At 41.3% G+C, this 58837-nt stretch overlaps 1 protein-coding gene across 1 annotated transcript; it reads left to right on the forward strand.

Annotated features, from left to right (window-relative positions):
• The first annotated feature begins 10675 nt into the window (after positions 1-10675).
• Positions 10676-39476, forward strand: ISM1 (isthmin 1). Its single transcript, XM_007946383.1, has 6 exons — positions 10676-10759; positions 10822-11061; positions 22025-22289; positions 27760-27903; positions 31599-31688; positions 38959-39476. The coding sequence occupies exons 1-6, from the start codon at positions 10676-10678 to the stop codon at positions 39474-39476; spliced, it is 1341 nt and encodes a 446-aa protein (XP_007944574.1).
• Positions 39477-58837: the final 19361 nt, after the last annotated feature.

Raw genomic sequence — 58837 nt, forward strand, 5'->3', positions numbered from 1 at the left:
ACCCCTTCATGGTTTTCCGAGGTGGTATCTCTATGGAAGTAGATTGCCCAATCTTCCTTCGGAGGAGTGGCTGGTGGGTTTGAACTGCCAGCCTTCTGGTTAGTAGTCAAATGCCTTAGGCACTACACCACCAGAGCTCCTTCTATAAAACCAGTTGAGGTGAAGTCCGTTACAACTCATGGTGACTCTGTGTGTAGGAGTAAAATTGTGCTTCATAAAATTTTCAATGGCTGATTTTTCAGAACCATGTCACCAGGCTTTTTCTGAGTATCTTTTGGTGGACTGAAACCTCCAGCCTTTCAGTTAGCAGCTGAGCAACCATCTACACTGTCCTGTGTCTTCTATGTTGTTAGTTGACATGGAGTTGATAACCCTTAGCAATTGAACTCTGGCCTCAAATACATTCAATAGACTCAATTGTCCCTTTTAGGCAAGTCCAGCATTCCCCCTGAGAAGGGTTCTAGTAAGTACAATTTCTCCATCTCCTTACATTTGCAAAATTGTTTTCGAGGATGAGTGAAGGTTTATTTGGCCAAACTTGATTTCCACCCTCATACTCTGCTTCTTACATATTTTCTTAGACTGGATAGAATAATTCTTGTTTCATTTCTGTTCAAACTTTAACCTAACAGAACAAAAGGAAATAGATCCTAGAGAGTTACCACTCTGTTTCCCACCCCCAGCAATGGAGAAAGCATACACCAATAATCCACACATTTTCAAGATCAAAGCAGTTTCCAGAAATGTTCAAGGTGAACCAGTGGGGTGTTGATTTCCATTTTTTCAGCCTGCCTCAGCAACCTTCAATTAAGAAAGAAGCGTGGGGTGGGCAGCCCACACTAGGAGTCCTGTCCCCCATGGAGCCAGCTCTCTGCTTAAGTGCAATAAGCTGACCATTACTCATTTTTTCTAAAGCTTGCCTGAAATCATACACGAGGTCATACCCAAGCCCTCAAGTAAATATCCTTATGATATAATCTGCCACCAGAATGAGAGAGTCCTCAGCTATTAGCCTTTCAACTGGAAGCTCTGTTCTCAACCAAGTCTGCAGTGCTCCTGCATTCTTGAAGTATGATGTGCCTGTGTTAGTAGCTCCCAGTATTATCTTCCCATTGCTGTCCATTCTGACTCATGGTGACCCCATGTGTTGCACAGTAGAACTGCTCTATGGATTTTTCTTTTCTTTCTTTTTTTTTTTTTAATTGTTCTTTGGATGCAAATTTATAGAGCAAATTTGTTTTACATTCAACAGTTCATGTACATTTGATTTCATGCCCAGATTACCATCCCTGACCGTAACAACCTCTCCTCTCCTCCTGTCCCTATGACTACTCCCTCCCTGTGCCCTTCTTAACTATACACTCCTGTCTGGCCACCTTTCCCTCTATGTGAATGCTGCACTTCTGGTGCCTCATGGCATCTTCTTGTGCCTCTAGTGGTATATCTCCCTAGAGTAGGTGAGTGCATCACACTGAGGTAGGTGTTCTGCATGTAGGTTGAGAGCTGTTTGGCTGAGAGCCAATCCATGAGAGTGAGTCCAGTTCTAGGCCCTAAGGGTAACCTGGGACCATAGTCTTGGGGATTCCATCAGACTCTATGTGACCAATAATTCTTGTCATTTTTGTGTCTTTGAATTTTTTTATACATTTTTCCTCCCACTCTATCCAAGATCTCTGGTTTTGATCCCTTTCTGAGTGGTTGGCATTGGCAGCTGGGCACCATCTAGCTCTTCTGGTCTCAGGGTCATGAAGGCTGAGGTCCTCAAGGTCTATCTTATCCTTGGACTAATTATTTCCAGATGCCTTTGATTTTCTTCACTCTTCTTTGCTCTAGATGAGAGGAGACCAATAGTTGCATCATAGATGGCTGCTTGAAAGCTTTTAAGACTCCATGGGGTTTTCTTGGCTATAATCTTTATGGAAGCAGATCACCAGGCCTTTCTACCACAACATGTCTGGGTGGGTTCCAATTGCCAATCTTTTGGTTAGTGTTGTTGTTAGTTGTCATCAGGTTGATACAGACTCATGGCACCCCATATGTGTAGAGTTTTCAAAGCTGGGACTTTTGGGAAGCAAATCACCATGCTTCTCTTCCAAGATGCTTCTGGGTGGGTTCAAACCACCAACTTTTCAACTAGTAGTTGAATGAGTAACTGTTTGTGCTACCCTGAGCATGGACTGTTGATGCCATCCAGGCTTTTGCTATAAAGTAAGGCCATGGATATCCATCCACAGTGTTCCTGCTGCCTGAAGGGGAATGATTACAATTGCATATAGAGGCAATGAGAGCGGAAGGTGGTGCCGAGGTCCAGCCTCAGCTGTGGGTCTCTGGAGGGAGAGCTGGCATCGGTGAGATGATGGAGACACACTCACACAAGATGAAGATGTGCCCCACATAATGAGGTGGCCTTCTTTATTTTATACTGTATTGCAGATTACAAATGACAAAGCAAAATGATAAACCCACAATTCTAGGTACATGGCTGTGGGCTATTAACTTTCCAAAACTTATAAAACTGTTATTAAACTTATAAACTAAACTTACGTCTTATCTTATTTAACTTATCTATCTTTAACAATATAAAAATAAAATGTGCTAGACAATGAGGTTAACTAAAACATGAAAAAATGATCAGGGTGAAGAATACAACATGGGGCCAGAACATGTGACCCAACCTTGTGGTTGGCACTATTCTCCAAATTACCACCAGTCTAGGGGTGCAGATGGGTCTGCATAGTCCAGCAACATATACTTGTGGCCTTTTCGTTTCTTAAAATAACTGTTCCATTGCTTGATTAGAGTATGTCTTTGTGCAGTAGTTTTACATCTAGGCCCTGATCATTTTAGTCTCTAAGAAAAGGGAGAGAGTTAAAAGGAACTCTTTTTCCATCTACCCACACCATTCTTTTACTTTCTATGTATGCCCCAGTATAAGGAAGAGAAAGGTTATGCCATTGGGAAGGTTTAGGCTCCCCTCCCCAAGGAGGATACTAAAGTCTACCATTAATTCTATGAGCTACATTAAAAGGAGGCTTAACTGTAGGAGGCAGCCACTTAGGCCAAGGTTTTTTCCTATCAGGAGTAATCCCTTTTCTATGCTGTGTTGCAGGGGTTGGTATTGTAAGAGGTTGAGTAGCCATGAGATCTTTCCACCAATATGAATTCTCAATGTCTTTAGGATTCCCAGGGGCCTTTCAAGCTCTGGCTCATCATGGGGATTTCTAGGAAAACTGGGGTTTTTGGAATTGGAAATCAGAGAGTCATCTGAAAGGTGGCCTGATTCACGGGAAACATGAAAATCAGTTTTGGACCCTCTGGGATGAACCAGAAGGAGCATGATCACCATAAAGATTATTGTAACAATTAAGATAATGGACCAGAATACAATCAGAAGTAAAGGTGGAATTGGCTTCCACCCAAGACTCTTGACAGCTGGAGCTTTGTCAAGCAGCAGTTGTAGAGGTCTGGGCATCGCCAAGGTGGCATGGTTTTGATCCTGGTTCTTCCTTTCCAACACTTTACAAAACAAGTTTACACACACACACACACACACACACACACACACACTGCCACTCCTGTGATGATGGTCTCTAGGGGTGAGAACAAGTGCACCCCCTTGGGTACAAGTGTGCAGATTTCACAATCTGAAAGTCATGTTGTTCATTCTCCTAGGTTTCTCTTCCCAGAAACACTTGCTTCTTAATCATGTGTAAAGATAATCAGTGTGTCCTCTTGTTGCAGATGGGGAAACTTTTGCTCTTCCCTTTGAAATACCACCAGTGGCATTCTTGAACTTATTTTTAGATGTGTGGATGTATTCCAGACAAAAATCAATGCTCACCACAGATAAAACCCTGAATGTTTCTCATGGGTAATGAGAAGAAGAAGTGGAGGTTTTTAATGTGGAAGGAGCACAGCCATATGCCTGTGTGCAGTATAGCTTCCTTTAATCTGAAGAAAGGAAACAAGCATTGTCGATAATAATATGCAGATGTCCAGCCCCAAATGAAGACATACTGCTAATTAGGTATATTGTTAATATATTTTAAGGAGAAAGGCTGCAGTGATGTTAATTATAATCTCCGCTGTTTGTTGTTCAAAGTCTACGAGACCAAAACCATTGCTAATAATATCTTAATATCTTCAATAGAAGATTCCTGGATTTTTTTTCTTTAAAATCCCACATAAAAGCCACATTAGGGGTAATGAGGCCTGTAGCCTGAGCCTAATTAAAGCAAAATATAACTAGGCACATTGCCATCATTATCATCAACTAGTACTTATTGGGTGCCCGTGAGCTTGTGGAATTGGGGGTATGAGGTTTGGAGATGCAGATATAGCTTGTTCTCTGCCCTCCAGAAATTTGCCATCCAGTCTGCCTCTAAGAAGTTGGTCTAGCTTTGTTAATCTGGGAATAGTTACCCCAGCGTAAAAATAAAAAAAGTACTGAAGCTGTCCTACCAGCCACACAATTTGTTACTATTTTAGGAGTTCTGGAAGCATAGTGCCTAAGGCTCTTGACTGTTAACCAGAAGGCTAGCAGTTCAAACCTACCAGCCACTCCTTGGAAGGAAGGTTGGGCAATCTACTTCCATAGTGATACTGCCTCGGAAACTCAAGAAGGGGTCGCTATGAGTCAGGTCCGACTCAACGGCGTATAACAACAAGAAGAACTGGAGGTTTTGGAAGGGGTCAAGTTAGCCTTATTTTTCACCTGCCAGCCTTTGGTTGCTGTTTGCAGAATAGAGCAGGTGACTGTTTTCAGATGGGGACATTCATTAACGCCTAGCACATTTAAAAAAAAAGAAAAAACCTCACTGCTGTGGAGTCCTTTCTGACTCATAGCAACCCCTCCTTGGATTTCCAAGGTGGTATCTCTAGGGCAGTAGATTGCCCAATCTTCCTTCCAAGGAGTGGCTGTTGGGTTTGAACCACCAGCTTTCTGGTTAGCAGTCAAATACCGTAGGCACTACACTAGAGCTCCTTTTTTCTAAAGGTGGACCCAAATACCCATTTCCATGCCCTGATCTTCCCACTTAGGTGATCACTCTAGCTTTTCTTGTAGCATGATTCTCCAAAAAAACTCATTCTTTTTCCCTTGTATTCATCTGCCTGTGCCCATTAACAAGCTGGAGGATATTGGCCATTGTGACAACTTTATTCCTGTTGTGGCTGTGGCAATCCACCTAGTCACCAGGACACCCAAAAGGAGCAGCTACAGCCATGGAATGGTTGGGGTTTTAGTTTTGGGCCAATGATGTACTCAGGCTCACATTTCAGAAAGTATACCAGCCTCCAGATGAGAGATTTGTTCTTCTAAGTTCATCTTGGCTTAGCTTTCCCAAGGTCAGGGACATTCAGAACCAACTGATGTAAGGGAGGCCAAAGGGAGGAGATCCTAGCACCACATACTTTAGCAAGCCTCCATATGACCCAGAGAATCCTGCCAGGGACATGAGGATCTAATGAAAAGTCACAGTACACTATGATTGAACACTATCAAGATCTTTGGATGCTAGGCTTGGTGTTTATGTTGTTTAACTCAGTTATTTCTGATGGAAACAGAGTGGTCCAGAGTGTAACATCCATTCCATCCCAGTCTTAAAATCCTTGGATTCAATACATCAGCCATGCTCTAAAACGTCTTGAGGAATCTGTACCTGCTGTTTCTTTTGCCAGGTTTGCTTTTTCACCTGACCTACCTCTCCCCCTCTCCCCTGCTCTCTTCACCTGCTTAAATTTACTTGTCTTTTAGATCTCAGCTCAAATATTATTTCCTCAGGTAAATCTCTCTTCTTAATACTAATTTTCAAAGAAAAGAGTTTTATAATAACTACCTCAAATATTGACAATAAAGTTTCTTCTGGCTTTCTCTCCTTTTTTGAGCATTGGCATAGGTGAATGGATTTTGACAACTTTTGACTTCCAAGTTCCCTGATCTCTGAGTGATGGCAACCCTTCACGTTTGCTCCTGTGTTCTTTTAATCAAAACTTGATGATCATCGAAAGCTTTCTTGTATTCTTAAATAGCAAAGTATCTCAAATTCCTTGTATCTTCCCTGCCTAAGTTCTAGAATCAGTCATTTGTCCGAAGAGCCTTGGTTCCTTTTACTTAGGAAAAAACCCTTGAAAATTTTAGTGGTAGTATTTTAAGACAAAGGAAACACTGCAGTACACAGTAAATAATTGATTTGCAGAATACACCTTATAGATGTTGAAACAATGAAAAGATTCTGTAAATGTATAGGGAAAGGTGTAGGTGCCAGATTTGTAACAGGATATTAAGGACAGTTAGCACCAGAGCAGCTTTAGCCTTGGTGCCACTGTGACGTTCAGCCATTATATTTCACTAAATGCCCTATAGGCACCTCTGTCAGTTGGAAATTATGTTCAACTGCAAGGAACAGAAAACTCAAGTTAGAGAACCTTAGACAAATAGAACTTTTATTTTTCTCAGGTAAAAGAAGTTCAGAGGTCAGAATTCTAGGATGGATACAATGGCCTGACATTGCTATCAGGGACCAGAAACCCTCCACCTTTCCTTTCAGCCATCCTTACAGTATGATCTTCATCCTCATGCCTGGCAGCTACCACACTTCACTTCAAGCACAATTTCCACATTCTCCTTGGGTTTCCGAGGCGGTATCACTACGGAAGTAGATTGCCCAACCTTCCTTCCAAGGAGTAGCTGGTGGGTTTGAACTGCCAGCCTTCTGGTTAGCAGCCAAATGCCTTAGGCACTAAGCCACCAGAGCTCCCTTCCACATTCTAGGTAGGAGAAAATGGAAGAGAGAAAGGCACAAGGCAAAACTGAATCTACCTCCTTGTCGCCGGTCCCACCATCACCTCCTACTTATATCTCATTGGGCAGAACTGTGTCACATGGCCACACCTGGCTGCAATGGGTGTTGGGAAATGTAGTTTTAGTTAGGCCCATTGCCACCTGAAACAAACACTAAGTAAGAAAAGAAAGGAATGGTTATCTAGCAAGCTATTGCACGGTGTCTGCAACAGTACTGCCATCTAAGGCAAAGTAATAGGTTGCATGAGCCTGGCATTTTTCTTATTATTCCTGTTTTAGAAGAGAATAAAATGAAAGATAATAAGGGGACAGGAGCTGAGCACACAGGAAACATCAAGCAATAGCTGGATCATTTGAGCAATGTAAATCACCTGCATTAGCAGCTGGCATGTCTATGTGTTGTTGTTGTTGTTGTTATGTGTGTATAAACCATGTAATAGCTTTTTTATTGGTAGCCGCCACTTTAAAATTGGAGACACAAGAGGGCACATTCCTACAGGCATTGCAGGGCTGTCAGTTTTAACTCACAGATTGAAGATGAACTCAAAGACATGTTCTCAGTAAAGAAACATCTTCCCAAACTGAGCAAGCCCCTTCTTGTCACTTAGATTCGGGCAAAATGAATCCTACAATACCTTGGAAAGAAGGATGACATTTCTCAAATTTCTGGACTTCCTTATGCTATTATCTTCACAGAAGAGTGTTTACCTTTCTGAATAAAGCACAAATTCCTTTAGTCCTCATTTTGAGATCCATTCCTTTTGAGAATCTTTATTTTGCTGGAATAATTTAAGGGGGCCACTTCATAAGCAACCTTGGTGATTGTTGGTGATAAATTGAGTGAATGTCCACCAGCCAGGACCACTGACTGGAATTCTGTAAGGAAATATGCAGTATGTCCCTTTGAGAAAATATGGAGTATGAAATGGCTCTTTTCCTGCCTTATTAGCAGATCTTGTCTGCCATCTCTCACCCAGGATTTAAAATCCAGATCACCAAAATAATATCTAGCCTAGAATCTTGTTACTGATTCTATAAATTGAAGTTTCATGTTATATAGATCTTTTTTTTTTGGAACCTCTTCCCCTATGCCAGGACTTCTAGTTTTTGAACAATTTGGGACATTCTATTGCAGAGACTCAAGGTTTCCTGTTAAATATGTCTTGACAAAGGTTCAAGAATAGTTCAGATCTTCAGAGATGGTAATTGGCATTTTCTTACTATTCCCATCTTTTGAATACTTTTTAAACACTGACCCTGGGGTGGGGAGAAGGAGGGATATGGAGAAATATCACAATTGTTGCATAACTCAAGCCAAAACATACATTAGCTCCAGTAGTTGGAATATTCCTGGCAGATGCACTTGTGGCCTGAATTGTCCAGCCAGTTGCCCTAACTCTCCACTTCTCTTTGCATGGGTAGATACAGCCCACGTTAACTTGATTGTCCTCCTGAGAGGGAACAGGACTGTCATTATCTGCTCAATTACATGGAGGGGAGGACTAAGTCACAGAGAGCTTAAGTGGGTTGCTTGGTCAGTGGCTAGGCCAGGATCACTCTGTGAGATTTATCTCCAACCAGAAAATAATCAAGACTCAGGTGAAGAAACCCGTTGGATTCAGGCTTTTTTTTTTTTTTTTTTTTTAATCTAAGTAAAATACCAAATTAACAAAACCACAATTCCTATCTTTTCTTTTAAAATATTAATCTTAGTAGTAGAAAGAATACTTCATCACAGGGGAAAGGAAAGAGTCGGCTTTAAGCTCTATTTTTAACCCAATTAAGCAGTGTGTCCAAGATGTCACAATGAAGTTAGCGCTTGATTTGCCAGGAAATCCTAAAGCAATTGGGAAGTAAATCCTGGTCCCCTCCTGAGACTTATATACTCAAAACTTGTGCAAGAACCTCTCCATGAGAATCCAAATGTCCTCGCTAGTGAGAAAGTTTTAATGTTCTGGAGGAAAGCAAGATAATAATAGCATTCAGTTATTTCCCTTGGGCTGTGATAGATGTCATGTTGAGGGAAGACTTCAGAGTGTGCACTTTTTTTTTTTCTCTTTCATCTCTCCTCCCTCATTTTCTTCTCTCCTCCCTCCTTCTCTCTTCTACTCCCTTTTTCTCCCTTGTCCCTTGCTCCCTCCTCTCTCTCTCTGTTGGGCTAATACTCAAAGTAATACATTTGGCCTCCATTGTATTGAGCAATGCCTCAGAAAGCCAGGGCAACTCCTTCTGCAAGGATGTACCAGGAGAAAACCCATGGCAGAGAGGTGACTGGAAAGGTGAACAGAGACTCTGCCTCTGGCCACACCTCCTGTACAGAAAGGAAAGGCAAGCAAAAACATGATGAAAGGCAGCCAACTTTTCCCTCTGCAACAGCACATCTTAAAGAAGAGGCAGACATGTTCCCTGCCTCATTCCTCCTCTTAGTCTCTTCATAGATTTGAACAGGTGATCTCTGCACCAGTTATTATTACCTCAACCTCATTCCTGTCTAAAGCCTATTTGTAAAAATCCATTCCTCTAAGACCCTTTAAGTTAGCTCTCTAAGAATTTATTCATCTGCTACGTGTGTTTCATCCTCAGGCCACACTTGACCTTGGGTTTTCAGAGTCAGGAATGTTTTGATACCAGATGTAAACCTTTGGCTGGGTCAGCACAATGTGGTGGGGGGCCAGAGAGTGTGTGTGGAGACACTGTGCTGGAATAGACACTCCAAAACCCCAAAACATGCCCAAGAATAACAAAGGCATTCACCACTGACCCAAACACTGGTGAAATTCTATCTCCACAGCTCTCTCCACTAGTAAATATGAAAACATGATCCCCAAAGGAATGGAAGAAGCCTTTGGGTAAGAGAGCCAGGGAGAATGAAAGGAGGAAAAGAAGGGCTGGTTTTAGAATGTATTCCAGCAACTTTTATTTTCTTCAATCACTAGAAAAATTGTCCCCCAAGAAGTGCTAAAAAGAGCCATTTTCTCTAGTTGTGAAGAACAACAGACTTGGAATTTTCTTTTACAGTAAAAGGCATTCCATTTTGGAATGTTGTTTTGTCCCCTTTGATTGGCTATGACAGCCTCTTCTGTCATTCACTCTATACCACCCTCACTGGCCTTTGTATTCTTCAAATAAACCAAGCTCATCTTAGGGCTGCTACTTGCTGTTCCCTCTGCTGAAGTGTTCTTCCCTTAAATCATTGCATGGTGCCTCTCTCTCTTGTTTAAGAATTGCCAAAAAAAAAAAAAAAAAACTTCACTGCCATTGAGTCAGATCCAGCTCGAGAATTGCCACATCATTTTCCCAGAAAGGCGATCTCTGACCATCTATCTACTATTGTCCCTAGACTTCTCTATCACCTCCTTCTTGTTTCTTTTCTTCTTAGCAGTCACCACTCTCTGACCTGGTCTTATTTATCTATCTATATATTTATTGTTTACTCACACAACCTCCAAACTAGATATGCATTCCAAGAAAATAGAGTTCATATCTGACTTGTTCTTAACTATATCTCCTGTGCCTAGCATGTGGTTGGCATTTGTTGATTGGATAAATGGATGGATGGATCTAATCAAGGATTTGGTTCCAGTCTTCAATCTAGCTTGGTCAGATTTCTTTACCCCATGGCTTTTGCCATAGAAACAAACCGTGGCACTAGGGCCACAGCTAAAGCCAAGGTGGTTAGTAGATTAAAGCTGTGAGAAAGAAGCCATAATTTCTAAATGAACACCTATTCTCCTTCAAAACAGCACTTTGTTTTGATGTGCTTTGATGTTTAATAAATAGCCCTTAACTCATTAACCCTCATAAATTTCCCAAGGAATGGGCTGGAAGAAATTTCCTAATGATTAGGCTTTTTGAAGATGGGGAAACTAAGCCATGGGGGAGGAAAATGAACTGGGAATATTATCCTGGCTTAATTTCAGCCACTGGAATATCCTTACTCCTGACTTTGATGGACTGGTAAGGGTGACTTTTTTTCCCCTTTATCATGTGTCTCCTATTTGTTTACTTATTTGTTTTAGAATAACCCCAATGTGGAAAGTGATTCCACATCAGAAACCAACTTTCCTGCCTCCAAAGAAGAGTCCAGGGATCCTCCAGATCATCAAGTCGTACACAGACCCTTCCCGAGGCAGCGATTCCGACAAGAGACTGGGCACCCTTCGTTGCAAAGAGATGGCCCCAGGTCCTTTCTTCTGGATCTGCCAAACTTTCCAGATCTTTCCAAAGCTGACATCAATGGGCAGAACCCAAACATTCAGGTAATTCTTGACAACTGGATGGTGGAAGAAAATGAAGCAATCCTTCTCTTTGTTTCATGATCTGATTCCAGAATATTTGCCTTACTTCAATTTTTTCCTTAATGCATTAATGAATCCTGCTTATGATCATGGCATTTCTAATAAGAACAGTGCTGTACTTCATCTAATCCAACATCCTTGATTTTGAGATGTCTCATTATTTTATGAACTACATGCACACACACACAAACTGCTAATTGAATTATGATACACTGGGAGGTCTGGTGGCATAGTGCCTAAGACATTTGACTGCTAACTAGAAGGCTGGCAGTTCAAACCCACCAGCCACTCCTCAGAAGGGAGACTGGGCAATCTACATCCATAGAGATACTGCCTCAGAAACCCAAGGTGGGGTTGCTATGAATCAGAATCAACTCTCCGGCAGTGAGTTTGGTTTTGGTTTGTTCATTAAAAGACATATTCTGATTTCAGAGACGTTTATATATAATGAAATTGATGAAATATGACAACTATGTTAGCTATAGGAAAGGGTCAATCTCTATGAATAAACTAGGCAAAAGTATGAACTGAGAGGCACTCAGGAAAGACCACCCTCTCTCAAATACTTTGCCAATTTGAGTTGGACACTAGAAATTCCTTCAGTAGATGACAAAGCTTTAGTTGCTCTAGAGTATAAATGACTGACTTAAAAAATATTCTGATAAGAGAAAAAGTGACAACAGGAGTTCCTGTGGGAGAAATGAACATACACTACTAAGATCAGATGGCTGAAGCACAGGGAAATGGGAACTTAGGGAAAAGGATGCCTAGAATTAAAATTGTTATTGTCGTTGTTGTTGTTACGTGCCATCGAGTCGGACCCGACTCATAGTGACACCTCCTTGGGTTTCCGAGGCAGTATCACTACGGAAGTAGATTGCCCCATCTTCCTTCCGAGGAATGGCTGGTGGGTTTGAACTGCCAGCCTTCTGGTTAGCAGTCAAGTGCCTTTAGGCACTATGCTAGTAAAATCCATACAATGAAATAGCACATTATTCATTGAGAAGTCCCTGGATAGTGCAAATGCTTAAGTGCTTGAGTACTATCTGAAAGGTTGGTGGTTCAAGCCCATCCAGGGCACTTCAGAAGATGTGCCTGGTGATCCACTTCCAAAAGGTCATAGCTTTGAAAACACTATGAAGTTCTACTCTGCACACATGGGGCTGCCATGAGTCAGAATTGGCTTGACAGCAACTAACAGCAACAATATTACAAAGCAAATGCTGGTCTGATTTGATCTTCCCAACACCTTCATAAAGTAGATGGAGCACATGTCATTGTTCTAATATTATAAAGAATACAATAGACACTTAAAAACTCACTATCATTGGGTCAATTCTGACTCAATAAGAATAGAACTGCCCCATAATGTTTCTGCTTTACAGAAGTAGACTGCCTCATCTTACTCCCATGGAGTGGCTGGTGGGTTCGAACTGCCGAGATTTTGATTAGCAACTGAATACTTTAACCACTATTCCACCAGCATTCCTTAATAGGTACTTAAGAGGTTAAAATTTGGTTTACATAAGGTCACATGGCTGGTACACAGTAGCTATGAGGTTCAAATCCAAGCTGTTGGGCTCCCAAGAATACTCACCCCACCAATCTGAGTTCAAGAGACAAACAGTTACTTGAACTGCGCTTGTACCTCCCTTGATCTTTCCCCAGAGATGGCCCCATGATGACTGAGAAATGCTCATGCTCACCTCAGGCAATCTAGTCCTTTCCCAGCTACTGTCCTCATTTGCCTGCCATCATACATTTTAGTAGAGTCCCCGTGTAGTGCCAACTGTTAACGTGCTCAGCTGCCAATCAAGAGTTTGAAAATTCTACTCCATCCAGAGTCACCTTGGAAGAAAGCCCTGGCAAACTACTTCTGAAAAATTAGCCATTGAAAACTCTATGGAGCACAGTTCTACTCTGACCTATGTGGAGTCACCCTGAGGTGGAATGGACTCAATGGCAATTGATGGTATACTTTTTAGCTTTGTTTTCAATTCTTTTCATTTGTGCAGGAGCAACTTTTCCTCATTCTTCCTTTCTGCATCAGATATCAGTTTGCTTAAAGGGCAGAAAATTCCTGAACTTGGCCTTAGAGTAATTGATGCTTAATTAAGTTAACAGTCTCTCTCTCAAGATTAAAGCCCTGTGCATGACCAAGTTTTAGATCAGGTTTCTTGGATCAGAGCTGTTTCACTCATATTACTAGTGTCAGGAGGGCTGATGAGTGTCTCTGAAAGCACAACTCAATTAGAATATGTTGACCCACTGTGCAGAAGACAAGGAGCTCTTGTAGAACACTGCCTGAGGTATTTGACTGCTAACCAGAAGGTTGGCAATTCAAAACCATCAGCTATTGCACAGAAGGAAGATGGGGCAATCGACTTTTGTAAAGATTTACTGCCTCAGAAACCCAATGGAGGTTGCTATAAGTTGAAATTGACTTGATGGCAGTGTTTTTTTTTTTTTTTTTTTTTTTGTCTGAGAGGGTGTGAGCATAGAAGACACCACATTAGGTTGAGAAACTGAGAAGTGTAAGGCCTATTCCCTCCAGTAAGTTATAGGCAAAGGGAGGAAATGCCAAAGATGTGAACTTCCCGGTACTACGTAGGACAGTGCCAGGGGGATCTTGGAGAGAAGAGGAACAGCTTCTGTTTTCCACAATGGTAAGATCTCAGCTTATGTGTTATGGATTTATGTGTGAACTGAGCAGACCAGCTAAGTAGGGTGGGGCAATGTTGATGAAGCATGCAGAAGTGAAAAATATTTTAGAGAACAACTTTGATAACCCATGCACAGAATTAATAGTTCTCATGAGTCTTGTATTGTTCTAATTGAAGAAAAAAAAAAAAAATAGAGCTTTTTGTCCTAGTATCCTTTCTCCATGGGAGCTCTGATAGCATAGTGCCTAAGGCACTTGACTGCAAAGCAGAAGGCTGGTGGTTCAAACCCATCAGCCACTCCTCCGAAGGAAGGTTGGGCAATCTACGTCCATAGTGATACTGCCTCAGCAACCCAAGGAGGGGTCGTTATGAGTCAGGGCCAACTCAAGGGCACAACAACAACAACAACCCTTTCTCCACATAGTTCTCTGATAAAGAACAAAGGATCCACTTAGGGGAAGTACAGATAGCCAAAAAAAAGGCCTCAGACATCTCCATCCTGTTGCTCAACCTTCTGTCAATCATGGTTTCATTGGCAGGAAGTAATTTATCATTGGTAATAGATTCCATGGTTCCAGGACTCTACAACCCTCAGCCCAAGGAGCTTAAACCATGCCCTAAACAGCATTAGTTTGCTTTGGCTAGCATGTTTTTTCCCAGATGTAGAACATGTCACTGTGGTGCTTAATCATGAGGACTGGGCTATTCATAAAATCGATGAACAATTACTGATGTAAAGAAAGGCCTGGTTATCTACTTCTGAAAAATCAACCATTGAAAACCTTATGGTGCACAGTTCTACTCTGATACACCTGGGATAACCATGAGTCAAAGTTGACTCAATAGCACCTGACTGATTGCTTGCAATGTAAAGTTATAAGAAAGTGCCTAGATGCAGGAGCATGGAAGCCTGTAAGGAGAGTGGGTCCTTGCTGAAAGTTGCTAACTGCATAGTGCTACACCTAGAACTAAATTTCTAGAATTTCTTAGGATCCCCCTTCTTTTTCTCCCAGGTAAATAAGTCCATCTAACAATCCCCATACATTGTTCAGATCCCATTCGAGCTTTTTAAACTGTTCCCTAAATGTTAGGGAAGAACAGAGGTACAAAAGCAGTTGAGATCCACAAGGCTGGGAGACTAGATTTCTTTTCCAAGAAAAGGAAGGGGCAACCTTAAGGTGCTGACCCTGCTGCCAACTCCGTGATGGATATGTGTGTGAACTCAGCAGAGCAGCCAGAATTGCAATTCATTTTTCATCATAATAAGCTGTTTTGTTTAACTGAATGGGAAGTAAGGAATTCTTTGGATGAGTTGGGTCTGGCTTCCTGATAGGGGAGGGAGCTGCTGGTGTTGATGGGCATGGAGAGAACTAGAGTGTAACAAGGGAGCAAAGGATCAACACAGGGAGAGGTATAAGAAGGCCACACTGAGCCATGGCGGCTCACAGCATGGCAGTCTTTCTGACAGCCCTCTGTACTCATAAAATTCAACTCCCCCAGGTGCTGTCACAAAGCTGTGGCTGCAGGTATGATACAAGTGAAAATAATTTACCCTTATCGTCTATGATCCACCACTGACATGTCATTTGTCATACTGTGGTTTTCATGTGTTGCTGTGATGCTAGAAGCTATGCCACCAGTATTTCAAATACCAGCAGAGTCACCATGGGACAAATTTCAGCAGAGCTTCCAGACAAAGATTAAGAAGAAAAAGGCCTGGCAATCTTCTTCTAAAAATTAGACAATGAAAACACGATGGATCATAAGAGATATTGTCCAATATAATGCTGGAGGATAAATCCCCTAGGTTGGAAGGCAGTACAGATTAGCTACAACAATGGACTCAAGCATGCCAGTGGTCATGAGAATGACACAGGACCAATCAGTGTTTTGCTGTGTTGTGAAATAGGGTTGCCATGATTCAGAGCCAACTTGACAGCAACCAACAACATCCTCTCTGATTCTCTAAGCTGCATACTTGGGTAGACTTATAACAGGTGAATAGTTACAATCAATGCTCTGTCTTACACTTCTTCTTCCCCTACACAGCGTGGGAACAAAAAGTTTACATCTAGGTGGTCCTTCCAAAGATGAGCTTTGGAGCACTGGGTGGGAAGAAGAAGAACAGGGTCTCTCCTATGAGGTCCTCAAATTCTTCTTGAATTATTCTTTCAATAGCAAAGACCACCACTACACCCAAGAAAATAGATTTTAATTTGTGTAGGGAAGCTTTTCCAAAGCTTCAAATATGAGTGCTAGATGTTGAAAACATTAATCCATGGGTGGCTACATAGGTAGGCAGGCTAAATGATCAGGGATGTCTAGGCAAAAAGGGTGGTGGGGGGAAGTACAGCTAGAGCCCAGATGCAGTTAAAATCATATACCAAAAAAATACTAGCCCAACACTGCCTTTTTGCCCACCGCGCAGTGAGGTCATGCCATTTCTGCTGTATATAATCACTGTGTCTGTTAGCCTTCCACAATCAATATAAGGGGACAGAGATGCAGGGGCAAGTTTGATCTGATGACCTGTTAGCACTAACAAAAGCAAAATTGAGCTGCATTTCTGGTTTTCTGTTTCTGGAAGACCAAAAAAGTAGTGCTGGTGAATGAAAGATATTTAAAAAAGAATGAAGCAGCTGCTGCCCCTGGAAGCCCTGGGCCTATTTCTGTGTCTAAGGGTACACATACATACTCACTCACACACACTCACACATATACACACATAGCACTGGCTGTTGCAGGCCCATGCACCATTGCACTTGAGTAAACTAGTTCCTTGGTGGTCTTTTAGAAGATGAAGTGTTTTCCAAAAGGGGGTGATGTTTCCATGTTGGCAACCATCGCCCCTTCCTTACAGCAGTGCTCTTTTGTTGAAATCCACTGGTTTGACACAGGGCCAATTCAGCAGAGCAAACAGCCTTGCTGGTCACTGCAGGCCCAGTCAAAGCATTTTCAGACCTTGAGTAGCAGAGTGAAGACAGGTGAAAAGGAGCATCAGTGGGTCAGCTTCCTCTGCCAACCACTGCTGGCCTCACCTCCCCCTCTCAGGCAACGTGACCCTCACCCCCCACCTAGTTCTTACTTTGGAGCTGGGGAGCTAAATAAAAATTTAACTCACCCCCTCAGGCTTGCCAGTCTCTGAAATCATTTCCTATGCTTCAGGGCTGGATGGGGATGGGGGGCGTCCAGGAAACAGTCCATATCTTCCCCAGTGACATGGCCGAGTCCATACAATGGGCACATCCCTCTTAGGCCTCTTCTTGGCTTTTAGGAAGGGATATAATAAAGACCACAAAATCTGCTTCTATGGAAGTTTTTTGGCCTCACCTAACTAAGTTGAGAGGCCTCTCTCCCAAGTAGATCAGGTCTCCAGGTTAAGACTGGCTGCGAGTTGTGGAAGTGAGTGCAGAAAACACACAACTCTGCACAAAATAGAAAGAAATAGCCTCAAACTCCTGAACCGAATCACCTTATTAAATCTAAAGCAATACTGGATATTGGGTTTGGTTTAAAGGAAAAAAGAAAAAAACTTATTCAGGACAAGTTAGGCTTGAATTTTAGAATCATTGTCTGGGTTTTTGTTCTGCAAATGATGGTCAGATTGCAAAGACAGAAACCTCTAAAATAAACTCGTTACTAGGCTTACTGCAACAATTCATAGCTACAGTAGCTATTCACAAACAAATATTTCTTTTTTCAGGATCAAGCTGAGATTTGTATTAATTTCATCAAATACACTGTACTTACTTCTTTTCTTCCATTGAAGCGGACTTTTAAAATGTTATCTAAAGCCCCTATTCCCCATCGAGTACCGCAAGATACCATCAGATAAATTGGCCAGGATTATACAAGTTGTACATGCCTCTGCTTCAGATTTTCTCCCTCTTTTTTTTCAAAAATACTTTGAAATGGCAGGTCTGGCTAAGTATGAACAAAGAAATTTTTATACCAAAGATACTGGCCCACATACCCTTAGGGACAGCTCACTCCCCATTCTGCACAGATTCTCCTTAGGCACTATTGTCAATAGTATGATCTAGGGAGTTAGACTGACCTGCTTTGGGGATCTGACACCACTGTTTAGTGGGCTAGCCTTGACCTCTGTGGCCTCATACAGGTTATTCAGCATCTCTGTGCTTCAGTTTTCTTGTCTTTAAAATCAGAATGACCATACACCAGTTGTTGTCAAGTCAGTTCTGACTCCTGGTGACCCTATGTGTTGCAGAGTAGACCTGTGCTCCATACAGTTTACAAGTCTATAACTTTCAGAAGCACATTTCCAGGGCTTTCTTCTGAGCCACCTCTGGGTGGATCTGAACTACCAACCTCTCAGATATTAGTCATGGGCTTAACTATTTGAGCCACCCCAGACCTCCATAGAATGATTATCCTGCCAACTATATGGTTGTCTGTGAGGAATAAATGAGATGATCTATATGAAGCACTTAGCACAGTGTCAGGGACAAGGTAGGCTTCTCAAAACTGGTTGTTGTTGTTATGTGCCGTCGAGTCAGCCCCGACTCATAGCGACCCCTCCTTGGGTTTCCAAGGCAGTATCACTACAGAAGTAGGATTGCCCAACTTCCTGGTGGGTTTGAACTGCCAGCCTTCTGGTTAGCAGTCAAGTGCCTTAGGCACTATGCTACCAGAGTTCCTAGATGCTGAATAATGTTCAATAACAGGGATAAAGATGACAGAGGAAACATATTAAAAAAAAATAACTTGGAATTAGAAGACTTAGTTTTGAGGCACTATATCTTACTTTCCGTACACATTAGGAACTTGAATTCTCCAGTCTAGTTTTTATACCTGAAAATTAGAACTCATTGTGTAGAAAAAGCAATCATGTTTTGGGAAAGCAGTTAGCTATGGTTACCACTTTTGTTTTTATACCTTTGGTGAATCTGAGAGACTGGGATTCCATTTCCTCCCTTCCTTATTCGACCTTATCAGAAGACTATCTTCCTGTCCCAGGAGGCTCTGTTCTCCTGAGGAAATCAATTCACTTCTTGGCAAAATTTTCTTGGAAATACAAACCAACACCCACCTAGTTCACTACTGCACTCTAGGCTTAGAGGTCTTTTGAGGGACATGCATGGCTTCCATATTCTTACTGCCATTAGTGCATTATCAGTTGCAATAGGAATTGTATTTGTTACCCTATGGAAAGTCCTTCTCAGAAAAAGAGTGAAGAGTTTGTTTCCAATAAATATCTTAATTACCAAGAAAAGGAAATAAGCTGGTAAAATTGCATAGAATCTTAACCTTATTTCATGATTTTGACAGAATTTTCCATGTTGGCACCAATTTTGAACTTTCTTTTTTAGAGCTGAGATAATTTTGCCAGAAGTTGGACTTAAGGTTTTTAAAAGAGTCTCTTTTCTTTACTGTCTTTATTCATTGTGTTGAAAAGTCTGAAAGAAACAAATATACTAAGACATTTCAATTATATGTCTTAAGTATGAGAAAGCATGTCAGATCTAGAGTCTTCATCAGTTTGGAAATATGTTGTGTTCATGCTCACATCTTCACCTCACCATGACTATTATTGCTCAAGACATCTTTGTAAAAGCATTCCTTGACTCTAAAGAACATAGAACTAGAATGAGAGCAACAGGAAATATAAAACTAATCCCCATCATTTTAGAAGTCATTGATCATACTCATTAGCTCTTTTTAATTGGGTGCCTATAAAATTTCAAGTTCAAGATTAGATTTCTTCTTTTGATATCAGTTTAAGGTTCCCACATTATTAATTCTAGGGAAGGGTGGATCCTAAAGTTTTGTTATTTTCTTTTTTAATTCAGTTGAGACAGTGACTAAAAATTAAAGGGAAAAAAGAAACCTCTAAGCTGTTAAGATTTAGTCATTGATATAGCTTTTGGAATAAATTCATATTTTGCTACTCATTGCCTGACCAGGCAACAAATCTATTTTGTTTGGATCTGAGTAGCAGTTTGAAAAAAGAGTTGTATTGACGGTAATAGCTTGAAACATGAAATTGTTTTTATTCCCAGGTTGGAGAAATTGCAGGACATGTTTTGTTTAGGCAATCCCTTTGACTCCAGTGACTCCAGTCTGAATACATATAGAATACCAAACTGTTGGGCACGTTCTCCCTTATCTCCTACCCAGAGAATGATTTCATTACCATAATTACAGGCTTGCCTGGCTCTTGACAACCTCTCCCCTCTGAGACCCTTGATAGCTTTGCAGACCATTATTGCAGCTCAGTTCTGTCTGCAGGCAGAGGGGGACAACCTTGCAGAGAGGAAGGTTACATCTCCAAAGACTCAGCATCACCTTGACACTGCCTTGCTGGATACTCCTTCTGCACTTGTCCTTCCAGGTTTTCAAATAGCAGCCAGTCACCATCTCTCTGCAACCACCATCCATTCCAGCAAACAACAATGATATAAGATGTATTCCTTTGCATTGTTGTCCTTTTTTTCTATTGGGATATCACTAAGAAGTTTTATAATGTAAAATATACAAGAGATGCTTCACAAGACTGAGATAATGGTGATGGCATGGGATAAAGCTTAAGGTGCCCTTGTAGGCATTGCATACCAGAGAAGAATTGTGCTTGGTCTGTTGTGGTCTGAGTATACTTTAAGACTGAAAGCCATACACTTGACCTTGATCTGGGCCACACAAGACAGCAGTCTGGACCCACCATCAGCTAGGTGACTTCCTTAAATGTCAAAGCCAGCAGGATTACAACTTCCTCATACTTAACACAAAAGAAAAGAGCTGTTTGTCTGAGTAATGGGCACACCTCACTGTGATTTGGCAACTCTCAGATGTTGGGTTGGGGCAAAACTAGAAATGCATCTGCCCAGTACATCTCACGCTGATTATTCGGAGGGTGTGTTTCTGATTCATTTACACATAACTCATCCAGGTGGTATTGCAAGAACTATGTGATGGCCAACTGAGCCCAATGAATCTTTTATTATGTTTTTTAAACAAGTTTCTTTTAGTTGATTGTCTCTCAGAGCCAAGAAGCTGCATTCTTCCAACCATGTAACAGACTTAAATCTGAGAACAAGCTCTTACCTTGGCTCAGGGACTATCTGCTCTGACCCTAAGGGTACAGTTAAGTCCTTCACCATAGTGGATCTGGCATGGGCTATAAGATGAGTGAAAATAATAGCCATGAAAACCTGGATCTTGAGGCACTTGTGTTTGCACACCATGTGTTTATACACTATGTGGCATAAAGCCCCAGTAGGGAATTCTCCAGCTCTATAGCAGTGTCTGTGGCCATTTGCTTTACATTCCAAATAGGAACATTCCAAGAGATTGGAAATGAAAGCTGCGAGGCTTTATACAGTCTGTAACACAATGTCATTCCTTCTGTGTTCTGTTGAGCAAAGCAAGTCACAGGGCCAGCCCAGAATTAAAGGGAGCATGAATAGACTCCATCTCTTGACAGGAGGAGTGGCATGCACATACAAGGAAGGAAAGAATTGCTAGTGCTATCAAGGCAGATAATGGACCATCAGAACCAATATGTAGTACCAAATTTATAAGGTTGTTATGAGGATTAAATAAATTAATACATGTAGAACATTTAGAACAGTGTCTGGTACAGAGTTAAAAAAAAAAAAACACAGTCAATTCCAACTCATAGTTACCCCATTGGGTTTCCAAGACTGTAAATCTACAGAAGTAGATTGCCCTATCTTCCTTCTGCAGAGCAGCTGGTGGGTTTGAACTACCAGCCTTCTGCTTAGCAGCCAAATACCTAACCCATTACACCACCAGTACTCAATAAATGTTAGGGAAAAAAAAAAAAAACTCACTGCCATCGAGTAAATTCGACTCATAGCAATCCCTCCTTGGGTTTCTGAGGCAGTATCTCTATGGAACTAGATTATCCAATCTTCCTTCCAAGGAGTGTCTGATGGGTTTGAACCAGTTTTTATATTATAATTTTTTTTTTCACTTCAGGAACATATATTGTACATATTTACTCCTTAAATCATAAGCTTCCCAATAACTTAGTAGTAAACCAGGGCCCTGATGACAAAATACCCCTAACCCAAAGTCCATGTACATCAGTGCTGTCTAGTCATGGAAGTCATTTGGGCATCCCTGGATGTTTCCCATTCCATGTTACCATGCAGTCTCAGCTTTCCTTCATGAGAGATGCAGCCATCACTCCCTGTGCTCTGTCAGACTTTCTTGCAAGGATCATACAGCTTGGATGCTGTTGGCTCCTCATTGACCCTGGCGTGTTCTGAATTCTTCAGGTCACCATAGAAGTGGTCGACGGTCCTGACTCTGAAGCAGACAAAGACCAGCATCCAGAGAATAAGCCCAGCTGGTCAGTCCCATCCCCTGACTGGCGGGCCTGGTGGCAAAGGTCCATGTCCTTGGCAAGGGTGAACAGCGGGGATCAGGACTACAAGTATGACAGTACTTCAGATGACAGCAACTTCCTCAACCCTCCCAGGGGGTGGGACCGTCCATCCCCAGGTCACCGGACTTTTGAAACCAAAGAGCAGCCAGAATATGGTGAGTTTACCACCCAGTATTATAAAATTAGTGGTGAGAATAAATGAGGATGATAAAGCCTAAAGGACACAGAGCCAAGCAAAACCCAGTTTACAGTATGTGGCATTCAGTCTTCTATAAAGCATACCTCATAAAGGCTTTATTCCACAGAAGCCCCAAGAAGGCACCAGCAGCCACATTTTTCTGGAAAGACTATAATTTTAAAATCATACCAATTATCCTAGAAGAGTTTTTTTTTTTTTTTTTTTCTTTAAGTTAGGGGTCTTTGGAGTTTTCCCTTTTAAAAAAATAATTCTTTTTCTAAAAATGAAGAAATAACCAAATTAACTTGTTTGGATTTCTTACTATAAAAATTCATATTGACAATTAATTTAGTGAAAGAAACACATCCAGCTGTTTGACATTGGTAGGAGATGGTGAAGTGGATCCCCAGGAATCTACATGAACATGTGTATCACAGGTTGTCAAAGTAAGGAAACCATGCCCTACTAAATTCCAAGAGCCTGAGCCAGGACTTTTCCTTTACCAGTATTTATAGTAGGATAGCTGAGGTAGAAAACAACTTCTAAATTCAGTGACATAGAATCATAAAAGGTTTACTCTCACTTGAATTGAGATGGGAGACAGAGTAGGGGGATTTTGGCTCCAGTCATTCAGGAACCCAGGATCTTTCCACTTTGGAGCTCTGTCACCTGTTAGGGCCTGAGATGTATCTGCTGCATGCTCTGCATCTGACTAGTAGCCAAGGAAAGAGACAGAGTCTGGAAAAGACACACACACACACACACACACACACATTCTTAACCACTTCAGCTACAGGTGAAACATCACATCTGTTCAAATTCTATGGGCAAGACCAAGTAATATAGCTCCACCTAGTTGCAAGGAAGTCTGGGAAATGGATTGAGAAAGAGGTTTGTCAAGCATCTGTCAAAGCACTATATAAATGTTCACAGGTACTGAAAGAAGGATGTTTCCACTTACTGGCAGGGTTGTTGTAGGAATTTAATCAGTGCATATATGTAAAGTAGCTGTATGGGGTAGTCTCTCACTCAATGATAGCCACTATCATCTAGGATAAATAGTGGAGGCTCTCCCAGGGGACAAGCCAAGACCCAAGTCACTTCAGTTGCCCTGACACTCCAATTAGCCCATGGAACTCCCGTTCCTTGAAACTATGTGAGGACTACTTAAAAATTCCAAGTTGTATCTTCAAAACCCAGCTATCAGGCCACTGCGTGAGGATGTCTTTCTTACCTCATTGAAGTCTTTGGTATCTCAGGGGCTGTCAAAGCACCCTATACATGTTCACAAGGACTGTTTTTTTACTGTCATTGTTGTTATCTTTGTGATGACTCTGTCATTAACATTAATTTTCTTTCTCTGAGCAATGCTCCTTGGGAGGTGGGTGAGTGAGAACAGGCCTACTATGGGAAAAAGAAGTATTGCCCTCAAAGCTTTGTCCCACAGTCAGAAATTTCCTTTCTGTCCTTTGAACATATTAAATAGAAAGTTTCCAAGAGGGACAACTTTTCCTGAATGTTCATTTGGGCTGGTATGCTATGGAGGCTTCTGGATGGTGAGCTGACATATACACTTCTTCCTAGGTTGTATCATTGCTAATTTCAATAGAAATGATTAGCCACATAACTATATAGACGTTTCATGCCTAATTTTAAGGAGCTCTGGTGGCACAGTAGTTAACTCATTCAGCAGCTAACCAGTGGATGGGTCAGCTGTTCAAACCCACATGACACTCCACTGGAGGAAGATGAGGCAGTCTGCTCCTATAAAGATTTATAGCCTTGACAACCCTATGGGGGTCACTTTGAGTCAGAATTGACTTGATGGCAGTGGGTATGGTTGGGTAATTCCTAACTTTTGAGTATTCATATAAAAAACATTTGGAAAAAATACCTTTGTGAGCATTTAAAACAAAGACATGGCAAAGGCTACTTACTGGGATGATAAATCCGTTATGAATCCTAAGTCTGCTCCCTATTAAGATAGTTAATTTTAGGGAGGATTGCATAATGTATTTGTGGCAGTTGGATCTTGCTGCTAAGCAACTACCCCAAAATGTCGAGGCGCAAAACAACAAATGAAACCTCTCTCATGGTTCTGTGGTGGTCTGAACCATCCTGCTGGTCTGGCTAGCTTAGCTGGGCTGCATGATCTAGGATGGCCTCACTCACAAAGATGGGGCCCCAGCTGGGATGTTGAGTTGTCTGTTGACTGTCTCCACATGGCTCTTCACCCTCGAGGAGACTAGCCCAGGGTTTTCACACCGTGGAGGAAGAGTCCCCAACAGCATGAGATGACAGACTCTAATGCACAAGCACTTTTCAAGCCTCAGCTTGCATCAGGTTTGCTATTGTCCCATAGGTCAAAGCAAATCACAGGGGGATGGGGAACTGGGCAAGGTGGACTGGCAGCCTAGGTTCAGCATTGGAGGGGAGTAACCAAGGGAGTAGGAATATGGGGAGAGAAATCATGGAAGTCATTTTTCAAACTATCTGCCCCAGTACTAACATTTAATAATTTAGTTCTAATAAAAAAAAAAAATTACTTCATGCAAATTCCAGTATAATATTCATATGGATTTATAGCTTCATGCTAAAATCTCAGATTTCAAAGATGATATTTCCCAAAATGCACTCTCTACATTACTGTTACAGGGAGGAAAGGTTGCAGCAGATTTCTGGATGGTTGAGGCCCCGTTGCTCTGGCTGAGCCAAGAAGGACACCACTTGGCATCATTGAATTATTTTTTATGCTTGTACCTACCTCACAGGTGACATGAACTCTACTTAAATGTGATTTAAGGAGCTTTTTCTCACTTACCCACTTCCCCCTTTTTATGGGTATAAAAACATTATAATCTTAACTTCTGACTCTTTTTTTGTTTGTTTGTTCCCTTTAGCAAAATCTGGCCTCTGTGGTGTGTGCAGGATGTGGTTCAATGTGCATGTGTGTAGATCCCACAGAAGCTGGATGCTTCTGCTGAGAAGGGTATGATTGTGAGTGTGTTTTAGACACCTCTCTGGGGTTCTCCGGAAGATCACTGGTTGGGCCCAGATCTGTGCAGGTCTGAAACAGAACAGCAACTACCCCTACCTCAGTGTTTTTTTTTTTCCCCCCCCTCTGGAAGCAACTTGTCTCTGCAGTTCTGTAGTAAGAAGTGGTAAAGAGGCAAAGGAGGCTGAAGCTGGAGAAGCAGGCCCAATTCCCTCACATAAGGCAATGGTTTCAAACATCTGCCTTGGCTATGTGGTTGGAAAATCATTTCTCAAAAGAGAATCAAAGTTTGGAAAAATTCTTTTTTGAGAGGGGGGAGAAATGGAGGGGGCTCCTGGGGAAGGGAGGTAAGAGACAAAGTTTCCCCTCAGGCTTAGGGAATAGGATACAGCCATGAATCTCCTTCTGACTCCGCTTAATGGGCTGAGGAGGCTCTGCCACTGTGTTTGCCTGAGGAGTGTTCTGAATGAACGCCATGTAAACAATGGGCTGCAAGGCTGGCAAGGGGCCCACAGTTCAGGTAGAAACATGTGTGGACAGCATTCTTGCCAAGCCTACGTAATAACAATCACATAACCTGTTATAAATGAGGCCATCCTTCCCTGTAAGGCTCAAGCATATTGCTTCATGCTTGGCATCAGCAGAGGCCTCAGGACTATAGAAGCATTTGAGTAGACCAGAAGAAATGAATGCACAGTGGAGGAACTGCAGAAAGAGGAATGCTTTAGAGATCAAGGGCTTAAAGCTGTAGCCCAACCTTTCCCTTATGGTAACTGTATGACCTTGGACAAGTCACTCAACCATTCCAAGTCTTCTTAATGTTCCAACCTTCCCCATACCTCTCGCCCTCCCAGGCACCATTAAGACCAAAAAACTCATTGCTGTCAAGTCGAATCTGACTCCTAGCGACCCCTCCTTCGGTTTCCGAAGCAGTATCTCTACAGAAGTAGATTGCCCAATCTTCCTTCCAAGGAGTGCCTGGTGGGTTTGAACCACCAGCTTTCTGGTTAGCAGTCAAATGCCTTGGGCACTATGCCAATATTTCATTTTCGCATATTGCTTATCAACTTCTAACGTACTAAATACTTCATTCATTTATTATGTTTACTAATTATCATCTCTCTCTTTCTACTAAAATGTTAGTTCTCCCAGGGCAAGGACCTTTGGAAGTTTTATTTAGTGATATATCCTACATAGAATTATGCCTGGAATATTTTTTAAAAAATAAAGTTGCCATTGACTCATGGTTACCCAATGTGTGTCAGAGTTGAACTGGGCTCCTTAATGTTTTCAGTGGCTGATTTTTCAGATGTAGATCACCAGGCCTTTCTTCTGAGACATTTCTGGGTGGACTTGAACCACCAGTCTTTTAGGTAGTGGGACTCAGTGGATGGATGTTGAATGATGACTATTTCTATGAAATGGCCAGATGCCAGCTAAAGCCAAAAGCTACAGCTCTAGGACTCATCTTAAGGATCAGCTTCATTAGGGGCAGGGACTTTTTCTGAGATTTTAGGGACTGTGGTGGTCAGTACATGGCCAGAACCTGAATCCCTAGAAGGTACCCAGTAAATACTACTTGAGAGTGATTACATTTGCAGAGCATGGGATCATGGAATAATATGTTGGGTAGTCTTATGAAAGACTATTTCTAGCTTTAATGTTATGCATTGTTTGTACCACCCCAGAACAGGGGGGCTTAAAACACCAATTTATTATTTCTGATTCTTTGGCTCAGGATTTCAGGCAGAATCTGTTGAGCAATTCCTCTATTCCTCCTAGCATTGGCTGGGTTATTCATTCAGCTGAGTTCAGCTAGCCCTGTGTGGGGCTGGAAGATTCAAAAAGGCTTCATGCACATGGCTAGTACCTCAGTTCTTCATGTGGTTTCCTTTCCTTGTAATGTCCTATAATTCACAGGTCTAGCTGGAGCTTCTTTTCCTAAAGCCACAGCTAGAAGCTGCCAGGCCTCTCAAGGCCTAGGCTCATAACCAGCACAGCATCAATTCCACTGTATTCTATTAGTCAGAACAAGTCACAAAGCCAGCCCAGATTCTAGGGAAAGGGAAATAGATAGTTGATGGGTGGATGTATGACTAGAGAGGGAAGGAACCAGTGGAGGTCATCTTTGAAAACTACCCAACATATTATTCCATGATCCCATGCTCTGCAGATGTAGTCACTCTCAATAAGTGTTTACTGGGTACCTTCTAGGGATTCAGCTTCTGGCCATGTACTGACCACCACAGTGCCTAAAATCTCAGACAAAGTCCCTGCCCCTAATGAAGCTGATCCTTAAGGTGAGTCCTAAAGCTCTAGCTTTTGGCTCCAGCTGGCATCTGGCCATCTCCAATAGTGAGATAATGGAAGTAGAACTGACAAGCTGCTTGATTGGGAAGACAAGGGGAATCTCTTGGCAAAGTTGATGACCATCTCCCTGGCTCCCTTCCAGATTCCACAGATGGTGAGGGGGACTGGAGTCTCTGGTCTGTCTGCAGCGTCACCTGTGGGAACGGCAACCAGAAACGGACCCGGTCTTGTGGCTATGCATGCACAGCAACAGAATCGAGGACATGTGACCATCCAAACTGCCCAGGTGGGTTTACACACGGGTATGGCTCTAAGTTAAAGAGGAAGCTATTAGTTTATATTTAAAAATTATAAAAATTGGCTTTTGAGATGACAACCCTTCCCTTTATAAGACTTCTGAATAGTGAGACAATAGGAGAACATTAGTTAGTTGAAGAGATAAAAAAATGAATTTTCTGAATCTTATGCATAATTGCAGTAGCCATGACTTAGGGTACAAGGTCATATGGTACTTGCTGAATTTAAAAGAGGGATTTGGCTAATTTGGACCTTTGATGTACATTTGTTTGTATCTTGAAGATTACATTAAATAGACATTCACAGTCTGATAAGGAAGCTAGGACAAAAAGCTTGATAGCCATCTACAGAAAAACCACACAGTTTATCTGCCCTGTAGTGCCTGAGAATTGCCAATGGCTCCCAAGAGAGAAAACTGGGGAAACTTGGCAATATAGTTATTATTTTGTGATTCTTTCTTAGGTTTTTTTTGTTTGTTTGTTTGTTTTTTAACTAATTGAAAACGTGGGAGCTCTGGTAGCATAGTGCCTAAGGCATTTGACTGCTAACCAGAAGGCTGGTGGTTCAAACCCATCAGCCACTCCTCAGAAGGAAGGTTGGGCAATCTACTTCCATAGTGATACCACCTTGAAAACCCAAGGAGGGGTTGTTATGAGTCGTGTCTGACTCGATGGCACATAACAACAACAACAATTGAAAACTTGATAAGAGATCACAGTGGGGGTAAAAAATAAGTGAGCCTGTCTATGTTGTGGTTGTTGGTGTGTTTGCCATCAAGTCGGATCTGACTCATAACAACCCCTGCTTGGGTTTCTATGGAAGTAGATTTCCCAACCTTCCTTCCAGGGAGTGGCTGGTGGGTTTGAACCACCAGCCTTCTGGTTAGCAGTCAAATGCCTTAGGCACTATGCCACCAGAACTCTTGAGCCTGTCTATAGCAAGGGTTTTCAAACTATGGCCCTTGGGCCAGGTGTGGCCCATGGCTTGTATTTGCATGGCCTACACATTTTTAAAGCATTGTTAAAAAACAAAAAGAAGAAGGATATGCAACCCAAACCATATATGACCCAAAAACAAAACCAGACTCACTGCCGTCAAGTCGGATCCAACTTATAGCGACCCGTTCTTGGGTTTCTGGGGTGAAATCACTACGAAAGTAGATTGCCCAACCTTCCTTCCAAGGAGCGGCTGGTGAATTTCAATGGCCAACCTTCTAGTTAGCAGTCAAATGCCACAGTCACTATGTCACCAGAGCTCCCTATATGACCCACAAACCATAAAATATTTATTATCTGATCCTTTATATATCTGTGTATTGCCCATTGCTGGGTAGAATACAGCCTAAAACAATATCTTTGGTTCATCATAGAAACTACACATTCTAAATGGCTTCATTGGAATGAAACTTTAGTGAGAAAATTGGACCTTCCACCCCAGACTTCCTTGTAATAGCCCTTAAATCTTCTATTTTCAAATCGTGAAGCCAAGATTTCAAACTAAAAAGAAGTGGAAGAGCAAAGAGGTCCCCAAGGAAAAAGAAGGGTCAATTTGGAATGAATGTGTGTTAGCAGAAATGATATATGTAGAAAGTGATGGTGACATGTAAGAAGTGGCAGTCCTAGCTCCATGCCCACCACACAAAAGGATCTCAACAAATGGAACAACCATCAGGGTGCTTTTCATGATCTTTCTCATGCTCATCATGATGAAGGTGAGGTCGTTATGGAAACTGGTAGTGTGGATGAGATTTAGATAGGTAGAAATTAGTCAATCAATCAATATGAGGAGGAAAAGAAAATGAAGGCAGTGAAGGAGAATATAATGAATAAGCAGAAGGAGGAGGAAGACAGAGAGGAGGTGAAGGAGAAGAAGGAAATAAAAAATGTTGATAAAGGAAATCATGAAGAATAAGATTTTAGAGTACTTATGTATCAAGCACATTTCTAAGAGTATTATTTGATTCAATCTTCATGTAACTTCCTAAATATGCATTATTATTATTGTTGTACCCATTTGACAGCTGTGCAAACTCAAGCACAAGTGCTTAATATGCTTAGAGTCACAGAAGCTACAAGTGATTTATGTGGAATTTGAAGGCAGAAGGTCTGATTCAGGGGTCTATGTTCTTAATCATTAAGTTCTCCCCTCTCCACCAGCAAGATGGGTATCAGGGTTCAGCCACATATGGATATAGATAGCATATAATGTCAGGGTATTTGAGACTTGCCGTGTGTCTTCTTCAAGAACTGGCACCCAGACCCAAGGTGTCTTCTCAGACTCATCTCTGCCACCATTTTGAATGTTTCCTTCTCATTTTCTCTCACCACTAAGAATGGTGTGGCCAGCAGCCCTGTTCATGCATGTTCCTGGTCTCTATCTTTACCCTATTTCCATCCTTTCTGTTTCTGTCCCTGGTTCCAGTTTTTCAGGTCTCCCTTGCAGCATGAAGGATTTTCATTTTGGGGATCTTTTTCTTATTGGGCTTTCTTCATTCTCAACCCTACTAAAGAGAATCATGGGACAGAGAAGGTCCCACTGGCCTGGCAGATACTATACTGTAAAAGGTTTGTCCCCTAAAAATAAGTTTGAGGCAATTTAAATAAAGTCAGAGAGAAACACTTAAAGGAAATCAAGTCATGCCCAGCAGGGAGACTGAAGGTTTCCAACAAAAACCTTATGTTCCATCAATCCTTCCCACTTGCTTTTGTTTGCACAGGATTCCTATTTGTAAAGTAGTCTGGTTGGGGGTTGTTAGTTTGGTACCAGGTGGAGGCAAGATGGTTCCAGTTCCTCACAGCAAGTAATGGCAAGCCCACCTTATTCATTCTGGAGCACCATGGACAATGCTAAGAGTCTTAGGGCATGGGATATCTGGTCTTTGCCTGTGGACTGCTGCATCTTCAAAATGAGCTAAACAAATATCAAGGGGAAAATATCTGCTAACACTGACCCCTTACTACTCAAAATGCTTTCTTTACATGTAATTCATTTAATTAATTCAACAATGCTATGAAGTGTGTCATTCTATCCTTTCCATTTTAGAAATGTGGAAACTGAGGCACACAGAAAAATTAACTGGTTTGTCCAGAGTCACATACCTAGTATGATTTGAACCTAGTCTCCAAAGGGAGCTTTGGTAGCATAGTGCCTAAAGCGTTTGCTTCGCAGAAGGTTGGCGGTTCAAACCCACAGCCACTCCTTGGAAGGAAGATTGGGCAACCTACTTCATAGTGATACTGCCTTGGAAACCCAAGGAGGGGTCGCTATGAGTTGGATCTGATTCAAGGGCAATGAGTTTGGAGTTTTGGTTTGGAGATTCCAAAGACATGGTATTAAACACTACACTCAGTTGTCTCTAGCTTAGTTTGTCACCCTGATACCACCAGTCATCCTGCCACATGTCCCACAATGCCAAGACCCCATCCTTGGGCCTAGTGAGTGATTCCTTAGGACTCATGAACATTTGGGTATGATTTCATGCTACAAGTGGTATCTGGGGTTTTCATATATTTTATGTTCTACTACCTGCTTTTTACTGTTTCCTCTGTGGAAGGTTCTGCCAGAGAGTAGTAATGAATACAAAAAAGGCTTTGTTCAGGTGTATTTGTTTTTTTTAATTTTTCGAGGGGAGGGACTGACTTTTTCCATATAACGAAGGAAAAATGAGCTATTGTATATGTACAGGAATTGAAGACACCTTCAGGACAGCTGCCACTGAAGTGAGTCTGCTTGCGGGAAGTGAGGAGTTTAATGCCACCAAACTGTTTGAAGTTGGTAAGAAGTTTTTATTTTTTCCCCCTTCTTTATCCAAATATTGATTTAGTGCTTTGAAGATTCCTTTTGCCTTTGCAATGTCAACCTTGGATCCATTTAAAGTTTCATTTTCCTCTGATGGGGTCCAATTCTCCCAGCATATTTTTTGCGCACTGAACATACTCCAAGCAAGATGAGCAATCCCATTTCTCCTGCACCAGACGGAGCCAAGTAACACTTTCATGTCCACCCTGCTTGCTATGCAGCCCCATGGCAACAGGCAGGCAGGAATCACTCTCTTCCTTTAGTGACAAGTCAGTCCATAGGAGGGGCACAAGCTGCCATGGAATCTGCTCTCACAGCACTCATGAGCTCTCCCCAGTAAAATAAAGAAATGATTATCCAAGTTCTTTAGTAGAGGGAGGAGAGAGAAAATATTTTCAATATTATAACCCAAGAATTTTTCATAAACCTTTGGCATACCTTGCTATTTGTCTGCTAAAAAGTACAAAAGTAAATACAAGTAAGTCTAGCCCAAACAAAAATGAAAATGACTACTTAGGTGCAAGGTGAAATCTTGCCTTTTGAAAATAGCTTCATGTGTTTCTGCATGTAATTCTATATTGTATAAGAATAAGACTCCATTTACCCTATTTCTTTTGCTACCCATAAATTCTTTCTTAGTCTCTTCATTTCTGTCCCTGTTGCACAAGTTAAAAGATATGGAGCACTGAGTTTCTCTTTACAGTGATAGAAAATTCTCATTGATTAAGGCTAATGGTTGCACAGCTGATTGATGTTACTGATGTCAATAAGTTGTCCATTTGTACAAAGTTTGAATGACGAATGTTATATGATATACATTAAAAAAAAAAAAAAGAGAGAGAGAGAGAGCAGCTGCTGAGGCTGCTTATGTACAACCCCAAATATTTCATGGGATTTGGTTTCTTGGTTTGGAGATATAGGGTTTCATGGGACATCCAAGTTAAATGTCTTAACATCATGTTTAGAGCTTTTGTTATACCTCCTAGTTCATTGTGTTGTAACTGGGGTCTTAAAAGCTTGCAACCACCCATTTAAGGTACAAAAATTGGTCCCTATTCACCTGGAGCAACAGTGGAAGAAGAGGAGTTAGGAATAGTAGCAAATCGCCTTCATGAGCAACTGCCTTCTTTGCCATGAGACCAAAAGAACTAGATGGTGCCAGCGACCATCACTGAAAACTTTGATTAGAGATTCTATAGAAGAATCCTAATGAAAAGAGAAAGAAAAACCAAACAGAATTTCAAATTCTAAAAGCCAGATTTTCTGGAGTCAATAAGGCTGGAACAATCCCTAAAACTATTGCCTGAGATAATCGTTAAACCTTAACCCAAAAACATCCCCTGAAGTCTTCTTTAAACCAAACAGCTTTGCTTAATTAGTAAAGAATGTCTGCCTTGAGCACTTTATTCTTTTAAAGAACTATCTATGTGGGATCAAACTGACAACAGAAATTCTAAAGTTAGATAGGAAACTTAGGGGGTAGTGATTTTATGTTAATGTAGAAGAAACAATTTAGAAAAGGAGGGTAAGAGTGGTTGCACAACTTGAAGAATGTAATCAATGTCACTGAATTGTACATGTAGAAATTGTTGATTTGGTGTTTGTTTTGCTGTGTATATTTTTAACAACAAAAATAAATAAAATAAATGACTTTTTTTTAAAAGAAGTTAGCAGTCCTAAGTCCCAATTTTTCACATCTCTGCTGTTTGATATCTAGTAAATGTTGTTGTTGTTGTTTTGTTGGTTGTGTGCCATCAAGTCCATTCTGACTCATAGCGATCCCATATGACAGAGCAGAACTGCCCCACAGGGATTTTATGGCTATGATCTTTATTGAAGATCACCAATTCTTTCTCCCAGAGAGCCACTTGACAGTTTCAACCCATGGATCTTTTGTTTAGCAGCCAAGTGCTTAACCATGGCACCACCAGGGCTCCTTAATCTGGTAAATACTTTCCTCAAACAACTATAGGAGACAAAAATCCAAGCAGAAAAAGTCTAGAGTATAAGAAATGAAAAAAAATAGTTCAAGCACAATGATGAAAAACAAAAAAAGCTACAGTATCAGGAGACATTAGAGAGTACTGAGGACTGTGGGAAAATGAAGAACATAGGCCCCATCCAAATGAGTCAGCCATGATTTGGCCACCATTAGTTGTGACTACCTTGCTTACTATGCAGTCTCCATGGCAATGGGCAAGCTTTTGCAGGGTACCAGTCCAGATGCATAAGGGCTCACCCTGTGTGCAGCCAACAGCACACAAGAGTGAGGAGTCATGGCGGACTAGTCAGGGTCTGGTAAGAAAGGACATGGGTCACTCAAAATAGGTAGGTGACTGAGGAGCATTTGATAACAGAACTGTTCGCAAATTTATGAGAAGGGTGGAAGCTAATTAGCATGGAAGGAAATCAACAAGGGCTTGAACAGAACCCAAGACTGGCAACACTGGGAGCCCTTACCTTCCCTTGGCCTAAAGGAGCTAGGAGAAGGAGTGGTCACTGGAACCCAGAAAGTGAGTATCTGGAGAGGCCACCTTACAGCAGTTCTTGTCCCCAAAAGGATGCAGCCAATCTGTATTAGTGAAAAAAGAGCCAAGGGGATACTCTGATATCACTCTCCTCCCTTCCTTGAGTCTCTTACTGAGTCCTCCCATTGACTGAGCCCAATGGGAAGCCAGGGGTTAAGGAAACTATTGACACAGTCCACATAGTCAAACTTCCAGGGCAAGGAGAAGCATAGGATGTCTGTAGAGAAGGATTAATGGAAGATGCTCAGCAGAGATGAGAAAGATTGACTTGTACAACATCAAGTTACTTTACTTAGTCCTGCCTCAGTTTTCTGATCTGTAAACCTATTGAGATAATAGTGCCTATAAGACAATTAAAGTGTGCCCAACATAAAGAAAGCATTAGATAAGCGTGATAAATAAACCATTTTTTTAAAAAAAAAAGTCAATGTATGCTTGGTAGCTACATGAATACCACACCTTGGAAGGAACTTTTAGAGCTATTTTCTGGGCTTCTTCATCCCATTGAATTTTGTTTCTGAAGATCCTGCCTTCTGAGGGTGATCCCTTGGAATTTGCAGACAGAACTTCCCAGGATCAAACTACCATTTTCTCAACAACTGCTTAGTCAGTGGTTGCAGCCATGGAATCAAAACCCTTAGAGCTGAAATGAGCCTCAGATGTTATCCCAGCTGACAGCACACTGGACCCTGTTCTGAGGACTTGCTAGGTTCTCTTCCATTTATTCCTCCTCAGTGTTCTGAAATAGGCCATATTTTTACCCCCAATTTGGAGATGAAAAAACTGAAGTACAGCGCAGTGAGGTATCTTTAAGATCATAAAGCTAATAAATAATTGAATTGGAGTACAATCCCAGGCAGTCTAGTATGAGATCCCAAGCCCTCAACCTTACACTAGGCCTTTCTTAACTCATTGGAGATGCCCCAGTCTCCCTCTTCCTCATCTTCCTTTGACATTAGAGTCCTTCTCCAAGCTATAACCCTTCCTTATTTCACCTATGGCACAATCAACCTCCCAGAGACCAGGATCAGAGTCTGAAAGTCATAACTTTCCTCTCTTTACCCCTAAGTCCATCAGCCACTAAGTTCTGACAGCTCTAAATCTTTGACTACTCTTGATTTTACCTGGTTTTCCTTTCCCAGAATATTTCACCTGGACCCCTACAACTGGTTCTAGTTGTTCTCTATGATTATCCATTCTATTATCAGTGCTGAATTCATTTTCTCACTATAAAGATCAGTTAATAACCCACAATGGCCTACAGGGTAAATAATCTTCACAAACCTCATCTACTCTGAGACCAGAAGAACTAGATGTTTCCCAGCTAGTGTTATTGACTGTTATGATCAGGGCTACAATAGATGGATCCTGATAGAGAGGACAATGTGGAACAGAATCTCAAATTCTTAAAAAAAAAAAAAAACCAGACCTACTGGACTGGTTGACACTGGAGGACTCCATGAGACTATTGCCCTGAGACACTCTTCAAACCTTGAACTGAAATTAACCCATGAGGTCACCTTGTACCTAAATAAAAAATGGTCTAAAAGAATAATGAATATCACCCATAAATACTGCACTCCTTTTAAAAATTACCTATATGGAACCAAATGATCAACAATTACATCAAAACTAAGATGAAAATGTAAGGGGTAGGGAAACTAAATTAACGAGAATGGAAAACCAGAATGGAAATAAGAGAATGTTCACACATTGTGAAAAATGTCACTAAATATCTTGTGTAGAAATTGTTGAATGGGAACCTAAACTGTAAATTTTCACCAAAAACACAATAAAATATTATTAAAAATAAATAACAGAAAAAAATCAATAATCCACTATGATTTGCAAACCTTTAATGCCTCCTTATTGCCCTCTATACAAGCCTAAACTGTGTTGGAGACCTCCATGATACATGAGATGACATGTACCTACATGATACATGATATGACATGGACGCCGATGTGCATTTTGCCTTTGTCTACCTTGATGTACCCCACATTCCACCACAACTGGCTTCCCTAGTGTGTGCATGTCAGCTTACACACTGTAACACACTGAGCCAGATACTGTGGATGCCTTGCTCATGCCCCCTTGGTACCCACCATGTCCCTGCACATCAGCCCAATCTCACACATGGCAGCTCCTGTGTTTCTTCTCCTGAAGGCTTTTCCTGGCCTCCAGAACTCACAGGCCCCTGAAGGCATAATGACTGGAAGTGCGTCAACAAGACATGTTCAAAAGCAGACCTGCTTCAGTTGTTGATGGGAGCTGATGGGTCCATATCCAGATTTATCACCCTTTAAATGGGAAAGCTCTCAGGTGTATTCTCTGCATTATTTCCCCGGCAGAGTTGAGCTCCAGCTGCCTGCCAACCAAAACCAAACTCACTACCATGGAGTCAGATCTGACTCATAGCGACCCCTCTTTGAGTTTCTGAGGTGGTATCACTACAGAAGTAGATCACCCAACCTTCTGTCTGAGGAGGGTTTGAACCACCAGCCTTCTGGTTAGCAGTCAAATGCCTTAGGCACTATGCCGCCGGAGCTCCTCCAATTGCCTGCACAGTTTATCTATTTATTATGCACCCTGTATTGGCTTAGGATCCCTGGAGGTGCAAATGGCTAGTTCACTCTGCTGCTAACAAAAGGCTGGCACTTCAAGTCCACCTAGAGGTGCCACAGACGAAAGGTCTGGTGATCTATCAGCCCCTAGAAACCCTATAGAGCACAGTTCTACTCTAATACACATGGGATCTCCATGAGTCGGAGTCCACTCAACTGAAACTGGTTTGGATTGGTTTGGTTCTCTATTGACTACTTTCTCTTCCCTATCTCACTCCCCTGCTCTCCAACTATTGTTTTTTAGAATCATGTCCCAAAGAACAATTTTGACTGCACTCCTCACCTAAGGCATTTGACTGCTAACCAGAAGGCTGGCAGTTCAAACCTACCAGCCACTCCTCAGAAAAAATATTGTGCAATCTACTTCCATAGGGATACTACCTAGGAAACCCAAGGAGGGGTCACTATGAGTTGGATCCAACTTGATAGCAGTGAGTTTAGTTTTCTTCACCTCTAGGAGAAACCCAACTAAGATATTCATTCAATAAATCTGATCACAGACTCAGATGGTGAAGCAATGCCCATAAATGAAGTGATCAGGCAGAGACTTGGGTGAGCTGAAGAACCTGCACCCTTGTCCAAGAAGTGATCCCTGTTCTCCTGTTCACGGGAGCCAGTGGTTCCCTATGGAGGAATGCAGGGCCAGTGTGGACACATCTTTGGATTTGTCAAATGAAGCTGTTGTTGTTGTTGTTGTTTTGTGCTGTAGAGTCGGACCCAACTCATAGCGACTGACCCCTCCTTGGGTTTCCGAGGCAGTATCACTATGGAAGTAGATTGCCCCATCTTCCTTCCGAGGAGTGGCTAGTGGGTTTGAACCGCCAGCCTTCTGGTTAGCAGTCAAGTCCCTTAGGCACTACACTACCAGAGCTCTTCAAATGAAGCTAGGGATCCACATATTAGTAAAATTACCTACTTTTTAAATGTTGGCAACAAATTCAATATGTTTTACTGCTGGAATTACCAAACACGACATCATCTCAAGTAGTATCTGGCCTGAGGGCTACTCATCAGTGACCTCTAGCCTAACTGTTTAACAAAAAATAAAAAGTTCCTATTGAGGCAAATGCAACTCATGACAACCTCCTGTGAGTGAGGGTCTTCAATGGCTGATTTTTCAGAAGTAGATCACCAGGTCTTTTTTTCTGAGGCAACTCTGGGTGGGCTTACACAGTCAAGAGCGTTAATCTTTTGTACCACCTTGGGAATCTAGTCTAAATGTTAAGTCCCCTAAAAGCAGGGACAACTCCTTCATTTCCTCACTGATTCTTTTTATGCAGATGTACATACCATGATTTTTTAATTTCTAAGGTTAAGATTAAAAGTCTAGCCCTAGTTCATATCAGAAAGTGAGTGGCAGAAATGAAACTTAGTCCTTCAGATGTTTTTTCTTAGGCATTCCCATCACATCATCCCTTGTTTAGAGAGGAGATTCAAAATGGCCCTGTAAATTATTGTTAATTTTGTTAGGGATGGTCATGGGACTATTGTTACCTAGGAAAATATTCCTTTTATTTATTTTTTTCCTAGTTATATTTAGGGGTAATATACATTTTCACTAAATGAAAGACAAAAGATGAAGCAAATGGAATGATGGTTAAATCTAGATGATGGCTTATGGGCAGTCATTAAAAAAAAAAAAAAATCACTGCTGTCAAGTCAGATCCAACTCATAGCAACCCCTCCTTGGTTTTCTGAGGCAATATCACTACAAAAGAAGATTGCCCAACCTTCCTTCTGAGGAGTGGCTGGTGGGTTTGAACCACCAGCCTTATGGTTAGCAGTCAGATGCCTTAGGCACTATGTCACCAGAGCTCCCGTGGGCAGTCATTATATAACTACTATTCTCTCTACTTTTATATACATTTAAAAATTTGCCATAATATAAAATGTGTGCTGAGTGGGTTGGGGGGAGCCTATAGACAAAGAAACTCTCAGTCATCTCCAACACCATAAGAGATAAGAGTGGCCTTCTATGGCCTGGCAGCTCCAGGCAGCTGCAGGGGACTAGGATTCAAGGAAGGAGGTGTTCATTGATTTTAACTTAGTCCAGTTTTGCATGTGATGAGACGGTTTCTCTGTGGCCTTTTTCAGACACAGACAGCTGTGAGCGATGGATGAGCTGCAAAAGTGAGTTCTTGAAGAAGTACATGCACAAGGTAATCAATGACCTTCCCAGCTGCCCCTGCTCCTATCCCACCGAAGTGGCCTACAGCACAGCAGACATCTTTGACCGCATCAAGCACAAGGACTTCCGATGGAAGGATGCCAGTGGACCCAAGGAGAAGTTAGAGATCTACAAGCCCACAGCCCGGTACTGCATCCGTTCCATGCTGTCCCTAGAGAGCACTACACTGGCTGCTCAGCACTGTTGCTATGGTGACAATATGCAACTCATCACCAGGGGCAAAGGGGCAGGGACACCCAATCTTATCAGCACAGAGTTCTCGGCAGAGCTCCACTACAAAGTGGACATTCTGCCTTGGATTATCTGCAAGGGTGACTGGAGCAGGTATAATGAGGCTCGACCTCCCAACAATGGACAGAAGTGCACAGAGAGTCCTTCAGATGAAGATTACTTCAAGCAGTTCCAAGAGGCCAGGGAGTATTAAGAGACTGGGGATGAAGTAAAGAGGGATGGGCATCACCTCTGGCATTTGTGACACAGATGCACTTGCACTGATCTGCCTGCCTGGAGCAGAGTCCTCCTTACCTGCATATGTGTATATTTGTATATACTACCTGAATATTTTTTATAAATTACCCTAGAGGTGTGTGCCAGGCTCAGGTGACTGCCATCTGAAACCACTCTTGCCTTCTTCAGTGCCTACAGACCTCTTGGATATCACTTTAGGAGCATTGTAGGCAGGTGAATGGGACAAAAAAGCAGTGAGAAAGACCTGGAGAGGATAGTGGGTGGGACTTGATTCACACCCAATCCAGTGTTTCTGAAAGAAGCAAATGCAGAAAGATGCAGAAGGTGTAAACGTTATAAGCAGTTTTTATATATAACTTATTTAATATGACTGTGACTTAAGTGTTACCTTTTCTCTGGAGTTGTCATTGTGAAGCTATTTAATCACTTCTCTGAGAAGACAGAAAGGAAGGGTCTTAGGGAAGTGCAAGAGAAAGGGAATTTTATAATAATTTAAAAAATAGTAATAATAACTCGATGGAAATGTAGCAAAACAACAAACAAACAAAAGCCACCACAAACGAAATGTTATTTCATCATAAGGCATCGTGCTGAAGCCTCAGCCCTCCAGAATGCCCTTGTCTCAGACTGGGTGGGATGTGGAGGCAAATGTATCTTTTAGGGAGAAATCTGAGGTCTGCTTTTTGTAACCATATCAAAAGGCTTTAGAATTAAAATAATAATAATAATAATAAGGTTGGGCAATCCTACTTCCGTAGTGATACTGCCTCGGAAACCCAAGGAGGGGTCGCTATGAGTTGGGGCCGACTCGACAGCACATAACAACAACAATAATAATAATGCAATGATTCTGCTTAAAGACTCTAAAATGGCACAATTTCTGTCACATCTTAGTAGGTTCAGAAATTTCAGACACAAACACAGGGAATAGCACTTTTCAAAAGAAAAAGGAAAAGAATATAGAGCTCATTTCATCTATTTTGTTTTAATACCATCTTAACAATTTTCACTTTACCAGTATATTCTCAGTAAATGCTATAAAAAGAGAAGGAGGCTAACATCTTGGAAATCCTAATTATTTTGTTTTAAGAAAGAAAAAAATTGCATTATTTTTATAAAGTATTTATTGAGTCATTGGGTCTTGTGCATCAAGCGATTGTAATATGACCTGGCTCTGTAGGGTGGAACTTAGGACAAATAAAGAGTCGGTTTTTATGAAATATTTTACTTGCAGAACTCCAGGAAAAGAGAATATATAATAAACTCATAATCAAATGTGTTACCTGCATCCTTGATTTATGATGAATAAATAGCCCTGATGAAACAGGGCTTCTAGGTAAGGAGAGGAAGATTCAAACCAGGTGGGAATAAAGGGCTCATCGATTGACATGATGGTGGGTGGTGTAGATCATACCATCTTTGGCACCAAGAGTGTCCACCAAAAAGGGTGGAGCCCACTGATGCATGTGCAACCTTTTGCCCACCCAGAACTATGAAACTCAAGCCAAAGTAAAGTCTTAAGATAGCCCAGGTGAGCAGGATCATTTCCAGACAAAATTTTGCAGTTAGGGTAATAAGTAAAACTATGCATCATGTAAATTATTCCTTTCCAGATGAGAAAATCAAGGCTCAGAGAATATAAATCACACTGGAACTCATCTTTCATTTCCTAGCTCAGTGCTCTTTTTACTATATTATATTTTTTGGTGTCTATATGTTTCTAGTGTCTTTGATATTCTTGACTTCATCCTTAGGTTGCCCAAATAAAATCCTGCTCTTATCAGTCATTTGAACTTTAGAATGCATTGTCCCTATATTTCCCACTCTCAGGATATCTATCTATATTTAAGATTCATTTATCATTGTAGAATGAGAAGGCTTATTCACATCTGAAGGAATTTTAGGTAACTGAACTTGTAGGAAAGAGAATCACTGGGTCCATATATCAGAGAAGCAGATTTGGCTTCTAATTTTAGGAAAACTTGGCAAAGAGAGTTAGCCCACAATAGAATGCATTGCCTTTGCGATGAGTTCCCTGTCAGGACAGATGTTCAAACAGAGGTTGGAGGTGATGCACATGAAAAAGTCAATTGAATGATGAGGAGAGACAAAAATGTACCACAGTCTGATAAATGTTCTTTCAATGGTGAGTGTAAAGCACTGGAAAAATAGAGGCAGGGTCTTATAAAGGAGTGGAATTTTATAAAGCAGGGGAAAAGGAGGGAGGAGTGGATGTGTTCAGAGTAAGAAAATATGAAAAAAAGTAAATTGGAAAGAACTTGGTATTTTTGGTGTTTTCTGAAAACTAGAATGTTTAGGGTGATGAGCAAAGGGAGAAGAATGACAAGTTATGAAGCCGTATTTAGGGAGTGTTTGTTAATAATCTAGCATGAAATCTTTAGGGATAAAGATTTCCCTTGCTACAGTGAGAATGACTGATCCAGTAATGTTTTCCATGGGCTATTTGTTCTTATTGACTAATTACTTGATAGTTGGAAGGTAAGGTGAATTAGTAATGGAAAAGAACTCTTTGCCTCCTGAAACAAAAATCCACTGCAATCAAGTCAATTCTGATTCAGAGCAACCCTTTAGGATGGAGTAGAACTGCATCAAAGGGTTTCCAAGGCTAAAAGTCTTAACAGAAGCAGTTTGCCTCATCTTTCTCCAAACAGAAGGGCTGGTGGGTTCAAACCTCCAACCTTTTGGTTAGCAGCCAAATGCTTTAACCACTATACCACCAGAGCTCCTTTTGCCTTCTGAAGATCACTCCAAAACATCTCTAATCTCCTATATATCATTGGGATGCTGCCACTACTGTAGAAATTTGCTACTTATATCAAGATAAGCTAATCTTCTGTCTTAAAGCCCTATGAGTTCAAAGGGTGATCCTCAAAAATCAAGACCCTATTACCCAAGTTATGCAATGAGACAAGTAGATCCTTGTTTTAGTCAATACAGGGCCCCAGGAAGTCCCAGGGCATCCCCAGGCAATTCTCTCAGTGAATAGAGAGTGATCTGCTCAAAGGACAGCTTTGCCCACAGCAAAGTAGGCTGCCTGTGGCCTCCCTCTATAACATCTCAGCAGCTGCTCTACGAACATTTCTCATCGAATGTGTTGCTCTTTTGCCTCTCCCTGGAAAGAGAACTCCTTTTCTGGTAATCCATTGGGCTTCTTGGGTGCCATATCTCAACAAACCAACCTTGACTCTGGTAGCATAGTGCCTAAGGCACTTGACTGCTAACCAGAAGGTTGGCAGTTCAAACCCACCAGCCACTCCTTGGAAGGAAGATGGGGCAATCTACTTCCATAGTGATACTGCCTCAGAAACCCAAGGAGGGATCGCTATGAGTTGGGTCCGACTCGACAGCACATAACAACAACAACAACAACAACCTTGACAAACAGAGAGGCATAGCCCTCTAGTGGCTGCACATGGGAAGGATGAGGACAGACGGGGGCAGTGTGTACCCTTTTTCTTAGGACCAGAGTTCAAGTGCCCACCATGATTATGGTCTCCAAGAGTGTCTGCCTTTATTTCAGTGGCTAATCTCTTAGTACAGTCCCCTGTCCTAGGACCAGAAATTGAAGAATCGGTACTATAGTAGTCATTATTTTCTGAGTATTTTGTGCCTCTGTGCTAAGCACTTTACCATAGGAGCCAGGTATAACATCCATTTTATAGGTGAGGAAAAGAAGCCAAGAGAAATTAACTAACTTGCCCAAAGCCATACCATTCAGTAAATGGCAGCTCCAGTTACAGCCAGTCTATCTAATCAGCAACCCCACACTCTTAAATTTAAGAGTGCTCTTAAGAGTACCCTGTGCTCTACTTTATTTCTAAATCTTCCCAAGACCCACAGGATCACTTCTTTAGCTCTGACTCATTCTGCTTTTGCTCAAATTGTTAAAATTTCCCAAGGTTCCTGCACCTGCATTCATTAGTGATGCCACATTGATGAAACAGCATCTGGCCATATCTCTCCCATGTTCTGCTAATTTCTCTCATATTCCCTAAGAGGATTTTCTGAGTTTGTAGCTAAGGTCTTGCTCAGGTCAGGTTGAGTGGCAGATGTAGACATTTCTAGAAGAAAGTTTGCTCCATTAACAAGGATGGAAACTGGTCTGTTTTCCCCAGCATATAAACACAGTGCTAACAGTTGCCTGTGGCATAGACATCAAGGGCAAGCATTTTGTCTCATCCTTCTCTGTACCCTCAGCTGCATGTGGCACATATAGTCAGGTCCTAAGAGTTTGGAGGTTGAGTTAGACTGCCTGGATTCCAATCCTGACTTCCTCACTTGCCTGCTGGATACCATTGGATAAGTTAATCAATCTTTCTACGTGTTTCTTCATATCATTATGAAAATGAAATGAGATAAAAGTCCATGAAGTTTCTAGCACAGGACTTGTCACATACCAAATGTGCAGTGAAGGCTGGGGATTGGTATTTAATAATTCAACCAATATTTCCTAAGCATCCACTAGGTTCCAGGTATTGTTCCAGATGCAAGATACACATCAGACTAATCAAAGCCCCTCCTTTTGGAGGGCACAGTAGCAATAAGTAAATAAATAATGTAATGTAATGTAATGGTAATATTTGTTTAATCTTTGTGCCACTGAGTCAGTTCCAATTCATGACTACCTCATGTACAAATGAACAAAACACTGTCCAGTTCTGCACTATCCTGACAATCATTGCTATGTTTGAGCCTATTGTTGCAGCTACTGTGTCAATCTATTTCATTGAGGATGTTCCTCTTTTTGCTGACCCTCTACTTGACCAAGTTTAATTTCCTTCTCCAGGGACTGGTCCCTCTGGAAAAATATGTCCAAAGTAAGTAAGATGAAGTCTTGCCATCCTCGCTTCTAAGGAACATTCTAGTTGTACTTCTCTGAAGACAGATTTGTTCATTCTTCTGGCAATCCACAGTATATTCAATATTCTTCACCAATGCCATAATTCAAAGGCATCAATTCTTATTTTGTCTTCCTTATTTATTGTCCACCTTTCTTATGCATATGAAGCAATTGAAAATACCATGGCTTGGGTCACATCCACCTTAGTCCTCAATATGACATCTTTGATTTTTAACATTTTAAAGAGGTCCCTTGCAGCAGATTTGCCTATTCATTTGATTTCTTGACTGCTGCTACCATGGGTATTGCCTGTGTGTCCAAGTAAAATGAAATCTTTGACAACTTCCATATTCTCTCCAGTTATCATGAAGTTGTTTATTGGTCCAGTTGTGAACATTTTTGTTTTCTTTGTGTTGAGGAAGCAAGACTTGGCAATCTACTTCTATAAGGATTTACAACCTCCGAAACCCAATTGGGGTCGCTATGAGTTAAAATTGACAGGATGGCAGTGGGTTTGGTTTTGCTTGTGTGTGTGTGTGTGTGTGTATGTGTGTGTGTGAGAGAGAATGTGTGTGTGTGTGTTGAGGAATAATCCATACTTAGAGTCTTTGATCTTCATCAGTAAGTGTTCCATTCCTCTTCACTTTCAGCAAGCAAGGTTGTGTCATCTGCATATTGCAGGTTATTAATGAGTTGTCTCAGACAGGATTCTCTAGAAAAGCAAAACTAGTGAAGCTGATAAATAGATAGATAAATTTATCTCAAGGAAATGGCTTACACAGTTATATCAGCTAGCAAGTTCCAAGTCCATGGGTCATATGTAAAGCTGGAGGCTTCTCCTGACTTGTAGCTGCAGGGGATAATGATTTGGAGGCTGCTGAATTTGGAAGTTGATGAATCCAAGATCAGGAGGAAAAATGGCTTGGTGTTGGCTCAGGCTGCAAAGAACAACAATCTCAACCAAGATTAGCAGGCAATGTGGCAGGCCACTGGTTCAAGTCCAGATGGTGATAAGCCAAATGCAGGATCTCGAGCAAGAAGCCAGAGAACTTTCCCAGAAATTTTCCATGTATATATAGGAAGCAGGCCACACCCTGAAAGAAACTCCTTTTCAACTGATTGACTTCTCATAGCAGATCTCATCATGGAAGTGACTGCATTATATCAGATCTCATCATGGGGGATGACTACATCATAACTGCTAAACTACTTAGAATCATAGCCCAGCCAAGTTGACATGTAACCTTCACTATAATAGTCCACCCCATACATATCTCCTTAAATCATACATAATCTCTCAATAAAGACAATTATAAAGTTATAAAAACAAACAACAACAACAAAAACTCACTATCAATGAGTCACTTTGACTCATAGCAACCCCTCCTTGGGTTTCTGCGGTGGTATCTCTATGGAAGTAGATTTCTCCATCTTCCTTCTGAGAAGTGGCTGGTGGATTTGAACTGCCAGTCATTATATTATAAAGATTGTGCTTAACATGATACAACTAACACGTGTACAACTGGAAACACATTACCCTGTTTGCATCTTTATATTTTATAACAAAAGTATTTTCTGCATACATACCAGGAAAAAATACTCATAACAATCACCGTCCTCATTTTCTGCAACTGGTTGTGTAGCTGATATTTAGAACTACCACCCATTCTGTATTCTCTTTGCCTTCAGCAAGCACCTCAGCTGTTCATGATTCTTCACCTGATAGGGTGACCCAAACCTGCATTCCTGAAGGGTCTTGGCCATTAGTAGTCACATCAGAGTTGGGTTGCTGTAGTTTTCCATTGACTTTAATCACAGGGCTTGGTAGTACTAAGAGACGTCCTAAGAAATCTCCTGTATTCCAGACATACTCTTCTTTACCTTAATTATGTAATATCAGTCTGATTTCCCTATGGTAACCAGGACCAGTCACACCAGACAATATTGCAATTCCCTTCTTTACCAGTTGATCCAGAGGCATGAGGAGCCCAAAATGGCCAGGTGGTATTTTTAACTTCTAGTTTAAGGAATCAGTATTGTGTCCCCAGGGGAGAGTATTCCTCCCTTTGACACTAAGACCTCTGGACCCACAGAGCATAGGGTTGCAGGGACAGGATACAAAAATTTTGTGAGTGGGTCACTAGGGGTAATAGTGAGTGGTGCCATTTCCATTTCTACCCCTTTGTACCTGGAACCATAAATCTTGGATATTGGGAAAACAGCACCTTAGTTAGATAGGACGCTTATTTAAGAACTTTACTGAAGAACATTATCCCAGCTCTGCAAGGTGTTGCTATCTAGCTGGCACTATAATTGTGTCTTTAGAAGGCCATTTCATTGTTCTATCAAGCCAGCTGCTTCAGGATGATGAGAACATGGTAAGACAAGTCAATTCCATGAATATCGGCCCATTGCTGCTCTGAAGTGAGTCCCTTGATCTGAGGTGATGCTGTGTGGGATACCGTGACAGTGGATAAGGCATTATGTAAGTCCACAGATGGCATTTTTGGCAGAAGCATGGTGTATACAGAAGGTAATCTGTATCCAGATTAAGTGTCTATACCAAGAAGAACAAAACGCTGTCCTTTCCATGATGTAAGTGTTGCAATGTAACGAGCCAGCCACCAGGTTGCTGGCTGATCAGCCAGAAGAATGGTTCCATATCACAAACTAAGTTAGTCACTGCTGCTGGAAGACAAGGCAATTAGCAGTGACTGTAGCCAATTCAGCATTGGTGAGTGGAAGTCCATGTTACTGAGTCTATGCATAACCTCCATCCCTGCCACCATGGTCATTTTGTTCATGAGTCCATTGGGCAATGACAGGAATGGGTGGGCAAAGAAGATGACTTGTTTCCACAGAACATGTCATCCTATCCACTTGTTTATTAAAATATTCCTCTGCTGAGGTCACCCTTTGGTGAGATTCACATGAGAAATAACTATCTTCACTTCTATGTCCCATTCAGAGAAGTCTATCCACATACCTCTTCCCCACACCTCTTTGTCACCAATATGCCAATCATGTTCCTTCCAACTCCCTGACCATCCAGCCAAACACAGCCCATGAATCAGTATACAATTGCATATCTGGCCATTTCTCCTTCCAAGCAAAGTGAGCAACGAGATGCGCTGCTCAAAGCTCTGCCCATTGGGAGGATTTCCCTTCATCATTATCCTTCAAGGTTGTCCCAGAAAGAGCCTGCAACATTACTGGTGTTCACTTTTGAGTGATGCCTGCATATCATGAAGAACCATTTGTAAACCATGCACAAGTTTTCTCTTCCTTCATCAACTGATTATAAGGAACTCCTCATAATGCCATAAGTACAGACAGTGAGAAGGAAGTTAATGTGACTGTGGTGGGGAACATAAGCATTTGGGTCACTTCCTCGAGCAACTTACATGTGCCTCCAAATCCTGATCGAGCCTGATCTTTTATATACCATTTCCATTTAATGATGGACTACTGTTGTGTCCATCTAGCTTTATGACTTTGTGGGTCAGACAAAACCCAGTTCATGATGGGCAGCTCAGGTCACATGTTGACTTGATGGCCCATGGTTAGGTGTTCAGTCTTTACTAAAGTGCAGTAACAAGTCAAAATCTATTTCTCAAAGGGAGAGTAGTTATCTGCAGAGGATAGCAGGGCTTTGCCCCAAAATCCTACAGGTCTGTGCTGTGTTTCATCAATTGGTGCCCTGCCAAAATCTCCAAACAGTATCTTTATCTGCCACTGACACTTCAAGGACTATTGGATCAGCTTCACCATAGTGGCCCAAGGGGAAGAACAAGTGCATGGCAGCCTGAAACTGTTTCAGAGCCTTCACTTGCTCTGGGGTGCTGCTCAAGACTAGCAGTTTTTTGAGGTACTTGGTAAATAGATTGAAGTAGCATATCTAAATGAGGAATATGTTACCTCCAAAATGCAAAGAGGTCCACCAGGAGTTGGACCTCTTTTCAGTTGTGGGAGGGGCTATTTATAATAACATATCCTTCACTCTCCACCACTTGTCTATGAGTTTGTCATACTGTGGTGGCTTGAGTATTGCTGTGAGGCTGGAGGCTATGCTACTGGTATTTCAAAAACTAGCAGGGTCACCCATGGTGGATGGGTTCAGTAGAGCTTCCAGACTAAGAAAGGCTTGGAAGCAGGACAGGGCCATCCATGTCTGAAAAAATTGGCCATTGAAAACCTTATGAATAGCAGTGAAACACTATCTGATATATTACTGGAAAACTTTATGAAGAGCACTAAAACATTGTCTGATTTAGTGCCAGAAGATGAGCCCTACAGGATGGAAGGCAGTTATTTACAACTGGGGAAGATCTCCCTACTCAAACTAGAGTCAACCTTAATGACATGGATGGAGCAAAGCTTTCAGGACCTTCACTTGCTGACAAGGGACTGCTCAAAATGGGAAGAAACTGCTGGAAACATTCATTAATATTCAGAATGTGGAATGTACTAAGTATGAATGTAGGAAAATTAAGTTGTCAAAAATGAAATGGAATACATAAAGATGGATATCCTAGACATTAGTGAGCTGAAACAGACTGGTAATAGCCATTTTTAATCAGCCAATCATATGGTCTTCTATGCCAGGAATGACATATTGAAGAGGAATGTTGTTGCACTCCTCAAAAAGAACATTTCAAGATGTATGCTGAAGTACAACGCTGTCAGTGATATGCATAAAAGGAAGACCAACAGGTGAAAAAACAGAATGTGGAAATTATCAAATAATATAATTAATATCACATGCAAGTAAAATCTAGCTGAAGATAATTCGAAAATGGTTGCAGCAGTATATTGACAGTGGAATGGCAGAAATTCAAGCTGGATTCAGAAGAGGGCATGGAACAAGGGATATGATTGCTGATGTCAGATTGATCTTACCTGAAAGCAAAGAATACCAGAAAGATATCTACCTGTGTTTTATTGAATAGGCAAAGGCATTACACAACAAAGCCATTGCTAACAAATTATGGATAAAATTGTGAAGAATGGGAATTCTAGAACACTTAATTGTGCTCACAAAGAACCTGTACATAGACAAGAGACTGCTATTCAAACAGAGCAGGGGGATACTGCGTGGTTTAAAATCAAGAAGGATAAGTGTCAGGCTTGTATCCTTTCACTATACTTCTTCAATCTGTATGCTGAGCAAATAATCCAAGAAGCTGGACTATAAGAAGAATATGACATCAAAATTGGTGGAAGACTCATTAACAACCTGTGATATGCTGATGACACAACTTTTCTTACTGAAAGTTAAGATAACTTGAAGCACTTACTGAGGAAGATCAAAGACTACAGTCTGCAGTATGGATTACATCTCAACAGATAGAAAACAAAAATTGTCACAACTGGACCAATAAGCAGTATCATGATAAAGGGAGAAGATTGAAGTTGTCAAAGATTTCATTTTACTTGCATCCACAATCAACACACATGGAAGCAGCCAGCCATCAATAAATCAAATGTCGTATTGCACTGGGAAAGTCTGCTGCAAGGGACCTCTTTAAAGTGTTAAAGAGCAAAGATGTCACTTTGAAAACTAAGGTGTGCCTACCCCAAGCGATGGTATTGCTCATATGCATGTGAAAGCTAGACGATGAAAAAGGAAAACTGAAGAAAAATTGATGCTTTTGAATTGTAGTCTTGGTGAAGAATACTAAAACTACAATGCACAGCCAGAAGAGAAACAAATCTGTCCTGGAAAAAGTTCAGCCAGAATGCTCCTTGGAAGCAAGAATGGTCAGATTCATCTCACCTACTTCAGTTATGTTGTCATGACCATTCCATGGAGAAGGATATCATGATTGGTAAAGTGGAGGGTCAGCAAAAAAGGTGAAGACCCTCAATGAGATGGATTGACACAATGGTTGGAACAATGGGCTCAAGCATAGCATGTATTGTGAGGATGATGCTGGACTGGCCAGTGTTTCATTCTGTTGTACATAGTGTTGCTATGAGTTGGAATTGACTTGACAATGCCTAAAAACAACATCCTTCACTTTAATGCCCCATGCCCCACACCACAGGACCCCTAGAAATTTCACTAGTGTGGAAGATGCTGAATTTTTTAGATTAATATCCTACCTTCTAGAACACAAATTTCTTACTAATCAGTCTAGAGTTATTGATACATCTTCCTTGACAAGTCCAAACCGCATAATGTCATCAGTGTAATGGACCAGTGTGTTAGCTTGTGGAAGGGAAAGGCAATCAAGGTCTCTGGAGACTAAATTATTATTTAATTCTGAAGAGTTGATATACCCCTTGTGGTAGTTAAAGTTGTGTGTCAACTTGACTGGGCCATGGTTTTGAGTGGCTGGGCAGCTGGCTGTAGTTATTTCCCACAATGAGATTGGTAATCAACTCCATGGTGGAATCTGATGCAAGCACCTGAGTAGCTGCTTTCGAGGTGTGGCCTCCTTCCAGTGTATAAGGAGAAGCTTTAAGAAAGGTCTCTAGCTTTTGACAAATCTGTCCTGCTTCTGGCCAAGTCTTCATCTCAGTGGCCTTCCATGTTGCCTGCTGGTCTTGGGATTGTTTCTGGACTTGAACTAGTAGCCTACCCTATTATTTGCTAATCTTGGGACTTTTCCATCTTACTTGTTGATCTTGAGTTTGTTAACCTCAGCAACCAGAACCTGCTTGAGTCAGAAAAAACCTTCAGCTCTAGTGGACCTGCAACATAAGGCAGAGCTGAAGCCCAAGGTTGAGGGGCCTTCACCCAGCCCCTTGAGCCTTTGAACTAGGATTTCTAGCCTCCCAAACTGTAAGATAATAAATTCTTGTTTCTTAAAGCCATCTACTTGTGGTTGTCTGTTATAGTGGCCCTAGAGAACAAAAACACCCTCAGAGGTAGGACTGTGAGTGTGTATTGCTGGACTTGCCAGCTGAAGGTAAACTGCTTCTCATGATTCTTCAGAACAGAATTGAGAAAAAGGCATTGGCCAGATCAGTAGTTGCATACCAGCTACTATGAGATGTATTAATTTGCTCTAGCAATAAAACCACATCTTGAAGAGCAGCTGCAATTGGAGCCATGACTTGGTGAAGTTTACAATAATCCACTGTCATTCAAGATTAATCCAGCTTTTGTGCAGGCCAAATAGGTGACTTAAATGGGGATGTTGGGGGAATCATCAGCCCTGCATCCTTCAAGTCCTTGATGGTCGCACTGATCTCTGCAATCCCTCCAGGAATGTGATACTACTTTTTGTTTACAATTTTCCTAGGTCAGGGCAGTTCTGATGGCATTTCCTGCTGTAATATCCCTTACTCCACAACTCAGACATCCAATGTGGGGGCTCTAACAGTTCTTGAGTACATCTATTCCAATTATTCATTCTGGAACTGGGCAAATAACTACAGGATGGGTTCAGTGACCCACTGTACCCTCTGAGAGATGGATCTGAGCTGAGACTCCATCAACAACTTGATCTCCATACAACTTCACTCTGACTGGTGGGCCACAGTAACATTTTGAGTCTTCTGGAATTGGTCTCAATACAGGCCAGTGTTCGGTAATCCCCAAAATGTCTTGATTAATTCCTTTTCCCCAGTGAACAATAACTCCAAAAAGATCATAGATCCCTTTAGGGAAGGCTGGAGAAAGATTAGCAGTACACATTTTTGTCAGTGTAGTGGAGTCCTTCCTCAAGAGAACCTGACCACCCTTTCAATCAAGGGCATGTGGGTCTATAAACTGATTGAAGTCTGGGAATTGATTGAGGGGCCATTATCTGTGTTCTGGTGATTCAAGTTATACTGCTATTCACTTGACCTTGAATTCTTCTGCTGGTACATATCAAGAAAATATTTTGTAGATTTCCCAATTATTTCTCTCCTAGGGACATCATGCCTAAGTTTTGTTGTTGTTGTTAGGTGCCATAGAGTCAGCTCCGACTCATAGAAATCATATGTACAACAGAACAAAACACTGCCTGGTCCTGCACCATCCTCACAATTTTTGCTAAGCTTGACTCCATGATTGCAGCCACTGTGTCAATCTATCACATTGAAAGTCTGCCCCTTTTCCATTGACCCTCTACTTTACCAAGCATGATATCCTTCTCCAGGGAATGATCCCTTCTGACAACAAAACCAAAGTAATTGAGACGAAGTCTGGCCATTCTCACTTCCAAGGAGAATTCTGGCTGCACTTTTCTTCCAGAACAGATTTGTTCATTCTTCTGGCAGTCCATGCTATTTTCCATATTCTTCACCAACACTATAGTTCAAAGTCGTCAACTCTTCTATGGTCTTCCTTATTCATTCTACAGCTTTCACAACCATATGAAGTGATTGAAAATACCACAGATTGGGTCAGGAGCATCTTAGTCTTCAAAGTGACTTTGAAAAAGCCACTTTGCTTCTTAACACATTAAAGAGATCTTTTGCAGCAGATTTGCCCAGTGCAATATGGTGTTTGATTTCTTGACGGCTGCTTCCATTGGTGTTGATTGTGGATCTAAACAAAATGAAATTCCTGACAACTTCAATATTTTCTCCATTTACATGATATTGCTTATTGGTTCACTTGTGAATATTTTTTTTTTTTTTATGTTAAGGTGTAATCCATAATGAAAACTGTAGTCTTTGATCTCATCAGTAGGTACTTCAAGTCATCTTCACTTTCAGCACACAAGGTTGTGTTATCTGCATATTGCACGTTGTCAATGAGTCTTCCTCCTATCCTGATGCCACATTCTTCTTCATATAGTACAGTTTCTCTGATTATTTTCTGGTGGGTGGCTTAAAGGGGTGGCCCAGAAGCAGAGATGGGCACAGAGGGCTTTTGGAAGCAGGTTTAAGGGACAGCCTGGAATTGGAAATGGGACCTGGGGGCTTTTGGAAATGGCTTTAAGAGGCAGCCTGGGAGCAGACACAGGTGCTGGGGACTTTTGGAAGAGGCTTTAAGGGGCTGCCTGGAAGCAGAGATATGCACCAGGGACTTTTGCAAGTGGCTCTCAGGGGCAGCCAGGAAGTGGAGACAGGCGCCAGGGGCTTTTGGAGAGGATTTAAGAGGTGTCCTGGAAGGGGAGACGAGTGCCAGGGGCTTTTGGAGTGGCTTTAAGGGAACCAGGAAGGGGAGCTGATGTTTTGACTGCTGCTTCCATTGGCATCAATTGTAGAACCAAGCAATGTGAAGTCTCTGACAACTTTGATCTTTTCTCCATTTATCGTGATGCTGCTTATGGGTTCAGTTGTGAGGATTTTTGTTTTCTTTATATTGAGATGTAATCCACACTTCAGACTGCATTCTTCAATCTTCATCAGTAAGTGCTTCAAGTCATCCTTACTTTCAGCAAGCAAAGTTGTTGTGTCATCAGTGTATTGCAGCTTGTTAATGATTCTTCCTCCAATCCTGATGTCATGTTCTTCTTCATATAGTCCATCTTCTCAGATTATTTGCTAAGCATACAGATTGAATAAGTATGGTGAAAGGATACAACCCTGATGCACTCCCTTCTTGATTTTAAACTATGCAGTGTCCCCTTGTGTATGAACAACAGCCACTTGATCTACATATAGTTTCCTCATGAATACAATAAGTGTTCCGGAACTCCCATTCTTATTAATGTTACCCAAAATTGGTTAAGATCCACACAATCAAATGCTTTTGCATAGTCAGTAAAACATAAGTAAATATCTTTCTGGTATTCTTTGCTTTGAGCCAAGATCCATCTGACATCATCAATGATATTGCTCATTCCACGTCCTCTTCTGAATACAGCTTGCATTTCTGGAAATTCTCTGTCAATATATTCCTGTAGCCATTTTTGAATTATCTTCAGTAAGATTTTACTTCCATGCCATATTAATGATATTATTCGATAATTTTCGCATTCTGTGGGATCACTTTTCTCTGGAATGGGTACAAATAGGGATCTTTTCCAGTCAGTTGGCCAGGTAACTGTCTTCCAAATCTCTTGGCATAACCGAGTGAGTGCCTCCAGAGTGTTTGTTGAAACATCTCAATGGGTATTCCATCAATTCCTGGTGCCTTGTTCTTTCCCAATTCTTTCAGTGCAGCTTCAGCTTCTTCCTTCAGTACCATTGGTTCTTGGTCATATGTCACCTCCTGAAATGGATGAACATAGGCCAATTCTTTTTAGTATAGTGACTCTGTCTATTCCTTCCATTATCTTTTGATTTTCCTGCATCATTCAATATTTTACCCATAGAATCTTTCAATATTGCAACACAAGGCTTAAATTTTTTCCTAAGTTCTTTCGGCTTAAGAAATGCCACGCATGTTCTTCCCTTTTGGTTTTCTAACTCCAGGTCTTTGGACATTTCATTATAGTAATTGGCTTTGTCTGCTTGAACTCTCTTTGAAATCTTCTGTTCAGCTCTTTTATCTTGTCATTTCTTCCATTTGTTTTATCCACTTTCCATTCAAGGGCAAGTTTAAGAGTTTCTTCCAACATCCATTTTGGTCTTTTCTTCCTTTCTCATCTTTTCAATGATCTCTTGCTTTCTTTATGGATGATGTTCTTGATGTCACCCTATAATTCTGGTTTTCAGACATTCGTGTTCAACGCATCAAATCTATTCTTAAGATGGTCTCTAAATTCAGAAGGGATATATTCAAGGTCATATTTCAGCTCTTGTGAACTTGTTTTAATTGCCTTCAACATCAAGTTGAACCTGCATATGAGCAGTTGATGATGTGTTCCACAATCAGCTCCAGGCCTTGTCTTGGCTAAATATATTGAGCTTCTCCATCTCCTCTTGGTACAAGATGTAGTCAATCTGATTCTTGTGTACTCCATCTGGCAAAGTTCATGTGTATAGCCACAGTTTGTGTTATTGAGAAAAGGTATTTGCAATGAATAGATCATTGGTCTTACAAAATTCTATCATGCAATCTCCAGCATTATTTCTGTCACCAAGGCCAAATTTTCCAATTACCAGTGATTCTCTTTTTTTTCCAGCTTTTGCATTCCAGTCACCAGTGATAATTAACACACCTTGATTGCATGTTCGGTCAATTTCAGACTCCAGAAGCTAATAAAAATTTTCAATTTCCTCATCTTTGGCTTTGGTGGTTGGTGCGTAAATTTGAATAATAGTAGTATTAACTAGTTTTCCTTGTAGGCATATGGATATTATCCAATACTTAAAACATTGTACTTGAGGACAGATCTTGAAACATCTTTTGTGATGATGAATGCCACACCATTCCTCTTCAAATCGTCATTCCCAGCATAGTAGATCATATGGTTGTCTGATTCAAAATGGCCAAAATTGGTCCACTTCAGCTCACTAATGCCTAAGATGCCAATCTTTATGCATTCCATTTCATTTTGACAACTTCCAATTTTCCTAGATTCAAACTTCATACATTCCATATTCAAACATATGGATGTTTGCAACTGTTTCTCCTCAATTTGAGTCATGTCACATGAGCAAATGGAGGTCCTGAAAGCTTTATTTTATCCATATTAGTAAGATTAGTTCTACTTTGGTGAGGCAGTTCTTTCCCAGTTGTATTTTGAGTGCCTTCTGACTTAAGGGCCTCGTCTTCCTGCACTGTATCAGATGATGTTTCTGGGCTATTCATAAAGTTGCCCAGTAATGTATCAGACAGTGTTTCTCTGCTATTCACAATGTTTTCCCTGGCCAATTCTTTGAGAATTGGATGGTCTCTTCCTTCTTCCTAGTCTGTCTCAGTCAGTAAGCTGCTTCGAAACCTGTGCACCATGTACAACCCTGCTGGCATTTGAAATACCAGTGGCACAGCCTCAAGCCTCATAGCAATATGCAAGCCACTGTGATATGACAAACTGACAAACAAGTTTGTCTCCCTTAGCTGTGTGAAACCTCCCTGCCCTGCCCTTAACTGGATCCCATGGCTCTGTGTTCCCCAGCTTTTCCCCGGTTCCTGCCTTTTGGTGTGGGCCTGTCTCTCTCCCCTTACCTAGATCCCACACCTCTGTCTTCCCCAGCTTTCTCCCCACTTCCTGCCTCTTGGTGTGGGGCATGTATCCATCCCTTTACCTGGATCCCACAGTATAATACTATTATTCACCAACCACCAAAGCCAAAGATGAGGAAATTGAAGATTTTTACCAACTTCTACAGTCTGAAATTGACCACACGTGCAATCAAGATGTATTAGTTATCACTGGTGATTGGAATGCAAACGTTGGAAACAAAGAAGAATCACCAGTGGTTGGAAAATATGGTTTTGGTGACAGAAATAATGCTGGAGATCACATGATAGAATTTTGCAAGACCAATGACTTATTCATTGCAAATGAATGTTCATCCATTTCAGGAGGTGACATATGATCAGGAACCAATGGTATTGAAGGAAGAAGTTGTGGCTGCACTGAAGGAATTGGCAAAGAATAAGGCTCCAGGAATTAAAATAATACCCATTGAGATGTTTCAACAAACAGATGTCACTATGGAGGCACTCACTTGGTTATGCCAAGAGATTTGGAAGACAGATACTTGGCCAACTGACTGGAAGAGATCCTTATTTGTACCCATTCCAAAGAAAAGTGATCCCACAGAATGTGAAAATTATCGAATAATATCATTAATATGGCATGGAAGTAAAATCTTACTGAAGATAATTCAAAAACGGCTACAGGAGTATATTGACAGAGAACTTCCAGAAATGCAAGCTGTATTCAGAAAAGGATGTGGAATGAAGGGATATCACTGATTATGTCAGATGGATCTTGGCTCAAAGAAAAGAATACCAGAAAGATGTTTACTTGTGTTTCATTGATTATGCAAAAGTATCCAATTGTGTGGATCATAACAAATTATGGATAACTTTAATAAGAATGGGAATTCAAGAATACTTACTCATACTCAAGAGAAACCTGTACATACACCAGGAGGCTGTCATCTGAACAGAACAAGGGGATACTGCATGTTTTAAAATCAAGAAGGGAGTGTGTCAGGGTTTTATCCCTTCACCATACTTATTAAATCTGTATGCTGAGCAAATAATCCAAGAAGATGGATTATATGAAGAAGAACATGGCATCAGGATTGGAAGAAAACTCAGTAACAACCTGTGATATGCAGATGACACAACTCCTTGCCAAAAGTGAAGATGACTTGAAGCACTTACTGATGAAGACTTTAGATTACACTGCAGTATGGATTACACCTCAATAAAAAGAAAACAAATATCCTTACAACTGGCCCAATAAGCAGCATCACGATAACAGGAGAAAAGTTTGAAATTGTTAAGGACTTCATATTATTTGGTTCTACAATCAACACCAATGGAAGCAGCAGTCAAGACATCAGATGATGTATTGCATTGGGCAAATATGCTGCAAAAGACCTCTTTCAAGTGCTGAAGAGCAAAGATTTCTCCTTGAATCCTAAGGTGCGCCTAACCCAAGCTGTGGTATTTTCAATCACCTGTTATGCATGTAAGAGCTGGACAATGAAGAAGAGTTGTTGCTTTTGAGTTGTGGTATTGACAAAGAATGCTAAGAGTACCACGGACTGCTACAAGAACAAATCTATCCTGGAAGAAGTAAAACCTGAATGCTTCTTGGAAGAGAGAATGGCCAAACTTCTTCTCACCTACTTTGGTCATGTTGTCAGAAGGAACCGTTCCCTGGAAAAAATATGCTTGGTAAAGTGGAGGGTCAAAGAAAAAGAGGAAGGCCCTCCACAAGATGGATTGACACAATGACTACAACCGTGGGCTCAGGTATTGCAAGTATCTTGAGGATGGTGCAGAACTGGGCAGTGTTTCATTCTGCTGTGCATAGGTTGCTATTAGTCAGAGATGACTCGATGGCTTCTAACAACAACAACATACAGATTGAATAAGAATGGTGAAAGGATACAACTGTGATACACACACTACCTGATTTGAAACCATGCAGTATCCCCTTGTTTTGTTCAAATGACAACCTCTTGGTGTGGTTCACAGGTTCTTCATGAGCACAATTAAGTGTTCTGGAATTCCCATTTTTTGCAATACTATCCATAATTTTTTATGACCCACACAGTCAAATGCCTTTGCTAGTCAATAAAACACAGGTAAACATCTTTATGGTATTATTTGCTTTGAGCCAAGATCCATCTGATATCAGCAATGATGTCCCTTGTTCCATGTCCTTTTCTGAATTCAACTTTAATTTCTGGAAGTTCTTTGTCAATATACTGCTGCAGCCATTTTTGCATTATCTTCAGTAAGATTTTATTTGCATGTGATCTTAATCATATTGTTCGATAAATTTCACATTCTTTTAAATCAGCTTTCTTTGGAATGGGCACAGATATGGATCTCTTCCAATCAGTTGGCCAGGTAGGTGTCTTCCAAATTTCTTGGCATAAATAAATAACTGCCTCCAGTGTGGCACAAGCCATGATATTTCCAATCGCCTCATATGCATGTGAGAGCTGGACAATGAATAAGGAAGACCGAAGAAGAGTTGATGCTTTTGAGT

This window comes from Orycteropus afer, unplaced genomic scaffold (genome assembly GCF_000298275.1).
Source record: "Orycteropus afer afer isolate SDZICR_OR568_19922 unplaced genomic scaffold, OryAfe1.0 scaffold00158, whole genome shotgun sequence".
Classification (NCBI taxonomy): Eukaryota; Metazoa; Chordata; class Mammalia; order Tubulidentata; family Orycteropodidae; genus Orycteropus; species Orycteropus afer.

Excerpts from the sequence above, each read along its gene's own strand:
- ISM1 (XM_007946383.1), top strand. The coding sequence starts at position 10,676 with ATGGGGGAGGAAAATGAACTGGGAATATTATCCTGGCTTAATTTCAGC. Across the intron at positions 10,760-10,821 it reads CTCCTGACTTTGATGGACTG|AATAACCCCAATGTGGAAAG; the intron begins GTAAGGGTGACT and ends TATTTGTTTTAG. Across the intron at positions 22,290-27,759 it reads CAAAGAGCAGCCAGAATATG|ATTCCACAGATGGTGAGGGG; the intron begins GTGAGTTTACCA and ends GCTCCCTTCCAG.